Raw genomic sequence first — 72,089 nt, forward strand, 5'->3', positions numbered from 1 at the left:
CTTATTTGATTCTTTATTTGGGAATAATTGATGACTAGTAAAATATTTCCTACATTAATGAAGGAGCAAAATATTTTTATAGATAAAAGATTATTAAGATTCTGTAATGTGTTTTAGATTTATAAAAGTACCCAGCGGTCCATATGGTAATTGAAAGATAGATGAGTTTTAATTTATTAAAAAAAATAATAAGTATATCAGGGTACCTTGGTGGCTTAGTTGGTTAAGTATCTGACTCTTGATTTTGGCTCAGGTCATGATTTCACGGTTTGTGAGTTCAAGCCCCGCATCAGGTTCTGCACTGACAGCATGGAGCCTGCTTGGGATTCTCTCTCTCCCCTTCTGTCTGTCCTTCCTGTGCTTGCATGTGCACACACTCACATTCTCTCTCTCTCTCTCAAAATAAATAAATACACATTAAAAAATAAGTATATCTGTGGGTGCCTGGGTGGCTCAGTCAGTTAAACATCTGACTTAGGCTCAGGTCGTGATCTCACAGTTTGTGAGTTCGAGCCCCACATTGGGTTCTGTGCTCAGAGCCTGGAGCATGCTTCAGATTCTGTCTCTCTCTCTCTCTCTCTCTCTCTCTCTACCCCTACCCCACTCGCGCTCTATCTCTCTCTGTCTCTGAAAAATAAATAAATATTAAAAGTTTTTTAAATAAGTATATTTGTTTTTTCTTAGATTTCTAAAAAGAATAAAAGTCTAAATATATTAATTTTTCCATATATTAGCAATACTCACAATACTAATATTTTTTAAAAATAGAATTAACTGCTCAGTCATAAAATTAGTTCAAATTGATCAAAAATTGTATGCAAAGATAAGATATGTATTTAATATTTCCTTTGCCGTGAATACTCACTATATACTCTAAGTTAACTTATTCTGTCTGCTACCTTTTTGTCTCTATCTTTCAGGTTAGAGGGTTTCCACAGATAATCTTCAGGTGCCTGATCATAATTGAGAGTTACAGGCTTGGAAGGTCCATTAGGAGATATGGTTTGCCAAATGTACAGTATATTCTAGAATATCCAGATAAGTGTTCTTTGGAGAATATACGTTGATATCATCTCTTCAGCAATTGTATCAGGATTGTTGGATTTTTCTAATAAAGACTTCCTCCCTCTCACCTGGATGTTAATATCCTATAATCCAGAATACTGGGATCTGAATAGGAAAAGTAGTCTGCAGTGTTCAGCATCTAGGCCATTAATTCTCTGCTTTAGGCTCAGGAAAAACAAACAAATGGGAGACACGATTTTTGCCCACATAATGTTAGAAAGAGCACCTAGAGAATCCTTTTGCTCTATAAACACGATCTGCCTTATTTTAGTGACACTCTACTAAGCCCTTACTTTTTCCTTTGCCTCATTTTCCTGGGCTCGTGATTTAAAAATCTACTCAATGTTCTTTAGTATGGGTTTCAGAAGGAAGAAAAATAGGTGTGTTCAGTATGTCATTTTAACACAATTTTTTTCCACTTTATTCTGGATGTTCTCTAAACCAAATTAAAAAAAAAAAAAAAAAACTTTGGGATGTATATATTACTAGGCTTGTGATCACCTATAAACTATCATTGATTTAAAAGTGAATATGGTTTCTTCTACTATTACCCAAATTTTTGTGAATTTAAGATTATAACAAGTATACGATATCACAAATATATTAGAATTAATTATAGCTATATGGAAGTGTTACTACAAGGCAGAATAGGAATGCAGATTCATTTTCACTGCATTTATACTTCTTGGGGCCTAAATAATGTGCTTCATAATTAAATATAAATATTTTGAGAATTGACTTGATTCTATACATGTTTTAAATTTTCATTTCCATTTTATGTAAAGTCAATATGCACAATTATACTTCAAGTCAAGATAAAATTGTAAGAGTAATGAGTTTATAGATTCAAAAAGGCAAACCTCTGTGAATTCTGCATTAATTTGCTTTTATTTAAATATAAAATTATTTCACTGCCTAATTTAAGATTTTCTAGAAAGGTAGCTAAAAAATAGTGGATTCTCAACCCAATTAACATTTTTTTTTTTTTCTAGAAAGTAAAGTCTCTTCTGGTTTGCATAAGTGTTCTACTTCAATTGCTGTTCAAACACTAGAATGGTTGCATTTGAGTTTAAAGACAACGGGATTAATCTCCAAGTATTTAAAGTTTAAGGCTTTTTTTTTTTTTTTTTTTTAAGCTGAGTGGGTTTTACTATCGTAAGGGAATTAAGTGGCTTTTGAGAGTGATTTTTATATCAACATGCTTCAAAGCTTCTGTAGGTTTCAGGCAACCATTTTAAAGATATTTTGTTCAAATAATGGATTTGTTTTATTCTCAGATAAGTCACCCAGTAATCCCTTGCTTTGCAGCTTACAGCAGCTGTAGCCAAGGTTAATTAATTAGAAATATTAAAGCTTGGATTAACACTTGGACCTGATTCACAAATCATTTGCTTGAAAATATCTAAGTTGCCCAGTAAATTTATTTTTTAAAACTTAATGCCAGGCTAGAAAAAATTAGATTAAAAAAAAAAAAGAAAAAAGAAAAGAACAACTTTCGTAGTGTACTAGGTAAGCTATAAGAAAATAAAAAGAGTTTTTTAATCTAGTTTCCCACTAGCCAAACTGTCGTAAACTATACTTACTTGCAGCTATTTCCAGAAATGGCTTTCAAGGCATTTTTAAATATATGGCTTATTTTTTTGGGAAATAAAAAAATCAATTTCTAAACAACATAAAAACAAGTATATGTGTTCAAATAGGCATGGGATTTTATACTGAAACGTAACACATATAATTCCTAATGTATTTTAAAAGATCTGTTATATATCCTTGTAATATAAAATAAATACATTCTAGGAACCTAAGAAAATCAATGAGCTGGAGTTGGCATGTCAACATAGCTTCTGAAGATAGTGTTTTCTACAAATTAGAAACTCAAGATTTATTAAAGGTTACCCCCCAGGGATGTTATTTACACAGTGATAATATGTAAAGTGCCATTATCAACATATAGACAAAGAAAATCAAAATAAAGTTATGCCTTCTGAGTTATTGGTAAGAGAAAATCAAAATATAGAACTCTTCGTCAAACAGGTTTGCAAAATAAAGATATTTTTGTATGCTAAATAGGATGCTAATTTTGTATGCTAAATATTTTGTATGCTAAACATGTTCCAAAATATAACCCATGTTGGGGTGCCTGCGTGGTTCAGTTGGTTAAGCATCTGACTTTGATCTTCACTCAGGTCACGATTCCTTGGTCATGAGACTGAGACCCACATCGGACTCTGCTCTGAGCATGGAACCTGCTTAAGATCCTCTCTCTCCCTCTGTCTTCTCCCCATTTATACTCTCTTTCTAAAATGAAAGGAACTTATTTACATTTATATTTCTATTTCTGTTTATGTTTATATTTTAAAATATAATCCATGTTGTCATGCTGTTTTGGGTCAAACAAACAATCAATGACTCAATAAGAGGTTAGCAATGGGCTACATTGTAAATATGTTAAGCTTTCAATGTCAGATGATTTCTATCACTCAATTCTGCCACTGTACTGTAAAGGCAGCAATAGCAAAATGTGGGAATAAATGAGTGTGACTACATTTCAATAAAACTTTATTTATGGTCATTGAAATTTGAATTTCATGTTATTTTCACATGTCACAATTCTTTTTTTTTTTATTATGTTTTGAAATACTTAAAAATGTCGAAACCATTTTTAGTTCATGTCTAATGGTAAATCAGGTGGCAGGCTAAATATTTTCCATACCTATTCCAGTACTATGTAAAGTATTGTACTTAATTCTGAGCTATCAGAATACAAGGTTAGTGAACATTGTGCAAAGTCTAACTCATTGCAATTTCTCAAATATTTGCTCAATAAATTCATGATTTAGATTGCTTACTTCTCGAGGTCAATTTCTTCAATAGGCATTATTTACAGAGGGAAATATATATCAAAATTCATGGATGCTTAATATCTATTCTATTATGACATTTATACTGGAAAGTTTAAATTTTACATTATTTACAAGAGTAGAGTTAAAGATTTTATGCTTAGAAGAATACATTTTCATTTCCTTTTCCAGTGATAGAAAGCTATTTTATTGTTAATTAATCTGCAAAGGAGAACTTAAAATGTTTCTTTTTCTCTCTCTCTCCCTCTCTAATGACACTGATGTCTGGAAATTAGTTTGAAAAAATTGAAAAGCTGCCAAGGTACTAATATCTTGAGAAAAGGAAATCCTACAAAGAAGAGAAGGCAGAAAGTGAGTCTGACATTCAGTACTACTTTCTCTTTAAATCATGTCCTAATTCAAGAAAAGAATGTGGGAAGCAATAAACTTGAGTAAAAACTCCTTCTGAGATACTGAGGAGTTGAACAGAACTTATGTCAGTGTGTTAGGCTTAAGTGTAAATATTGGAGTTTAGAGTTCCCTAAAGAATGGAAACACTATTACACAGTAGTTTTTTACTTGAAACACAAGGAAAGTTGCTACTATTGAAAAAAGAATCATTAAAATAAAAACCTGGTCTTAAATATATTAACGATCTAATATGCTGTCTTCTCCTTCTAGCTTCCTTCCCAGAAGCAAATCCAAATTATATCTAAAAATGTAATAACATTATTAACAGCCTCCATTTTTTTCTGCACATAATAGCTGGTATTTTATTGTAAAATCAAATAAAATAATCAGACATACCAACAATTGGCACAATTTAAAATCAAGAAAAAAGAATAAGGAATAGAAACAATGATGAGAGAATACACTAAAACCAAATATGGAATTTTCAGAGTAGAGATTTTTAAATAACTGATCAGTGAGATAATGTAATGAAATAAGAGAGATTTTCAGGAGATAATTAAGTACTAAAAATCAATAAAATTTCCTATTTGACAAAAACAAGTAAAATTATAAAATCAAAATATTTGCTTAAGGACAAATCACAACCTAACAGAGGTATAAAATATTCCACCAGTAAGCACAGAGATTGCAACAGATAGAAACTACATAAAAGAGCATTATCCACATGACAGAAAACGTAGGACCCAAAGTTCTAACATGTGGGTAAATGGAGTCTTATAAAAGCATAAAAGAACATGAGGCAAAGGTAAAGTGTGTAGTATTAATTACTGAGAATTTTCAAAGTTAAAAAATGACATCAGTATACGTTATTAAGAAGCACTATGTGTCATTGTAATAAAACACATCTAGGTATAATAGAACTCGTGGTTTCAAACCACCGAACACTAAAGGGAAGGAGAAAATGTTTAAAGGAATCAGAAGAACATTCATTGCCTTCAAAGAAGAAACAGTAAGAGATTTACAGGTGACTTCTGAACAGAAATGGTGGGAGCTAGGAACCAAATGGAACAAGGTCGTCAAAATGCACAAGGAAAGTAACGAACAAACCATATTGTGAATCCTAATAAAAATATTGCTCAAGAACCAAGAAGAAATTAAGACATTTTCTGAAAAATAGTGATTGAAAAAAAATTATTCTCAGAAGTCCTGTATTAAAATAAAATTCATAACAAAGGAAAACTGCATGTAGATGAAATTGAGGCATTGCAGGAAATGCTACAGAAGAAAGAGAATGCTAAAATGAAGACAAGTATAAATTCATAGCCTCCTTTGAATCAAAATATATAGAAATGAATTACATATGTACATAATTCATACATATTATTACAATACCGACAAGTATTTCATTGTCTAAAAGTGGAATACAGGGGCGCCTGGGTGGCTCAGTCGGTTAAGCGTCCAACTTCGGCTCAGGTCATGATCTCATGGTCCGTGAGTTCGAGCCCCTCGTAGGGCTCTGTGCTGACGGCTCAGAGTCTGGAGCCTGTTTCAGATTCTGTGTCTCCCTCTCTCTCTGACCCTCCTCCATTCATGCTCTGTCTCTCTCTGTCTCAAAAATAAATAAACATTAAAAAAAAAAAAAGAAAAGTGGAATACATACCGATGTTTATTGACACAGTAAATCGCAGATACACTGTATAATCTTTAAGATAATCAAGATGGAATAATGAAAGTAAATGAAAGTGTGTATTAGGTTTCTGTGGTTATTCTAACACATTACCACTTACCTGGTGATGAAGTCTACAGGAATTTATTTTCTTACAATCCTAGAGAACAGAGGTCCAAAATCAGTGTCAATGGGCTAAAATAAAGATGTTAGTAGGGTCACACTCCCTCCAGAGTTTTAGGATAAACCTATTCTTGTTTCCTCCAGTTTCTGGAGGCTGCCAGCATTTCTGGCTTGTGGCTGCATCCCTCTGCCTCTGTGGTCACATCAAAAATGAATGTGAAATCTTATAAAATATCATATTAACATATTTTTAAAAAGAACATTTCTAATGAAGTAACTATACCTAAGATATTTGCTGACAAATTTAAAACATTCTATTTTCCAGAGATCTCTGCCAGGTAAACATTTTGGATTGAATTTATGTGAATAATACAAAAAGCAATAAAATATGAAATGATGTGCATAAAATCTGTGCATTCAAAGTAACATCACATCAACCTCAAGATGTTTACTTTGACTTAGAATTTTGGGTGAAATTTACATAATATACAGAAGAACGGGTAGAAAATCAGGGAAGCTTGACACAGCTTCAGGGATAAAAAGTATTTTTTTTTAATGTTTATTTATTTATTTATTTTGAGAGACAGAGACAGAGCATGAGCAGGGGAGGAACAGAGAGAGAGACACAGAACCCGAAACAGGTTCCAGGCTCTGAGCTGTCAGCACAGAGCCCGACGCGGGGCTCGAACTCACAAACCGTGAGATCATGACCGGAGCCGAAGCCGGACGCTCAACCGACTGAGCCACCCATGCGCCCCAAGAAGTATTAAGAAATTAATAGCTGGCAGTAAGTTGGATGACACTAACGTAGAAAAGAAGAAATTCCAAAAGTGAAATCTAATTGTATATAGAGAGCAGAGAGAAAAATATGACATGTTTTAACATTTTCTGACATTACCACAGTATTCTAATGGCGATTATTACTTTGTAGGGTGTATTAGTGATGAGTCCAGAGTATAAACTCAAATTTGCTTCAAAGACACATGCTCTTTTTACCTCCAAAGAGGTACTATTAGCTCTGTTTTCTTGTATGTAAAATGAGAATGATAATGGTACCTACCTCAACGTTACAAAATTACAAAAAATTACCTCAAATTACAACCTCAAATTACAAAAAAATATTAAAGGTAAGTGCACTTAAAGTGACCTCCATGTATGTAATAAATGCTACCATTTTTATTACTCCAATAATATTTTAAGCAGTGATGCTATGGCATCAAATAAGAATCAGAATAGTATACTTCCCTTTCAAGAAAATGAATAAGTTAGTAGGAAACACATCTATAATGTATAATAGAATTTAGAAATTTTTAATCTTTTAAGAGCCAAATTTCAATTATTTGGCAATATCATATGTCCAAAAATATCCTCAATAAACTTCAACAAAATATGTATGTTTAAAAATATTTTTTGATAGTGATGATCCACAAGATTTAATCTTTCTGTTTTTAAGCACTAGAGAAAATGTCACTCTGCAATCTGCAACTATTCATATGAACAATAAACAAAATCAATGTGGACTCTAAATTTGAAAAACAACAATATACCTTGATCTTCAACAAAGAAATTTGAATTTTCAATATTTAGAACATATTTCTATGTTATTTAAGCACAGTTTGTGTTTGGACTCAACCAATATGGGATTCATAGGCTATTCTCTTAATTTTTAAGTTAAAATCATGCGAGTAAGCTGAGTACAGGCCTGAAAATTATAAATTTAGAATGCAATACAAATTTAACATATAAAATATTTTTTAAAAATCATAAAATGTAAAACACATTTCCTATTTTGTTTTACTTTTTCCATTTTATTATGATAAAAATATATCAGCAGTACCTTTATAAATTTTTCAGGCGTTGCATCAAACTAGTATTTAAATGTGCATATATCTAGCTATGAGATAAAATGCATGAATTAATATAAGAAAATGCTTTAAGATATCACTCATTTTGGGACTATATTCTGGACAAACAGCATAGAAGAAGTATTCAATTTTTGGTATTACAATACCCATAAATGTATCAATTTTGTCTTATTTCTATGTGTCAAATTTGTACCTCCTCATAGAAAAAGTTAGTTTTTCATATTAATGAAAAGAAGATACTTTGGAAGTTTTCCTCCCTTGAGCTTCCACTCACTTTATAGGTAATTCCAGCCAGGACACTGCTATCCTTCTCCTTTGTGCTGAGAAATAGATTGAATGAAACATTAGAAGAAGTAAGACAGGGACTTTCTGCTCCTGAATGAATGCTTATTCAGTATGGGAGGGATGGGAAAGAGAACTTTTCAGAGTTTTGCACTGGTGCTCATTGAGAACGGTGAAAAGATAAATTGTGATTTCTTATGAGCTATACTGAGAGGGTGCAACACTTCACAGTAGAAAGGACGCACACATTATCAGCTGAAGAGGCCCTAGAATCACAATGCCTCAGAAAGCAGAAAAAAGGATACAGGAGTATTTCCAATCACAGACCGTGCAAATGAAAGCAAAAAACAATGGCAAGATTTCACTGAATATATCAATTTGATTCTTTGATCAATGCAAGAATCGTCCTTCAATAAACATGTACATGTTTAGACAGTATCTTAAGTGTAGATTTGGTTATCAACTGTATTATTTTTACTATGAATAGGAACATATATATACATTCTTATATGTAAAAATATATATTCCTCTATATAAATGAATATATAAATTTACGTATGCATATATATAATTTTTTGTAGTTCAGACCAGCAAAGTAGGCAACATGGCTTTCTTATTTTTTTATGGAACAAGAAACTATTTTGTCTGCATCCCAGAGATACATAGTAAAAGATTTGAGGAAAGTAGATGCAGAAAATGGAATGGTGACTTACTTAGTTAACCCTTTCCATAACTTCCAGTGGTATTCTCCTGATTAGGGTTTGTATTGAGCCACTTAAGTGGGTCTTAATAGAATGTTCACATGGTCAGGAAGATAAGGAAAGGGAAAAACAGTATCAAGCCTGAAAATGTGAACTAGGTTTCTTCCTAATAAGAAGTGTAATCTTTATCTAGCAGATAGAACTTTTACCATTAGTATCCAACAGTTATTTTGAGCATTCTCTAAATATAGTCTTCAATAATTTCCATAAAATTTCTCTGAAATACTTCACATATTATCATACAACTGGACATTGCAGTTTGCGGATTTGCCTATCAGAAATAATACATTTTCTTCTTGGTATGTCATGGTAAAAATACATAATTTTAATTAAAATATTTGGATATTATAAAATCTGTATTTCCTCTTCCTGTCTTTAGTAATTTTCATTAATAGATTAATCTGAAAACCTTTTGCAAGTTCCCATAGAAAAGAACAATTGTTCTCATTTTAAATTGGCAGAAACAAAGAATAAAATTATTCTTATATAACCCTTATTCTACCCTAGTTGAGAGTCAAAAGTGGACGTGAAAAGAATAAAATTCATAACGCTCCACTTTGAGCTTTTCACACTTGAGACTCTTCAGGGATAGAATCATTAATTCAGGATTGTCTCTTTCAATTTCTGTTTCCATCAGGAGGACATAAGGTTATATTCTCTCATAAAGCAATTTACATAATAATTCAAAATAAAGTTTTCAGGCTAAATTTTGAAAATCAGAAAAAAGTTCTAAAGGGATTAAGTAGGTGCCTGAATAGCTAAGCTGCTGATGACATCAGGAAATTAAAAATTATGATAAAGGAACCAACTTCTTACCCTGTCTAGGCCTCCATCTTCCATTCATTTTAAAATCCACACTTACTCCAAGAGGGAAATTGACTTTTCAATACCGCATGATGTTAAAAGTGATGTGAAGTTTTAAAAGCCATTTATCTAAATTAGTAAGGGTAAGAATGAACTATTCATTTGTAACTTAATTAAATTCTAACCCCATAGTAGGTCCGTAATAAAAATATTCAGTGAAAAAATTACTTTTAATTTCACGTTAGGTATCAGAGAATAAAATACAAAATTTGTTTTGATTGTACTACTAGAAGAATCACATTAGACTTCAAAATATTAAGTGCATCACTATTGTCAATGTTGAACATATTCAGCATTCATTTACTTTACGTAGCAGCCTATTTCATTTGACTGCTTGTTAATATTATGGTTTTAAACTTACAGTAACTAACAATTGTTCAAAGTTTAAGTACATATCTTATGGCTTCTAGTGCTCAGCTATATTTTTCTCATTTTGTTTGCATTTTCCTGAACTTGTTCAGGACATTGTTTTAAAGTCCATGCTTAAAAATTCTATTAACTTGGTTGCTTTTGGGTCTCTTTCTGTTGTGTAGTACTTCTTTTGCTTTTTAGTGATATTTCCTTGATTTATAATATCTATCTATCTATCTAAAGATATACTAATGTATATGCTAATGCACTTGGCATTGTATATGAAAAAATTGTAGTGAAATTTGGGGAATAAGATGATGTTACCTTCCTTCAGAAGTCTTATGTTGGCTTTATGTAAGTGACCATAGGCACAAGCAATCCTAGATAAACACAGTACAGTTTTCTAAGAATGCATTCACTTGAACTAGACTTCCATTCCTAATTGAACTGGACTATTTTCTGTTCAATTTTTATTTTTTATTTTTTATTTTTTGTTAAAAAATTTTTTTTAACATTTATTTTTGAGACAGAGAGAGAGCATGAACAGGGGAGGGGCAGAGAGAGAGGGAGACACAGAGTCTGAAACAGGATCCAGGCTCTGAGCTGTCAGCACAGGGCCAGACGCGGGGCTCGAACTCACGGACCTTGAGATCATGACATGAGCCAAAGTTGGACTCTTAACCGACCGAGCCACCCGGGCACCCCTTCTGTTCAATTTTTAATCCTGGATGGTAAACTAAAATATTCTGGATTCTGGATTACTAAAGGTTCATTTTATTCTGGATTACTAAAGGTTCATTTTATGTGATAATACTTATATTATCATCAAATCTTTCTTAAAAAAAAAAAGTTTTATTTCTCAGGTTTACCTTCCTGGGTTTTATTTATCTTCTATGCATTTGCTGTCTAATGTCATAAAACAGCAGTTGCAAAAGTTAACCCCCCACACACATCCAATTTAATAGTTTTTTCAAGGAGAGTTTTATTTCATATTATGGTCTCCATTAGAAGATCCCTCAGGGTTCCACACCCTTTGATAAACAAAATTTTAAAATTGTATTAAGTTATGAAATAATCTAATTCTTTGATAAGTGTTTTAAATTTTTAGATTAACTTGAAGAGAATATATATTTTCACATTGTTGCATTTCCTGTTTAGAGTGCAATAGCGTAAAGGGTGAGTTGTATTACTGTGTTTTATCATGTTGGAAGATATATTTTTTTAAAAAGTGTCATGTGTATGTATGTGTGTGTATATATATATATATGTATATATATATGTACATATATATAGTGTATTTTACATACATTATATATTACAATATATATTACAATACATATATATAATGTATTTTTAAAATATATGTATTTTTAAATTAGTCTTCTGGCGTAAGAATTTCCAGAAACTCTGGTTCAAATCTAAAAACTGAAATTGACTAAATAAGATGAATATTTAGTCCTGAATATCATTGAGATACACATTTAAACATTTATGCCTTCAATTGAAATGCTACATATGAGGATTTATGAAAAAATATATGTATGTATATATGCATATGCATATACATATATGTATTTTTTTTAAGTATTTTATTTATTTTTGAGAGAGAGAGAGAGAGAGAGAGCATGAGTGGGGGAGGAGCAGAGAGAGAGACACAGAATGTAAAACAGGCTCCAGGCTCTGAGCTGTCAGCACAGAGACCGATGTGGGGCTCAAAATCTGGAATGAGATTTTGACCTAGGCTGAAGTTGGACGCTCAACCAACTGAGCCACCTAGGCGCCCCTCATCTGTATGTTTTAAACTAGGTCATCTGACATAAGAATTGCCAGAAACTGAAATCAGTGAGAACAACTAAAAAACTTTCACTATTATTCAATTATTTAAGATAAATATCTGAGAGGCAAGAAAAGATAATTTCTGAGATATTTTTGGACATGCCAACAATTACTTTGTTGCCTAATAGTATATTTTAAATTATTTTTTGAAAATGCCGTTTTTTTAATGTGAAATGTTTGGGGTACACTTAGCATAAACCACAGATATGATTTGTTATGTAGCAGGAATATATCAAGTTATTAACATAGTTTTTATTCTCATGGCCATAACAGTTTCTGCTGATTAAAAATTAAATGAAATACAAATCTGGATTGCAGTGAGTGGTATGATTTCCTAAGACAACCTGGCAAAGAGTAAAATTCAGCAGATGTCATTAATGGAATAAAATTTGCACTTAAAAACTGCTATTCCAGTAACATGATGAGTTCGGTATTATTTTTGTTTTAAGACTCATACATAAAGGTAATTATTCTGCTTCAAATCTAAAAACTTAAATGGACTAAATATGGTGAATATTTAGTCCTGAATATCATTGGGATACACATATAAGCATTTATTTCTTCACCTGAAATGCTACATATGAGAGATTTATGAAAAATACTAAGAAATGTATAGTCTCCATTAGTGTGTATGCATTTAAGATGGTAATTGCTTGATCGTGCTTTTTTTTAATTTAATAATACTGATTTTGGCCTTTTCTTCTTCTAGATTCCATTCAACAGCCTCAACAAAATGTTTATTTCTTAGACCTAGAAATTTTGTTAGGAACATCCATACGCCTGCTTCAATAGAAAACTTCCCTTGACCTTCGAGGGTAAAGAGTATAAACTCCAGACAACTTAGTCAGGGAAACTTAATGCGGTTAAAAAAGATGTGGTCGGAACTAGCAACCAAAGCTGCTAAGGAGATGCCGGTGGCTGTGGGGCACCATGGATAGTGCCAGCCAGGCTGCTTCCACTGCATGAAGACGGGCTTTGCGATGGGCCGCTCAGTGGGCAGGCAGCAGAGGCAGTCTTTTCTTGAGCAGGGTCCAGAGCTGATGGGCGACATGGAAAAATCATGACATAAAGTGGCGGCACCTTTGGCACATTCATAACCATTGGGAGGGGTAATCAGGGCAGTGGTTGTCCACTACAGTTCCTCCCTCCCATCAGGCCCAACTCACCTACTATAAAAAAACCAAGTCTCTGAAAAAAAAAAAAAAAAAAAAAAAAAAAAAAAAGCAGTTATTCATTACGACATTAAACTAGACACATAATTTTAATTTTTTTTTTCTTTTTTTTTACATTTTCTTTTTTGAGAGACAGAAACAGAGCACAAGTGGGAGAGGGGCAGAGAGAGAATGAGACACAGAATCTGAAGCGGGCTCCAGGCTCTGAGCTGTCGGCACAGAGCCTGACCGTGGGGCTCGAACCCACCAACCCTGAGATCATGACCTGAGCCGGAGTCGCATGCCCAACCAACTGGGCCACCCAGGCACCGCATGTATATTTTATTTTAGAGAGAACACAAGCGGGGGAGGGGCAGCGGGAGACAGAGAATCTTAAACAGGCTCCACCCTCAGCACTGAGCCAATGCCACCAGGCTGGGTTCATGATCTGAACCAAATCAAGAGTCTGAAGCTCAACAAACCAAGTCACCCAGGTGTCAGACATTTTAAAATATAATACAGCTACCTTAAAAAGGCAGACAAAGACAAGAAACCTCTGCCTAAATTAAGCAGAAGAAAAGAAATAATAAAAAGTAGAGCAGATATCATTCAAATTGAAAAAAAGGAAAACAATTTTAAAGATCCATAAAATAAAGAGTTAGATCCTTGAAAAAATTGAATACAATTGATAAAAAGAACTCTAGCCAAACTAACCCACATAAATAGAGAAGACAAAATTTATCGATAGCAGAAATGAAAGATAGGTCATAATTATTGATCCCACAGGCATTAAAAGGATAATAAAGGAATACGATAAACAACTCTGTGCATACAAGTTTCATAACTTACATGAAATAAACTAATTTCATAAAATACACAACCTATTGAAACTCTAGCAAGGAGAAATAAATTATCTCAGTAAGCCTTATATGTATTAAAGTAATTTCATCAATCATTTATATAATCTTAAAAAAATATATATATACAGCCTAGATAGTTTCACTGGTGCATTCTACAAAACTTTGAAGAAAGAAATCATACCAATTATTCCTTCCAGAAAATAAAATCAGAGTGAATACTTTTCAACTCTATGAGGCCAGGGAAGGAATTTACACAATCGGTTTGAAAATGTATGGCCTTTAAAAACCTTCATATAATTATTTATAGCATTTTTATTCATAATTAACAACAATGGAAAGCAACCAAGAAGTCTTTTAGTAGGTGAATAAATAAACACATGCAATGAAATATTATTCAACAATTTTTAAAAGGCCCGTAAAGCAACAGAAAGACAGGAAAAATATATATATATATATATATATATATAATGGTAAGTACATATTTTTTTCTCTGTCAGCCAAGAAGTTTTTGAAACAATGATGCCCCAGTAGCAATAAACACATCTGCTCCTCAGTTTTTGGTTTCTAATGCCATTCTCCAATTAAAAAAGAAAAAAAGAAATGAGGATCCCTTGGAGAAATTGTTGATTCTAGAACTCAAGCAAGGAATATGCAAGATGAGACTAGAGTCTCCCATAGTGCCAGAAGGCAAAGAAGTGCTTAAAATCAACCCACAAATGACCAGTCTTACATGGGCGTATGTCAAAGTGGTAAAAGAGCCAAATGAAAGTGGCTTCAAAGTCTAAAGTTGGAATTTAAGCAAGAAAATAAATAACAAACTATTGAATTGTAACTCAAAGTATAAACTACATATCCTTTAGTACATAATGAATCGGTAAATGAGGGAGAGGAGACAAATATCCTATGCAGAAAAAATTTTTTTTTTCATTTTTTTAACATTTATTCTTTTTTGAGAGACCGGGAGAGATAGAGCATGAGTGGGGAGGAGCAGAGAGAGAGGGAGACACAGAATGTGAAGCAGGCTCCAGGCCCCGAGCTGTCAGCACAGAGCCCGACGCAAGGCTCGAACCCACAAACTGTGAGATCGTGACCTGAGCCAAAGTCCTGACACTTAACCGACTGAGCCACCCAGGCACCCCAAGTGCAAAAGAATTCTAAGTTACTTTTGTGAAGAGTCCATTCTAATTGCAGGAAAGCATAATAACTCACTCCTTTAGTGTATCTTGACAGTGATTCCCTTCCAAAGAGTACAGTACAAAAAAGGGAAAAAGTGTATACTAAGCAGTAGAGCCAATGTTATTCCACGTGAATGTGTCATTATATAAATTAAGTACGAAACAAAAAACCCACTACTTCACTGGGGATAGGGGATAGAATGTGCAGTCATGAATTTGAAAACCTTAGTGGCAAAATGTCTTAGTCTTTTTGATAGTCTTTGTGAATACACACTGATGCAGCATAGTATGTATTTGACTTAAATTAGTTTTCATTAAATAATCAAACAATAATTATTTGAAGTAAGTAAAAAAAAACTCAAGTCTTGTCCCAGAACACGCAGGACAGCTAAACTAATTTGAAATTCACAATGCCACTCATAAAACAAAAACAAAAACAAAAACAAAAACAAAAACAAAAACGAAAAAAAAACCAGGGAGGGGTGTAGGGGATTCTGGATGGCTCAGTCGGTTAAGTGTCTGAATTCAGCTCAGGTCATGATCTCACAATTAATGTGTTTCAGCCCCACAACGGGTCTGTGTTGACAGCTCAGGGCCTGGAGCTTGCCTGCTTCAGATTCTGTGTCTCCCTCTCTCTCTGTCCCTCCCTACCTCATGCCCTGTCTCTCTTTCGCTCTCAAAAATAAACATTAAAAAAAAAAAAAAAGAGAGAGAGAGAGAACAGACTTGAAGAAGAAATTGAAAAATGGAAAACAAATCTTGCAAGAATCAAGTTTTCTGCATTTTAAATTAAAATTGAAATTTTTAACAATTAAAATTCAAATTAGAAACCCTATGTTCCTGACAAGACACCTCCTGAACCAACTTTAGTTAGGTTTCTCTGAGTGGCCTTTTCAACCAGGCTTCTACCTTTGAACTTCTGTGTTCATCTTTGGATCACCCAATTTTAACAGAAATTCTGCTGAATCAGTTTAGCAAGAATCCCCACCCTGGATATCTGAGCAGATTTCTTGTTCTCCACTCTTAGTATCTGATTACCTTGTCCAGCTTCCAGCATAAATCCTCCTTATATACCCCCGAAGCTCCCCCCGCTTAGTAACTTTCCAATCACTGACCCCCACCCACCCTGCTCCTTGGCTATAAATCCCCACTTGTTTTTGAAATTGCGTGTGGTTCACCAATGATGTCTCTTTTATCCTTATAGCATTAGTTCTGAACAAATACTCCTGGTTTTACTGATTTAACTATGGTCTAGATATGGTTTTTCATTGATACTGTCAACAAAGAGAAAATGGGTATGTTTCTGACTATAATAATAATACAAAAGTTCTAATTACACCTGGAATAGATAATCTAAAGCTACACACAATCTGAGAAAGCAAAGAAGCACCATGTGGTTTGTCTTTTTTATTGTATTTTAAAAATATATTTCCAGAGAAACTTGCTTCACTAAAGCAAATTGTGATAGTCTTGGAAATGAAATTCAGGGTGTTAAAAGCAATTTCATATCAAACTTGAAAGTGTACCTTATAAGAAATCATTGAAGCTCCCCCCAAATGAGGCATGTAATTCTTCTAGAACAGTGTTTCTCAAGGGATGGATAAAAACATTGCTGTATTTGAGTTACCTAGAATAGTCATTTGAAAGAATTTCTGGATTCCACACTAGTCAACTGATTCAGAACAACTGAGGGCATTTCTTTTTCATCTGGATTAAGAACAACTCAGTGTTCAAGGGCCACCAAATTGTGAAAGTAAATAAATACTCCATTAATTCCACAACTATTATAAAATAGAGGCGGCCCTGAAATAGGGATATTTGTGCAGAATAGCATGTTTGACTGACTCTACTGATTAAATTCATATGGCAATTATTATTCAGCTTTAATTTCAAATGTTTTGTATAAGTACAAATTTAAGTGGAAATTTCCCAAGTCTGATAGAATGATCTATCATTCATTTTGATACTTCTTTGCTCTTTCTATCCTGTTTTTTCTATATTAACTATATAGTCATATTTCATGCACTAATAATAGCAATTGAAGACATTTAGGTTTTGAAGCAGTAGCTGTAATTATATTACTTTTCCTATAAATAACATAGGGATTGATGCTTTTATGATGAAAATGAACCCAAGTGATTGAATATTTATGAATTAGAATCTTTTTGGAAGAGAATATGACAGCATTGAAAACATGCAATTACCAGAAATACCTACAGTGATTAAAATGTTAATTAATGACAGTTTCTTTTATTAGCATAAACAAAATCATACTACATATAGGAAAATGAAATTCTTTTATAATTTTTAAAACTCAAATGTATTCATTCATAGAAGAGAAAATACTTTCAAATCAAATATTTCAAGGAATTGAAATGATCTGTTTTAATTTCCTTCCAGACATCAAGTAACATAAAACTCACCATCGAAAAAAAAAAAAAAAAAAAAAAAAAACTCACCATCGAATGCTCATATAACAGACTGACCTAAACACTCACAAATTATTATAAAACATTTTAAAACTACTGAAAAGTTGACTCTTGTTATTCCTCACCATTAAAACCAAAATACTTTGGAATAATTTAACAGTAACATTCAATACCAATACTAAATTTATTTTAATAATATGCATGAAAGTCAATCTTCTAAACTAGAAAATATTTTTGTTCCAATTAATTCAATACACTAATTCAATATAATTCCCTATTTATTTTCATTGTTTCTTGAGTAATGTTTTTCCTTCTCTATCTGCTTATTCAATCACAATTGAAGGTTTTAATGCTTCGACCACTCAAGTGTTTCAAGGATTTGATAGTTGAGAGTATAGGTTTCATTACTCTGATATTCTATGATATGTGTGTTTCTCTTCAGGATACAATAATTTTGATATAGTGGGATTTTATTTTAACCTTATAAACCCAAAATGTTATGGGCATATCTGATATAAAGCATTTATGGTTCAGGGTGCCTGGGTGGCTCAGTCAGTTAAGCATCTGATTCTTTATTTCTGCCCAGGTCATGATCCCAGAGTCATGGGATCATGTCCCACATTAGGCTCTGCACTGAACTTGGAACCTGTTTAAGCTTCTCTCTCTCTCTCTCTCTCCCTCTTTCTCTCCCTCTCCTTCTCCCTCTCCCTCTTTCTCTCTCTCCGTCTGCCCCTCCCTCAAAAAAAAAAAAACAAATAAAAAAACACTATGGTTCAATAATCACAATAAATTTGACAAGGTGCTTATTTATTTAGTGGAAGAGATTTTTTTTGATACTGCAGGAGTCTCATCTTAGTATAATATGGTTATTTCATGGATTGAGAATCATCATATATATGTGTATGTATCACTGTACTTCATTTGAAATGTCATATTCTGATATATAATTCATTTATTTTAAACTCTAACATGTCTTCACTTGTCTTCTTTTTAAGTTTATATTCCAGCGTCCATCAGAAATAACTCCTGACACATATCCTCAAACTTTTTACTTTTACCTAAAGCCCTACCAGATTTTCTACCTAATGTCCTCACCTCCTCTCTTCTCTTTTCTTCTTTTACTTCACTGCAGCAATAATAGTTTTTTTGCTTTTACTCGAATAAACCCAAGACTTTTACAAACAATATACTTGTCCTTGATCTTCCTTCTGTGTGGAAACTTGTTTCCCGATTGATTCACTCATCTCCTTCAGATCTCTGATCAAATGTCACCTATAAAAGTGAGTTTTTCTGTTAAATAAACTTTAAAAAAAGGCAGGGAGCATCTGAGTGGCTCAGTCAGTTGAGCATCCTCATCCAACTCTTGATTTTAGCTCAGGTTGTGATATCATGGTTCATGGGAAGTGTGGAACCTGCTTGAGACACTCTGTCTCTCTCTCTCTTTCTGCTTTCCCCCTGCTCACACTCTCTCTGTCTCTATCAAAAATAGATAAATAAACTTCAAAAGTGAGACTTTCTGTGACAATACTTTTTTTTAAAAAATAACCCCAAGCAATGTTCTGTCTTCCCTGACTACCTGATTTTTCTCGAAAGCCCTTATCACCATCTGGTTTACTATTTATTCTTATTCCTACTATTTATTCTTAAAAATGTCTATATTATTGGTCCATTTCTATATGAATATAAGCAAAAATAAGCAAAGTAGATTGTATTTTTTTCACTAAACTATAACACAATGTTTGTATTCAAAAAATATTTGTTGAATGGATTAACCAGATTTTCATGCCACTCATTAATAAGTTTTCCCTCATGAGACAAATGTCTAGAAGATGACTATCAAGATATTTGAGATATAGATTGATAGATGAATGAATGAATAAATAAATAAGTAAATCAATCAATCAATCAGCCAGTCAATCTTTTATGGACTTCCTCTGGTTTGCAATGGTTGAACTACTTTTGTGTTTCAAAACCAAACTATTTGAAATGTTAGCAGAAAACACATATTATTTAGTCTCTTTGAGTCAGATTCTTCTCTTTGGTGCAATAAAAGGCTACATATTTCTTCAATTTACATCTATATTAAATAGTACTAAATACTATATTTTTAAAAGCTGGTACAATTTTTGTAGGCATTTATTTATCTTTTTAGGAAACTGGATGAAAATCTTGATATTTACTATAATCAGCTTAGATTCAACTTCTTTCCAGGCCCCTTCCTTAGTCTTCAAAGCTGTTTTCTAAGACAACCTCATGTATCCTTTTAAATTTTCAGTTTACTTTTCTTTATCTCACCTTAGATATCAGTGTTTTTTCAGAGCAATCAGCATCAATTGTTTAAGTTAATCACTAGCACCTTTCACAGAACACAGGACATAGTAAAAACTCAGTAAGTATGTACTTATTATAGCAAACACTCAGTCTCTTCTATTGGGCAGACACTATTCTAATTGTGTTACATATACAAATTCACTTAACACTTGTAAAACCCTACAATGGTGTTGGATCAACGAGGGGTTTGATAAACTTTTCAATTTATGAAATAAATTGAGAACAAAATTATTTAGTGCGAGACAATGGGAAATTTAAGGTCGAAAGAGATGAATGAAGTAGAAAGAGGCTTTGAAACTCACTGTTAAAATAGTGAGTCTAACTTAAACAAAAAAAAAAAAACAGGATAATAAGTTAAAAAAACTTTTTTTTGTTGTAGTTTGTATGGAGATATAGAACTGGCTAAGGAAAAAGCAGTTTCCCCATGAAGGAGAACTAAAGGATGTTTGTTACAGTTAAAATGGTTTCTAATAATTAAATATACATATGAAAATTCCTAATTATTGCTCTGGAGTTAAATAAATAAAATTTGAGCGCTTCCACAATTGTTACACGTTAACACAACAGTGAAATGTCTGATTGTTTAGAAATCACTCGAAAGTCACCACACTTAGTAAAAAGTGTAACTAAAATTGGTGGGTACTTTGCCAGCCATTTTTACAATCGTCACAGTCACTGCCCAGAGAGGTCAGATTTATTGACTGAGGTCATATGATTTTACACAGTTGGGACTTGAAATCTTATCCATCTGTTTTCTAGTTCTGCGGTCTATTAACAATATGCTAGGTCTTATCCATTTTTAAACAACAGATACTATATTGATATTTATTTATTTGTTTGTTTGTTTGTCTATCTATCTAAGCAAAAAGTGGAAAGGACACCATGTAAGTGAAAGAGCTAAAAGCTCATTTACTACTTGTGGAACACTTCAATGGAATCCCTAAGCAACACTCTACGATTATACTTCCTTTCTTATGAGAGCTCATCTTACTAAAAGACTCAATCCAAAAACATTTCCTAGAAACCTAAAAGTGTTATGCGAAGCTAAATAACAATGCTGTCATTACTTTAGGATAAAAGCAGATACGATATTAATTAAATATGACATTAATTAAACGAAGACTAGATATATTTTGTGAACACCGTATACAGAATCAGCTAAACAATAGCTTCACTACTCCTAGACCTTCATTCTGTTACTTTCCAGAAGAGTTTCTCTGAAAACCAATATAATGCAAGTGACTGCTGAATATTCTCCAGCAGTGGTGTTGAGTTGGCTCCTGTCCATCCGCTTTACACCAGAGGCATCGTGTACATTTCTTCTCTGCTCGGTTTAGCGGCATCACATTGATAGGGAGGAATCAGCCACCATCAGAGACATTACATCATTAAAATGGCAAATCCTACAAGCCATCACTGTTTTCATAGAGTGCCAGTTAACATTCGCCAGCACAGCAATGAAAGCTGATCCGGTCTTTTAAAAAGAGAGGGAGAGAGAGGTTGAGAAGCAGTGGTATATTCAGTTACTTTATCTCATTTTAGAATATCTCACTTTTTTTTTTTTACTTTTTAAAAATTGTAATTCCGGTATTGTCAACATACGGTGTTATATCAGTTTAGGTGTACAATATAGCGATTCAACCATTCTATACTAGAATATCGTACCTTAGAAACATCTCTTGGACATGTGGAAAAAGTCCGGTGCTGCAAATTGCCATTGCATACAGGTTTGTGACAATGGGCTAATTGGATTCAGCGTTTATTTATATAAATCAAAAAGTTTTTGATTGTAAGGGCATACTTATACTTTATGAACTGATGTGAAATGAGTGTTATATTTCTTTTTCATTAACTTTTCAAAATGATCGATGTAGAATTTTAATGTGTTAATTTACAGAATGAATTCATATTCAAATAGGTATGCTTGTTAAAAAAGTGAAATGGTATGAAGGCAGTTTAAATGAATGCCTGAAATAACACTAGACAATCTGAATTACTGGTCTGAATAACATTTGATTTTTCATTGATTCTTGCATTTGTTAAGAAGCCGAAATATTCAAGAGCGAGAATAATCAAACACAATTTAAAGAGCAATTAGTAAAAATAGGTATATGTTTGTGATTAACAGTCTTGGAATATCAGCCTATATGTTAAGCCTTCATTTTCTTTTATTTCAATAAGCAGCATTCAAATTTCAAGTTATTTAACTTTCAGCAATACAAGAAGTTAAAACCTTATATTTAAATCTGGAATCCAGAAAACCTTATAGAAATGTGTCAGCTTTCTATTCATACTTCTAGGCAAAGATTTAGGTCAGGGTGAGAGTTTAACATAAGTATTATTCATTGTCTTCACTCAACTTAGTAAAGTACCAATAAATTTTTACCTTCAATAAAAGCTAACCAATTTGAACATTTAGTGTATGTCAGGTAGTTTTCTAAGCATTTTCATATATTATGACATTTAATACAAAAGTCAAATAAGGCAGGATAGTTTCTCAGTTTTACTGATAGAAAGACCATTACACAGAGCTTATAGAACTTGCCCAAGTTCACATTGCTAGTAGTTGTGAGAACTAAAGTTTTAACTGAAATAATAGTATTGTAATGTTCCTTGTTTTAACTACACCACCATACTGGCTATCAAATCATGTGGTAATTCATTTATTTGAAAGAAAATGTGATCATTAATAGCATATATATAATGTCAAGCTATATATTTATTATTAAATTAATTAGGAATAAATAAGAAATTATTAACATTAATGAATTTTATTAGCAATACATTTGTCTGGCAACTAAAATCATAGGCATAACAAAGAGGACAGCATGTTACCCAGAGATATTGCTTCTGAAGTTGTTTACACCAACTGGATGGAGCTTTGGATTTCCACATGTTGGAAAGGATGCAAGAAAGTTTCATATACATAGAGACATAGTAAAAGTTTTTATTTAGGGGTGCTTTGGTGGCTCAGTTGGTTAAACCTCCAACTCTTGACTTCAGCTCAGGTCATGATCTCAGGATAACAAGATCAAGTCCAGTTTTGGGGGCTTGGGATTCTTTCTCTCCCTCGCTCTCTGCTCCTCCCCCACTCTCACAAAATAAATGAATAAACTTAAAAAAAAAAGTTTTTATTTAAGAGGAAAAATGTAAATTAATGGCTTATTGGCCAAAAGATTTAAGGTAGGATTGTTTCCATTGTATCCATTGTATACCCCTTTCCTTTTATATTTGGGTGTATATGTGTATATTGTTATGACGATTCAGAATGTTTTATGTTTTCTGACATTCAGCCAGGTCATGTAGCTTGGAATTTCTCTCTCTGATTGCTTCTGAGAAAGTATACCCTTAGCCATGCATACAGTCTTCTAGATAGCCAGGGAAGTTTGTAATTTTATTTTTAAAACTGGTTTCCTAAAAAAAAAAAAAAAAATATCCCTGAAAGACTATAGCTTATCTTTCAGCCAGTATTTGGCTAGAGGTTTCACTTAAATTTCTTGTGCCAATAAGGTTGTATCTTTTGTTGATGGATGTATGTGCAGCTTGGGTAACACTTTCAAGTTGGCCCCTGTCCTCCTCGGATTGCTTTTGAATAGTTTCAGTCTAGTGCAAACATAGTATTCCCAAACTCAAGGTTGAATGTAATCTCAGAAGGGTTCTCACTGGATGTCGCTTCCCCTGGTTGTCTCTGTTAAACTACTAGATGCTCTGCTTTTATTTATTCTCCACCACTGTCTCCATTCTTTACAGCAATGCTCTCAGGCATAGAATTCTTCAAGCTGTGGTCCATATAAAGCCAATCTTCTCTAATATTGCTGTGAAGCTTCTTGTCCCTATGGCCTACCTCCCACATTAGGTAGAATTTCTGCACCATTTCATTGGACTGGGGTTAAGGACAGCAGCTGACTTCTCCTACAGTGACACCCACACATGGTCTACCAGCAAGCTCTGGATTGGGTGATAGTTTTTTATCTTGTCAGCTTGCCCCTCTTAGTATGAAAACTTTGCTCCATAAATGGGCTAAGGCTAGAGCAGAGGCAGGGACGACAATCATGGCCCAGTTCCTCAACCCGCTGTTCCTAAGGCAAAGCTTCTATTCTAGGTGTACAGTTTGGGTTGGGAGATGGATCATGGTCTTTTCAATTGTACCTGCATGGAATAAAACTTTTCCAACAAAGACCTTATTTGGGATTGGAAACTTTTCACCTGCCATTACTGAGTGAAACTATAGTCCTAGACAAGGAGCTAGTGGGAAGAGAGAGTCCTGGTTTTCTTGATCCTACCCACCTGGAATATAGCACAGGATTAGTTTTCATAATATGGAACTAGATGTCTGCCAGAAGAGAGCACTTAATCTTCAATTCATCCTTAGACATGTATTTTAAAAATTCTGGATTTCAATTTGATGACCTAAATCTCTGTTCTCACTGTGATCAGAACACATCATTTAAATCTCCAGGCTTCAATTGTTTATATGGAACAAGAAAAAAATTAGATACAAATAATTTCTAAAAATACAGATCTAACTACAAATTCTACCATTTTTAGTTGGTAACTAAATGTAATTCATAATCCTCGATTCTATTTCAGATTCATTCATTTACTCATGTGTTCATTCATTCAACCAACAGATTTTGACTGTTTCTTCTATGGCCATAACACAGCTACAAACACATTTCAATAGCCATTTTAAGAAATCACCTTTGATTTCTGAATTATAACTTTAAATACATAATGAAGCATACACTTAAACTCAAATTATACTTGGATTAATCAACCATGTCTTTAAAATAAAAAAAACACTAACAGAATAAAATGGAATTATGAGGGGGGAATAATGAGGCAATTTACACCAGGAGTTCCAGAAATTTCACCAAAACTTGGCAAACAGAACATGTTAATTTATCAATTATTTATTCATTTGATTGAACTTCTGAATTATATTAGACAGTCCTTTCACAGTAAGAAGATTACAAAATCCATCATTGTATATAAATGCATATTGAGAAGATTTCAATTCCACTAAAAATAAAAATTGTTTGACCCTCAAAACTTCAAAGTGTTCTTATGATGTTTTACAGATTGAATCCCCATGTAAAATGAGTTAATATTAATATTCATGTACACTCCCATGTAAAATTTAGTAGTTTTTATCAGAGTTTTAATATACAGCTTAAAATACATCATACGTTCTTTCTAGTATCCCCATTGTATTTAGCTGCTGAATACTAAAGCCATTTTTGCCCCAATGGGCTGGTCTTACATATTTGCTATTATTGTGAAAGTTTCAAGTAACATATCTTATTTTATATTTGCAATTTTATTTTAGGAAAACATTTTATGATTCAAATGTCTCATATGCCTTGAGTTAGAAAAATAAATGGTTGAGGTGCCTGAGTGGCTTATTCAGTTGAGCGTCGAATTCTTGGTTTCAGCTCAGGTCACAATCTCGCAGTTTGTGGGATGGGGCATCGCATCAGGCTCTGCACTGACAGTGAAGAGCATGCTGGGAATTCTTTCTCTCCCCCTCCGCATTCTCCCCCCTGCTTGTACTCTCTCTGTCTTTGTCAAGATAAATAAATAAACTACCCAAAAAATCAAAAGCGCACTTTACATACTGTATGTTAGCCGATTTGACAATAAATTATATTAAAAACAAATAATAAATAAATAATAAAAATAAATTTAAAAAGTAAATGGTTTATTATTAAAGGATAAATAAATGAAAAATTACAAACTTCTACAATAGCTCGAATTAATACGTATGCTAGATGCTATAGGCATAAAATTAAAGCACTGTCTACTACCATGAGGTGAGTTCAATATTAAAGACAATCGTATGAATTGAGCATAGATATGAATATGAGCATAGATATGAATAGATATGAGCATAGATATGAATCAAAAGAAAGAACCCAAACATGGATTTAATTTTTTTTAATGGAAATACTAAGGTTTGGGAAAAATAATTCTGGCTGGCCATTATTTATATACTGATTCAATTAAACAAATAATGGAGAGCCCATTTTATGACAGGCATTTTACTCAGGAGCTGGAGATGACCTTAAAATTGTTGTTTCTTGTAAAACATAAAAATTTTGAAAACTATATTAAAGAGTAATATCTGATGATGCATTAATATAAAATGTGCTCATGCGGCTTAGAAGATGTAACATTTCAACTCTACTTTGAAGGATGAATCGAAAGATCTCAACTAGTGAACAAATTGAGATGTGTATGCAAAACAAAAGGAATGGTGTTATCATTGGCAAAGGGTCGCATAAGCTATTTGTAGACTAGTAAAAGAAAATTTCGCCTTATTATGTAGGTTACAGGTCATTGTCAATAATTATGAGACAAATCATTTAAATTAGATAATAATTGCCTCAAACACATTTTCTTTCTTTCTTTTTTTTTAAACTAACAAGTGAGAAACAATTTTAAATTTACTTTAGCTATTGACATATTGAGTTGTTGTATGCAATTTTTCCATGTTTTATTTGACAAAACAAAAATAAAATATCACTTTAATAACTCTTTAGAATAATAAAATGGCATTTTTTATTACCTGTTAACAAAATGAAGAAAAACACATCATCATTTAAATTAATGTAGAAAGAACACTAGACGAAATCCAACCCCTTCAATGATAAAATACTTAACAGACTAGAAGAAATAGCCTCACCATAAGGAAAGCCATATATGAAAATACTCAATAATATAAAAGTGAAAACTTTTCCTTTAAGATCAGAAACAAGACAAGGATACCCACCTTCTCATTTGTATTTAACACAATACTAGAATCATAGAGCAATTACACAAGAAAAAAAATAAAATTCATTAAAATTGGAAAGGAAGCAGTCTCTGTTCACAGAAAATTAGATCTCGTGTGAATAAAATCCAAAAGGGTTTACACATGCACATACACAAACACCTATTAGAATGAATAACAGAATTCAGCAAAGTTTCAGGATACCAAATCAACACTCAAAAATCATTTGTGTTTTTATATTTTAACAATGAACAATCCAAAAAAGAAATTGAGAAAACAATTCTATTTATAATAGCATCAAAAATAAAATGCAATACTTAGAAATAAATTTTACCAAGCGGGCAAAAGACTTGTACATTGAAAACTATAAAATTTTCCTGAGACATATTGAAGAAGACAAACACACACACACACACACACACACACACACACAAATAGAGAGGCATGTCATCTTCATAGATTGGATGATAAAATTGTTAAGACGTCAATCCTACCCAAAGTTTCCACATATCCAATGCAATTCTCATCAATATGCCAATGACATTTTTTGGCAAAAGATGAAAATCCATCTTAAAGTCAATATAGAATATCAAGGGAATCCAATTAGCTAAAACAATCTTGAAAAAGAACCAGCTTGGGTGACCGCACGTCCTGATTTCAAAACAAATTTCACATTTATAGCAATCAAAAGTGTGATGCTGGCATAAAAATACATATGTAAACAACTGGAATGGAAGAAAGCTCAGAAATAAAGTTTCCTGCATATGGCCAAATAATTTCTGACAATCGTGTAAGAGGAAAATATAATGTTTTCAGCAAATAACGTTGGGAAAAGATATCCACATGAATAAGAATGAAGTAGCATTTTTACAAATACATCATTCACAAAAAGCAACTGATTATGGATCAGAAACCAAAATAGAGCAAAATCTATAAAACCCTTAGAAGAAAACATAGGGAACAACTATGTTATTGAGTTTGGCAATGATTTATTTGCTTATAACACCAAAACCACAGGCAATAGAAGGAAATAAATAAATAAATTGGACGACACAAAAATTAAGAACTTTTGTGCAACAAAGAACACTATGCACAGAGTTTAAAGGTAACCCATGGAATTGGAAATATTTTAAATCATATATCTGTAATATATGTAATATTTTAAATCATACATATTTTATAAATATTTTTATAAATATTTGTAAATCAAGTATCTGATAATGGTTCATATCAAGAATGTATAAAGAACTTCTACAACTCAATAACTACATCAACAACAAATTAATCTGATTCAAAAAAAGAATAGAACTTGAATAGTCATTCTCAAAAAAAATATGCAAATGGCCAATAGGCATATGGAAAGATGCTCAACATTACCAATCATTCAGGAAATGCAAATCAATGGATACCATTTCACACCCATTAAGATGGCTATTAAATAAAATAAAACAAAAGAAAATAAGTGTTGGTGAAGATGTAGAGAAATTGGAATGTATGAGTATTGATGTTGGGAATGTACAACTAAACAGCTGCTATGAAAAACATGGCAATGCCTCAAAAATTTAATATAGAATTATCATAAGGCCCTGCATTCCACTTCTGGGTAAATACCCAAAAGTATTGAAAGCAGGGACTGAAACAGCTATTTGTATCTCCATGTTTATACCAATATTACTCACAATAACCACAAAGAGAAAGCAACACAACTGTCCCTCAATGAATGGATAGACAAAATGTGATCTACACATACAATGGAATATGATTCAGCATTAAAAAAGAAGAAAATTCTGACACATGGAACAACATGGATAAACCTTGAAGACATCATGCTAAGTTAAATATGCCTGTTACAAAAGGACATTCACTGCATTATTCTACTTATGTAAATAATATCTAGGGTAGTCATATCATAGAATGGTGACTGGCAGGGACTGGGGAGAGGAAAATACGGGGAATTAGTGTTTAATGGGTATAAGGTTACAATTTGGAAAATGAAAAAGTTTTGGAGATGGATGGTAGTGATGTTTGCAGGACAACGTGAATGCATTTTATTCCACAAAATGGTTAATATGACTTATTTTATGTTATGTATATTTACCACATTTATTTTTTTAATGTTTTATTTATTTTTGACAGAGAGAGAGAGAGAGAGAGAGAGAGAGAGAGAGAGAGATAAAATGAGTGGGGGAGGGGCAGAGAGAGAGGGAGACACAGAATCCCAAGCAGGCTCCAGGCTCCAGGCTCTGAGCTGTCAGCACGGAGCCTGACGCGGGGCTCGAACTCACAGACCGGGAGATCATGACCTGAGCTGAAGTCAGAGGTTCAACTGACTGAGCCACCCAGGCGCCCCTATTTACCACGTTAAAAAAAAAAAACAAAAACTAAATCTATGGAGTTCACAATATATCTAAAAGACGTATCCACAGTTTCACTTTCCACAGTTTTGATTACCTGTGGTCAATTGCAATCTGGAAGCAGACGGTTCTCCTTCTGATGTATTGTCAGAAGACCTAACGCTACGTTGTAAAGCTTACATCATTCACGTCATTTCATCTCATTATGTAGATATTTTATCTCCTCACATCATCACAAGAAGAGTGAGTGTAGTACAATATTTTGAGAGAGAGGGACCACACTCACAAAATGTTATTAGAGTATATTGTCGTAAGTGTTGTTTTATTATTGGTTATTATTTTTAATTTCTTATTGTGACTAATTTATAAATTAAACTTTCTCACAGACATGTAGGTACAGAAAAAAAAGTAGTAAAAAATATGGTTGGTACTATCTGTGGTTTCAGGGATGCACCAACTGGTGATCTTGGAATGTATCCACTATGGATAAGGGAGGGACACTACTGCACCTCTAGTTTATTAACTGATCGCCATGACTTATTCAGTTTTAAAAGATCATGTTTTATAGTTTCCATTTGCTAAGTAATAAAGGGTTTCTCTTTAGTTGAATTTGTAGCAGACTGATAAAAAAAACCCCAGTATTTTGTTGAAGATTCTAAACTCCATTCCCAGTAGTATTAACTCTAGGTCTGAACTTGACTAGTTATACAATGTATATCCAACTGTATGCAAATATACCCTGGAAGCAAATCACTGCATTTATCAATAACCCCTTCTCACAAATACCAAAATATCAGGTTGTGAAAAATTAAAGCCTCATATATTTTGAGATTCCATAAAAACTCTTTTTGTCTGAATTCTAAGTGCAAATACATTATCCCGTAATCTGTGTTTAGGGGTTCATCTAGATGCAACTTAATAAAACTAATAAAGAGTGTCTATTCTTTTACCACTCAAATATGGAACACATTGTGCCAGAAAAATATCCCAAAGGAGTGATTATCATATGATAACCATATCTTCTCATCTGTCTTACTGCTAATGAAATTAATTAATTAAGTGGTCTTTCCCCAAGTGGACTTGATTTAATGTGCTGCATGTTATGAGCAGCTCAGGAAATGGAAATGAGATGATCTGTTCATGGTTACACAAAGCCATGATCCAAAGGACTTTCTGATAATATAAGTGGAGAGAGAGATTTTGATTCTTTTTTTTTTTTTTAAATAAAAGTGTTCTTTGTTGGAAAAAGATAACACTAGAAGAGAGTTATTTTTGGTCAGAGTCTACTAAACAGATATAATTCATATTTGTATAAAACTGCTTGAAGCAATAGAAGCTGTTCAGAAATACAAAATAGAATTTGTATATTAATATTAATGAAATACACTTTACCCACTAACAGATAATATAACAATGTTTAGGAGGTTCAATTCTGGAGCCACACCTCTATTATTTCTGAAATAACACCTAATATTTTATTATATATTTTTCAATTACTTCACTATTGTATTATTTTTTTGTAGTGCTTATTTAAACTACATTAATCTTTGGCATTTTCTAAGAACTTTCAATTTTTATAAGCTTTTCATAATGTCCAATATTCAACATTGATAGATTAAAAATATATTGAAATAGGTAGATTCAACATAAATAGATTTAAAAATTTAATTATTTTTCTTGGGATTTCATTTTATATTATTATCTTTCTTAAGGATTTTAAAACTTCAACAAGAAACATGCAAATCCATAGGCATTTTTCTTTTTTAAGATTCTTTGGCAACATCAAAACTTAAATTCATGAAGAATCCATGTAAATTTTCTATATCCTTGAATTATATGTGTTCATTTATACAAATTTTCTGGAAATTACATATTTAATGACATCTTCAAATATGTTGGCATGAAGAAGTACATTTATGTATTAAACAAGGTGAGTTTTTGCTTTTTCCATTGGTTATACCAGCTACTGTTTTATTCATTTTGATAATTTTTTAAAGAACATTGCACTTTATATTTTTTTATTATTTCTTCCTTTTGATTTTCTTAGGTTCTTTTGATGTTCTTCTAACAATTGTATTACATTTTATACTATTTATCTTTATGTTTCCTGTTGAAATATACCATTTAATTATTCTATAGATGTGGTTTTGCACCCATATATTTTAATGCAAATATTATTTTCACAAAATGTATGTTTATAATACTTAATTTCAAAGTGGCCTGAAACTGGAATTTTAATATTTTCTTTAACTCAAGCTATATTAATATAGTATCTTTTCTTTAAGTCTAAGCAGTCAGATTCTGTTTATTTACCTTCATTTTAATATCCAGCTTTATTGAATTGTTGCCCAGACCTAACTCTCTATCATGTTTTTGAAGTCTGTTAAAATTTTTTTTGAAAATTATAAAATGTGTCCATTAAAGAAAGGATCTTGTGTAATTGAAAAGCAAAGGATTATATTCTCTGCATCAATGAAAGATAAAGTACAAAATAAAGGAAACATAACCATCAGCATTTATAAATCCATTAATTTAACATCAAGTTATATGTACAAAGAAAAATTGACAGTTCATATTAACATTGGAATATTAATCTGTCTCTCTCATTTCCTCACAGACCAATTCAGCAAAACATTATTAAAATAACATAGAGAAGTGGATAATATAATTAATATTGTTGGTTTAATCTATATCAACACTATATATCAAAATTACTTGCCAGTCAACTTCTTATCTTTCACCTCTTTTTTCTTAGTCTTTGCTTTCAACAATTTGAACTCATTTACTAACAGAAACAAGGTTTAAAATTTATAAATTTAATATCTGGTTTAGATTATGCTCTTGACTTAATAAATGCTGTGTTTTTCTTCTTAGTTGAGTTATAGAATCTTTCCAAAGGTCATATTTTCTTTTTCGTTCCTGATGTTGTTTTTATACTATTATTAAAGCTTGAATATTCTTCCTTATTTATTTATTATTCCGACACTGTGAATTAATATTCTCTTATATCCTCTCTGTTCTTTGGAGTGTTTCAGTTCTATAGCTGAAATAGGTATTTACATACGTCTTTTATTTGTTTGTTTTTTGAGGTTTGTTTTAGCTAATTTATATAGCACTCTGCGGATTTTGGGAAAGATCTGGAATCTTCAGTAATTTCAGAAACAGGTATTTGTTTTCAACGATTTTGTTTTATTTCTGTCTTTTGTTTGATTGTTAATGCCACCATGCTCGCAGCCACCTTTCAGTATCTGTTACTACTCAACCCTCCTCTACTACAAGTGCACTGTGGAACTTGGTCTAAGATGTTTTGGGGGTTTCTTTCTTTCTTTCTTTCTTTCATGTTTTTATTTTTGAGAGAGAGACAGAGAGAGAGAGAGAGAGAGAGAGAGACCGAGCGCGAGCAAGGGAGGGGCAGAGACAGAGAGAGACACAGAATCCAAAGCAGGCTCCAGACTCAGCTGACAGCAGAGAGCTGGATGCGGGGCTCAAACTCCTGAACCAGAGATCATGACCTGAGCCCAAGTTGGATGCTTAACTCGCTGAGCCATCCATGTTCCCTTCCGGTCCTTTTCTTTACTCTCTCCACACCCTACCAAAACATAGAATGTAGATACAAATATTGTATCCCCAAACTACTTAATCAAGAGGTGATTTTTAAGCCATTATTGTATTATTTATCTGTGGCCCTGTGTTATATTTGACAAAGTTTATGACAAAAAATGATAGTCTTCTCTAATCCTGTACAGTCAAGGCAAGATTTCCCCTGGTTAAATATTTCTCTCTATTGTTGAGAGCAGAGATTTGGCGATGTCCTCAAAGCACCATCCCTCAAGGTCTGGTTCCCTCAAATTCACACTAAAAATCTGCAAGCCCTTTTATTGAACAGTTGTTATGAAGCAGCATTATTGATGTTTTTCCTGTCAGAGTTTAAAGTTTTATTTTGTATCATTCGACTTAATATTTAGTATTACTAACTTTACTTTTGAATTATTTTTCTATTTAAAGATAGTTAGATGACACATTTTCTGCACTCATTCTACTGATGGGATATTTCTCCTTTCCTGGAAGATTCTAAATAAATCTGTTTTTAATTCATGTCTGTGTTGTTTGTATTATATAGGCTGGCCATCTCACCCAGATTTATTTCTGGTATTATATTCTTTTATCTAAATGATCATCAGTGCCTTTTGCAATTCTGATTACCCAGAGGATTACTTGTCTCACAACCAAACTGCCTGCCTGGAAGGAAATTATGCTGTAGCTACACCAAGTTAAGATTTATTTTCTTAAAGCCTTACTATGGTAAAATATGTCCTTATAATCTCAGCCATTATATTAGTAAAATATATGTGGAAAGATTGAAATATATATTTATATAATATCTTAATCCCTACAGAACATTCTTACGTCAGCTCCGTATTTAATCCTTTAAACAAATATACAATACTGGCATATGTTCTACCAGAAACTAAATCTGTGCATATGTTAAGTGTTGAACCAGAAATAATATAATTAAAATCCTACATAAAATATAGGATTTAAAAAAATTGTAGCCAACGCACCATCTCAAGACAATAGTGATTTTCTTTCAAATATTGTAAGAAGTACCTTTCTGATCATCAGAGCGACAAGTTCTGGCGGATGACTTCTTGTTATTCAACAACATAAAAGCACTAATACAAGCTTTGAAACCACTAACATAAAAATTTCATCCTCTATAATCCATGGCTATAATATTTAGGTAAAACTTCATAGAATTTAAAATATTTCAAGGCAATTCATAGAAAAGTTTTCCCTAACATTAACCTAGTCCATTCTCTTTAAGGAAATACATATGTATATTCCTTGAAGAAATATATGTTAGGATATAAGTATATGAAGTATATGAAATATAAGTATATGAAGGATATAAGTATATGTTAATTATGTATATTACATATTTAACAAATCTATACTAAATATATTGCCATATTCATTAAGGAAATATATGCATATAGTTGTGAATATTATTCCTATTATATTCCACTCAGGGAACAAAATAAAGTGTTAGCTTTCCATATTATTTTACACTTTCCAATCCACTAATACTAACAATAAAAATATGGTAAATATATGAATCAGCTGGAAGTCTTTTTAAAACAAGTTCTTGTTCGTAGAAGAGGATATGCAATTGCAATTATATTTCCCATCTGATGAGAACTTTGAAATAAGTGCAGAAGTTTAATGCTGTCATCAGAATGCCCGATATTTTTTATCCGTCTGCGCTCTGCCTTTTTGAGAATATGCCTATTGTTCTTACTGTGTCTTGTCAGTGAGGAAGACCTGGAAGGACCAAAACTTTGCAAGCTATATAGCACATCTGTATCTTCTTCTGCAGTTTGATTTTTTTTTTCATTTAACTCTACATTTTGGGGTTCTCATTAAATACTCCTAGACCTGTCCCATTCTTTAAAAACGCTGCAAAGCATACTGCAACACGAGTGTGTATCATTTAACATGTTTTATGTTGCCGAACATTCATATTTTTCCCAATCTTTAGCTAATACAAACAGTGTTTTCATTACATTTGCATTGTGTTCGACTGTATATATGTACAGATATTTGTGGGGAAATTTCTTAGGATCTGTATTGTTTTGAAAAGTAGTGTGTACTGGGTGGTTCAGTCTGTTAAGCATCGGACTCTTGATTTTGGCTCAGGTCATGATCAGGTTTTTGAGTTCCAGCCCTGCATTGGTCTCTGTGATGACAGCGTGGAGCCTGCTTGGGATTCTGTCTCCTTCTACCTCTGCCCCTCTCGCACTTGGTCTCTGTATCAACTGTATCAACTTGGTGGAAGTTTACATTTCCACCAATAATGTATTAAAGCGTCATCCTACCCACACTCGTAGATTCTATTTACAACACATTTTGACTTTTACCAATCTAGTAAGTGACAAGCAGTGCCCTGTGTGTGCCTTTGTTATTTTTGCTAGAAATAGATTCTTGACTTTCATTTTAATTAAAAAAAAATATTTCCGAGTGCAAAAGTGCAAGCAGGGGAGAGTGGCAGAGGGGGAAAGAGAGGGAATCTTAAGCAGGCTCCAAGTTCGGTGCAGAGCCCAGTGGAGTACTCAGTCCCATGACCCTGGGATCATGACCTGAGCCAAGATCAGAAGTCGGATGCTCAACAACTGAGCCACCCAGGCGCCTTGATTCCTGCCTTTTTCTGAACAAATCCTGAGTACCTCAATCTAAGGTCTATTAAAATTTCTTCCTAACTAAGCTTCCCCTTAGTCACCCTGTTTTATCTCAAAGTCTTTTCTGTTGCCAAATGTTCAGCCTCCACAACGTAGGTTCCAGTTTGACTTCATCCCTTGTTGCCATGTGCCATTCGGAACCTTTAGAGTAGGTCACTGCTAACTTTGGCAGTGAGAACGTTACGTCACCATTGCTTCTTATTTTATTCGTTGAAAGCATTTTTTTTAAGTTCTTCAGTCTCAATATATCATTCAGCATTTATAAAATCTCTAAAACCTCAAGCCGGAGTTAAATAAACTGTCACATCAAACAAAATAACCTTATCAACTTGAGCTGCCAGTATGTGTGTTGTTAGTCTCTCTTTACACTGCTCTCTTGTCCATTGTCCGGAGCTGTCTCCCTTCACTACTTCTGTACTCATAGCCAAAAATACAATAAATTTATCTACTCGGAAACCGACATGGTGAAGGGACCTCAGCTAACTACCAATAAGAAGTCAATTTGAGGCCATTTTCGAGCCAGCTTTTGGAATTTCACCAATTACTTTTCCGCTTCTCGCAGGCAAGCCAATGGTGAAGTATCTGTTTCTTAACAGTCTCGCGTGGAAATTCCATCATTCATCCCAACAAAAACCCTAAAGTATGAGTAAAAATTGATTCGAGTATCTGTCTCAAGTGTGCTGGCTCAAATTTTAATTTTGTTCCTGGTCAGAGAATCAACCAATGTTCCTTTCTCTGCCTCATTAGTTTCACATTTAATGTATAATCCTACAACATCTATTTCCTAATATTTTTGAGATGCTGTCATTTTTATGAGGAAAGAAACTAATACGACTCTGGAAGTGTTACTGAGCGAAAGCAAATGACGATAATTGCCGCAAGCTAAAAAGGTACACTGTCTGAAACTACTTGTCCAAGTTTCTTTTCCTCAGAGGACAACAGCACAACTCTACAGTCACAGGCAAAACGATTAATTGATTCAAAATAAGCAACACATTGCTACTTCCCCTGAAATGGAAGTCTGAGTCACAAGAGAAAACCAGACCAGTGGCACCTTTCTTTGATCCAAATGATTGTGGAAGTGGATAGATGTAAGGAGACACCTTTTACAGCATCATGCCAGGAAGGTTAACGACTTTTTATGCTTCAAAGTCACTCTCACTGTCTAGAGAACATCATGCCTAAATTGGAAAGGGCACATCTTTTTGCTTTAGCTGTTGTCGTCTGATTAATAGAGGAAGTCAGGCTAGTTGTTTTTATTGTTACTTTTAACCATTTATAGTCTATCATTCTACATTCTTTACTGACACAGAAGCAGCTATACCATTTGGTCCATGTAGGTCCTATAAATTAAGTGCAAGTCAGACTAAAAGTTATCAGAACTTAAAATGTAATAGGCATTCATATGTTGTGCTACATATAGAATTAGAAAACATTTACATGCTTCTTTATTTTCCCTTTTGGGGGCCAGAGGAGAGATAGATTGCTGGTCTTTTAATTTGGCTTGTGTTACAGTCAAGGAAAAAAGGAAACATTTGTTGCTTCTTAGAGATAGGTTCCTTATGTGTGTGGTTGGAAGTTGAAGTCCTTTTGCTCCTGTGGTACTCTGCATTCAGACCTTTCCCTCCTCTACCCCAGGATATCGAATTCTCTTCTTTAGATTTTGAGTGACCTGGGAGCTAGTAGGTATGTGTGTTGGAGCTATTGTTTGTACTTTAGTGACTGCTGTTGTTAATCCCAGATGATCTTTAAAATGTAGATATTCTGGGGCATCTGGGTGGCTCAGTTGGTTTAGCGTCTGACTGTGGCTTAGGTCATGATCTTGTGGTTCACAAGTTCAGGCCTGCGTCTGGCTCTGTGCTGACAGCTCAGACCCTGGAGCCTGCTTCAGATTCTGTGTCTCCCTCTCTTTCTGTCCCTCCCTGGCTTGCACTCTCTCTCTCCCTCAAAAATAAATAAAAATATTTAAAAACTTTAAAAATAAAAAAATAAAATAAAAAGTAGATATTCTGCCTCATTAAATGCACAGTCCTCAAATCCTGGATGTTTGTGCCCTTTCTATATTGATTTCCTAGTGCCAGTATTCAGATGTCAGCCAAGATCTTGATGGCATTTTAATATAGTCATTGTATGTAAAGATCAAAGAAATCTCACAATGGAAAATCCATAGATGTCCAGTGAGGAAGATTCGACGGTCTTCAACAGGATCAAGATGCATTATAAAAGTGTATTAAGGGGCGCCTGGGTGGCTCAGTTGGTTAAGCGGCCGACTTCGGCTCAGGTAATGATCTCGCGGTCCGTGAGTTCGAGCCCTGCGATGGGCTCTGTGCTGCAGCTCAGAGCCTGGAGCCTGTTTCAGATTCTGTGTCTCCCTCTCGCTGACCCTCCCCCGTTCATGCTCTGTCTCTCTCTATCTCAAAAATAAATAAACGTTAAAAAATTTTTTTTAATAAAAAAAGTATATTTATTTGTTATTAAAGCATAAAAGTTACCACAGTTTTTTCACCTTGAAATAATATCTATTTATTAGTGTTCAGGTCTATAAGTCAGAAGTCTGGGTGAGTTTAATTGATTTTTCCATTTATGGTCACACTAGGCCTAAATCAAACTTTTGGACAGTCTGGACACTTCCCTGGAGGCTCTGACAAAGAACCCCTGCAATCAGGTTGTTGGTGGAATTTAATCCTGTGTAGTTGTAGACTGAGATCCCCATTCCCTTGTTAGCTGTCAGCCAGTGGTCTGCTCTCAGCTCCAGTCTGCCCACATTTCTTGACACGTGGATCCTCTATCTTCAAAGCTAGCGGTAGTATCTTAAACACTTTGAATCTTGTGCTTTGAATTGAACCTCATCTTTACCTATTTTCTTAATACCAGAATATATTATAGCAACTTCATTTCTTCCTTTTATATCTATAAAAATCCTAGAAATGGAGTCAGTTTTATATTAGACTAGAGAGTAAACACACCGCTATCTATCTCCTTTTGACCATTAAAACATGGCAATTTTCACTTTCCACTCCTTACGTGGAAAGTAATGTAGCAATGTCCTTCCTAAAGTAACTTCCAGGGTCAAATGATTCTTGGAAGATTCTGAAATACCCTTGAGGTTCTGAGACTGTTGCCAACAAATATCCTGGAATATTCTGGATGAATTTCATTTCTGACTTCCATAGAAGAGATGTCCCTGGGCCATTACAGCTTTACAGTGATAAAAGACATAGAAATTAAAAAAAAAAAAATGTATTGGATTTTACATGAACCCTCAGGAACAAGTAAATTGTGTTTTTACTATAAGCATTCAGTATTAGTAACATTTTCAGAGATTAAATTTTCAGGGCCATTCTCCCAATACTATAGAAACTGTTGATCAGTATTAAGGGGAATTTCTCTATGCTTCTAGTTTACAGATAATTATCAGAGATTTTTTTTCACAATCACAGTATTTCCCTAAAATACATATTACCCTTTCATAAGAAAAAGGTACCATATTTTTAAAATGGTGATGTTTTTAAAAAACTTAAAGAAAAAAACCCCACCAAAATATATGCTTTTACACATTGTACATCATTGCAAATCATCTTATGATCTTAGCATTAATTTTTAAATATTTTCGTACATCCTTTAAAAGTCTACTTTATTTGAGCTATTTGCCAAGTACTGATTTTATTTCAGTGTCTGATTTTCTTTCAATGATGCAATATTTGATCTCACCTATCTCTCTCTCTCTAGGGTAATAAAATTACAAAAGTTCACTAGAAAAAAGGGACTTATCTCATCCTTTCACGAATTTATTTCAAACCCAAATTTATTAGTTTTCCTTTGGTTTCTCATTCAGTTTTAGTCAATATAAGTCTGTTAATTGAACGTGGTGCAGTTTGACATTTCTTTCGGTAATATTTGAGAAGTCGATATCTGACTCAACACTTCTGAACAGGACAGACAACTTCATTTTAGGAGTTCCCGCATTATCATTGTTCTCCTGCTGAGGCATCCATTACCCCGGGGGATCATAAGTTATTTCTATCCTATGTAAAATGTAGCATGCATCCAAGGTGATGTAGTCCGTTTGGGGGTTTTATTATAGTTCACCTAACAAATTGTAAGGACAGTGAAGTCAGAATGAGATTTCAGAATACAAAACAGCGCTCATGGTACTGGCTCACCCGATGTGATGTTCTATTACATGTTTGTCCTGGCCCATTGAGGGGATGCCTCCTCAGAGGGAAATATGAAAAGTATCACTCAGCTTTTCTCTCACTAGATACTACTTGTACAGTTGTGATTTTGTAATCTCATTTTAAGTGTCTCTTGCAAATTGAATCATGTCCTATGAGGACAGATACTGTCATCTGCAAGAAAAATACATAGTTAACCACAAACTATACTCCTCACATATGGCTAAATATATTTTCTAATACATTCAGGTGAAAATAGATGTTTCTTCTCTATGAGGCTGCATTTTTAAAATGTATTTTAGACATATGGCTGAGAGTGAAATACTTCCTTCTTATCTTAGCAAGGTAACACATTAAATTTGAAATGGTGCTTTCACGCAAACCCTTAAATATGACAATACATTTCTGAGTGACAGCCTTAAAGAGAAGCTTTCTCTTTTGTAACTTAAAACACTGTGACTCGTGTTTTGACCATCTTATTATGTTTGTTGGATCAAATATTTTACATATTATATTGTTAATATGTATTATATACAATATTAATAAACATTATATGTGAATATGATATGTATAAAGTATGATATCATATAATATTTTTGTATCTATAAATGGTGTGTACAGAATGCTATCCTATCCTGGTGGAATTACACTGTGAATAGAGAATGAGAGAATAGTGTTCTTGTTCTTATGAAACTTGTATCTAAATGGGGGAAAAGGTAAACACACACTACACTTAAAACAACAAAAGCCGGGCGCCTTGATGGCTCAGTCAGTTATGCATCCGACTTCAGCTCAGGTCACAATCTCGTGGTTTGTGGGTTTGAGCCCCATGTTGGGCTCTCTGCTGACAGCTCAGAGACCAGATCTTGCTTCAGATTCTGTGTGTGTGTCTCTCTCTGCCCTTCCTTTGCTCTCACTCTGTCTCTCTCTGTCTCTCAAAAATGAATAAACTTTAAAAAAAATTTAAAGCAACAAAACTAAAACAATTGCCAAACCAAATGAAAAATTTAATCAGCTATTTACTGGAGTAGTCGAAAATTCAGAAGCTGGAGAATAAAAGATAGAGTATAAGTAAACATAGCCACAGAAGGATTTTATCTAGCAGATTTTGAGCTGCTTGAAATAGAAATATATTAAAATCAGCTCATATAAAGAAGAAAAAAACAAGGAGTAAAATTACATTTCATAAGAACTGGATTATATGTAACCGTTATCTCTGCACTAATTTTCTTATGATTCATGTGATCCATTGTTCCACCTATTGAAGACCTTACTTTGGATTGCATATGGACCAGCATGAACCTGTACTCACAGAGTTTCTCTAACATCAAAGCTTAAGCCCCCAGGGTTATTTAATGGAATTTGGTTTTCGTGTCCAAACCAAATTTGCAAGCAAAAGATATATTTGGTATTAGGCCCACTTTTTGATGACATGCCTCATTCCTGGCACAATCATTTGTGGTTGGAGGAATGGAATAACTCAGAAAAATCATTTCCTATTTGGTTAAATCCTTCAGTAGGTAATGTGGGTAATTTCTCTCAGTGAGGCTGTGTATAAGTAATGGGTGGCTTTGATACTACAAATAGTCACGTGGAAGAAATATGGAATGAACTTATTAAATAAGTCTTGGAGTGAGGTGTAAGGGAGAGACAGTTGGTTTTCGTATGTAGGGAGAATGTCCATTGTTTGATGATCTGTAAATTGACACATTTAAAAATGGATGTGTGTGATACTAAATAGGTTAAACTAACTGAATTCATGAGAATAAAATATGGTCCTGTGAAAAAGGAAGTGAAGTATCTTGGAAGTAAAGCTCCTGTATCTCAAGGATTTGACTTCTACTGGGGCTTTGGAAGCCAATGATAAAAGAAAAACGGACGGTATACAGATAATGCATTGTTGAAGGGTTTTGATTATTTCGATTTTGTTTTGGGTTGTTTGCAGTGGTTTCAATAAAAGATAAAGGAGAAGGAAGCAAAACTAGAAGATAATTTCCAACAATAGAATTGGGGCAAGGAAAATATGTGAAAACATTTCTTTATAAGTACAATTTCACATTTTAGTACCTGGATCATCAAATTATTTTAGAAAGATTAGAGTTGTACAGATACAATAACTCCAATCATGATATTATCTTTCATTAAAATGCTTAATTTCATTATTGTTGTTGTTTCATGATCTCAGTTAACTGAAGCAGTTTTGACCACTAGTAGATCACATTTGAAATAAACATTGCTGGACCACTCCAAGCATCGGCTCTATAATATAATAGCTATTTCTAAGGAGATTATGCCACAGAATAACTATCCTCACCTGTCAATAACCTCTGCCCTCATCTATCACTTTATTCATGCAATAGACATTTGCCACAGCCTGAAGTACTCAACATTTACAAAAGGCAAGCAGAGCAGAATCTCAAAGAACTTCATGTCAATCTCTTGTAATCACCAGAATAAACGCTTGACAACTACATGTTTGTTCAAATGCACTCTAGCCCTTATGCCTTTGCTAATATCTTGCAGATCAAAAGGAGCTTTGATTCATCAGAGGTCTGTGACTAATTCACCATGTATGGGAGGGCAGGAGAACACCCACTTTGCTTTAATACAATACTTCTTTGGATAACTGCCCTGAATTCATTCTCCTCCTTCATCCTCGAAAAGATCCAGATAATGAAATGCAGTTATTTTAACATATTTTTTTTTTATTATTACTGTTCCCTACTCTCAAAGCCTTATATACTGTGATACAATTGATGTTTTGATATTTAGGGGGAAAACATGGAAGTGAAAAGCTAGCAAGTAGGCAAGACAATGGGAGGAAAAATAAAAGAAAAGTATAAATATTTCAGTTATTTCCAAGTCTCCTTTGCAAAGATATGATTGAGAACATATCATTTTTAAGAAAGAAGCAAATAAAGAATGATAACTTTCTCTATTATTGAAATATGTAATTGTAACCTCTAACTGAAGTTAGCAATATGTGCATAATTGAATCTTTATATCTTCCCACTCAAGTTCCAATGAAGAAAGTAAAAACAGAAAAACTTTTTTTTAATACAGAAACTATTAAAATACTTACCCATCTCTAATCATAACAATGGAGCCAATTTTTAAATCGTAAACAACAAAAAAACTTGGTTATCTCCAACTAAAATCTTGGACTATTTGTCCAATATGGTATTCTTTTTGAAGTACGTCATCACTGGCTGCCTCCTTTCTCACTCAGGACAGAAAACCAAATTGCACAAATATCCCATTAATACATAGATGCATTTATTAGAATAGGGGTTCATGGGACTTTTAAAAGTCGTCTATATTTTATATCCATCTGGGGAAAAAGTTTCAACGAATATTAAGATAAGTAACTTTCAAGTTTTTCTTGAATTAAGAGTAAGAAAGAAGGGCACTTGGGTGGCTCAGTCAGTTAGGCGACCGACTTAGACTCAGGTCATGATCTCATGATTCCTGGGTTGGAGCCCCACATCGGGGTCTGTGCTGACAGCTTGGAGCCTGAAGCCTGGAGTCTGGAGCCTACTTCGGATTCTGTGTCTCCCTTTCTCTCTGCTCCTCCCCTGCTGATTCATTCTCTCTCTCTCTCTCTCTCTCTCTCTCTCTCTCTCAAAAATAAATAAACATCAAAAAAAATTAAAAAAGAATAAGAAGTAGGGAAAGTAGGAAAACATTTAAATTTCTAAATTAACAAATTGCAGTGGAATGCTTGCTACAATTTGAAAATTTGACTATTAGCTGAAATTAAGGCTAGCCATACACCTTGTCCATTTGTAAGCACTCTCTCCCTATAAAGCATGCATAAATAAGTAAAAGGGAGATCCATATACCCTCCAAAAGAAAAAAAAATCATATAAACATTTAATGACTGCATTCACAAAATCATATTAAAAATATGTTGGGCTCCTATATGTAGCATTATGGTGGATTAATGTACTAAAAGAGCCACTCCATTCAGGATAAAATGAACTTAAAAATTGGAAATAGGTAATAAAAATGTCTTAATTTTTTTTAATGTTTATTTATTTTTTGAGAGAGGGCACTTACACACTAGCGAGGGAGGGGCAAAGAGTGAGGGAGACAGAGGATCCCAAGTGGACTTTGCACTGACAGTAGCAGAAAGCCCAAAGCAGGGCTCAAACTCTCCAACTATGAAATCGTGTCCTGAGCAGAAGTTGGATGCTTAACCGACTGAGCCCCCAGGTGCCCCATAATAAAAATGTTTAAGTTAATCACTGGCTTTGGTATATGCAATCCCAGAAGCCAAAATCTAAGGAAAATTAAGAACTGTTTTTATTAAGCACACACCCTAAGCATCTTCACCCTCAGGGTAACAGGGAAAGATTTATTAACGCGAATCGCTTTTTTAATGAATGGATGGGTAGAGACAGAGGTACAGTTTCAGCCCCTTCTTCGGCAATAGGGAGTCTAATGAAATACTTTTCCGTTAGTCTAACTTTAAATGAGAACACTTACAGTGCAAAGGTGAACAAGAAGATCTGATTGCGCTCCTGAGAAGTGCTCATCAAGGAAATTTGCTTGTCTTGAAGCAAATGGCTAGTATACAACACACACATACACACAATACTTGAATATTCATAAGCACAATCCAGGCATCATGTGAAATTAAGTAGAATATTACACTGCCTGTGCAATTGAAGTCATAGTATTCAAGCAATAGTGATCTGAGATAAACAGATACCACAGAGACTGGGAAAAGCAAATGCAAATCCTGTCACAGCTTCTATCCAGGCCTTGTATATTTGTCAAAGAAAAATGCCTAGAACATTTTGATAGTCAAAATTCTCAAAATGATGAACCATGAACCATGAAAGAGATACTGCAGAAGAAAGCCGGTGTCTGAATCAGATCAGCATTTATTTCAGACCTTAGGTTTATCAGGAACGGAATATAAAATATTTATGTACTATATATTAAGAAGTAAAAGAAAATATAAGCTAGAAATAAAAATTATACAAAATGGCAGACAATGCCATTTTGTGAATGTGATGTGAAAAAAGCAAATATAATAGCTAGAAATAAAATATTTAATTATGCAATCAGAAAAAAAATTAGTGGACTATTTGCACAGAATTAGTGGATTATTCCATTTAATCCACATTAGTGAAAGACTTAATAAGAAATTGTGAGAAATTTAACAGCAACCATTTCCCTCATAAATTTGCAAATTACTTGCTTTTTATTCTAGAGGAGATAAAAAGGATAAAGGAAAGGGAATATTCCTATGCATTCAAAGTATAGGTTACAAAAGAAAATGGTTAACTAATGAACCCAAAACATTAATTTAAAAGAGATCTGAAGAAAGAATACACCCTATAGCACACATAAGAAAGGAAAAGGTAGCATACAACTTAAGAAACATGAAAGATACAGGGAGAAGAACTGATGTATGTTTACTTAAAGCTCTGGAGGATGATAATTACATTAAAGAAAGGATGAAGAAGGGATAATATTTAAAAAGAAAATGCTCTCTGAAAAGCACCAACTCTCACATTCTGGAGACCTCAAATTTTAATGAAAATAAAGAAAATACAAACACATTTATAATAATTTTGATGAAGCTGGTGAACACCAAAAAGAGAGGACTATCTCCAGATATCAGGAAAGAAACAGCATAGCAACTAAAATGGAATGATCATAAGACTGAAGTTTAACTTCTCAATGGCATCAATCTCAACCAGAAACACTGAAATAAGATTTTAAATTGGTGAGACAAATACCATGTATTTTGAATTATAAAGTCATGGAAGTTATCTTTCAAGATAAGTGTAAAATAAGATATTATTAGACAAATTAAAACTCAAAGAAATTATCAGCTTGGGATTCTCTGTCTCTCTGTCTTTCTGCCCCTCCTCTGCTCGTGTTCATTCTCTCTCTCAAAGTAAATAAATAAAACATTTTTCAAAAAGAAACAAACATTGTTTTCTAGAAATAAAATAATCAATGTCAATATCAATGTATATCAAATGATATATATTGTTACAAGTTAACTTTGTTTAATATTATGGTAATTGAACTGATAAAATGATTCCAAATTTATATAGATAAAAACCTTGGAAATTCTAAGAACTTTTTGAAAAAGAATTGTAATGAAGGAGGATCTTCTCAATGGAAACTCAAATTATATTAAAATACACAAAAAACCAAAAGTTTTTATTGGAACAGCATATTTAATACAGTCTACATAAATACACATTTTGCACAGATATATGCATAAATAGCTACATATATATGTTTTGTAATATTTATATAAAATATTAATTATATATGTCATATATTATGTGTATGCTTTATAATATATGCCATATGTCTATAACAATAACTTTAAAACATTTGATGCGATATGTAAATATACCAGAAAAAATATCTAATATATTTTACACAAATAGTGTGTCTTATTCTTTATCTATTATAAGTTATGCATTGTGGGGGTGCCTGGGTGGCTCAGTCAAAGAACCGACTTCAGCTCAGCTCACGAATTCGTGGTTCATGGGTTCGAGCCTCGCGTTAGGGTCTGTGCTGACAGCTCAGAGTCTGGATCCTGCTTCGGATTCTGTGTCCTCTTCTCTCTCTGCCGTTCTCAAGCTTGTGCTTTGTCTGTCTGTCTCTCAAAATAAATAGACATTAAAATTTAAAAAATAATAAGTTATGCATTGTATAGTATATATTCTATAATGCATCTTGAATAGTGTATTATGTACTATAAATTAAATATCATATTACTGTTTATAAACTGAGCTGTATTTTACATATCTTATATATCCCTTTTGTATATGTACGTACTGTACATAAGATGTAGTAGCCAGAAATAATTACTAATTTATAAACTATACTGTATTTTACATCTTATTTTACCCATTTTGTATATGTACATGCTATACACAACATGTATTATACAGAAATAATTACTGATTTATAAAATAAATTCAAGACATAAATTAGGGCATAAATCTACACTTCTTAACTTATATTTTAAAAAAATACAGCAAAGAACAAGAAGAATTGTAAAGCTAAACATAAATAAATGAAAAATAAATAAAACTCAAGCCCTGAACAAAACAAAATTTTAAAAGACCTATACGTAGAAAATTAACCATCAAATTCCAGTGAACCGTATTCTGTTTTACACCCTAATCCCAAGTCTCCTCAAACAAGTCTTCCAAGTGCTATTTATGAACGTAAACAAAACAAAAACAAACAAACTATGCAGAAAAGAGGAAAAGGGAAATCCTACAATTAATCTGCAGCCAGGGCCAGCAAGAGAAAAATTTACCCTGATCTAACTGTGGTAAATCAGCACACAGGTTAAGGGGGGAAAACTTCAAAACAAGAAAGGGGCATAAAGTGGTAGCTTTGCAAAAGTGATGCTACCAGAGAGAAGATTCGATGGAAGAAAGAGGCAACTACTGAAAACTGTCTGATGAAACACGGAAGATGGACAGGGAATTTTAAATCCTTGATGACAAAGAATATCAAAAAATTAAACATGTGAAATATCGCTCCCCACAAAGGCATTCAGTAAATGAATCATGTTTTCTCTCCTTTAAAAAAAAAAAAAAAGGCATTTTTGAACTTGCGATCCTGTGTTCACACCGCCAGCTATATCCTCAGAAAGGCAGCCAGTATACCTGCACACAAGAGTTATAAAATGAAGGATAAAAATGAGAGCCCACAGAATTCAGCTGATGGGAATGCTGAAGCAGAAGAAAGTTGTAACAACACCTCAAACTTCAATTCCCTGAAATAAGTATTTGTAACTGAAGGGGGAACTGAATCAAAAATTCAAACAGAATAGTCAAAAATGATAAATAAAACCGGTATTGATTGACATTATAAAAAGACGTAGAAAAAAGGAAAAAAATAATATTAGTAGTGAAGACTAAATAACAAGCTGCCAGAGGGCTTATAGATTCAAATAAAAATGTAATGAAAGAAATTTAAAAAAGGAGAAAAACCCTCAGCTAATGAAAATGTGCTAAAGAAAGAAAGAGTAATTGGTTGAAATGAAAGACAAGTTAATATAATCTAATTTACTTATAACTGGAGTTCCTGAAAAATAAATATAAAACAATGAGATTTCCTCAAAATACAGAAGGATTTTAATCTACAAAGGAGTAGATTCGAATACATCTACTCCTATGTAGATTCAAACACATACAAACTTGTTCCACAGGGAATAAGTAAAGAATTGACCTGCAATAATCAATCTCATGATAAATCCTGATAAAACAATTATGCTTTAAAAATAAGGAATGAACACTTAGGGTTTCTAGGCAGATGGATGAAGTGACTTACATGTGTAGTAAAATGAAGCTGGCATTGGGATTCTCAAAATCAACACATAAATCAAATAAAAAATTGAACCACATTTTCAACACTATAAGAAAATAACCTTTTAACTTAGGATTTTATATCAAGTGAAACTTTCTTTCCTTTAGCAAAACTGCAGAAAAATGTTTTAGATATCAAAGAGCTTGGTATATTTTGTATCAGCGAACCATTCATTAAGGTCTACCACAAGAATCTCTTCCAAACAAGTGATGACTGGAGAAACCAGCAACATGGCGGTGGAGGGAATGCCAAAATGAGCTGCAAATAAAACAAATAAAATCAAACAAATTGCAGTATTTCAATAGTAAAACAACCACACTGAAGATGAACAGAAAGAACTAAATCAATGAACTCAGGAACACAGTAATTAGACGCTATGTCCTAAGTCTAGAGAAGAAAAAGCCATTAAGCAAATTATGAAGCATGGCTGGAATGCTTCTCATTTGCAAAGGCATAGGTTAGCAATTCTGAAAATAATTTCTCTGTGTTTTAAGATTAAGTGCATAAGTAAATAGGTTGTAGATGATAAACAGATTTCTGTTGTTAGTTGCAAATAGGAAAAGAAGAACTGCAGTGTCAAATTGAAATTTAAAGTATCTGAATTCCCATTTTGTTACAGATTTCTGTTGTTAGTTGCAAATAGGAAAAGAAGAAGTGAACAACACTGCAGTGTCAAATTGAAATTTAATGTATCTGAATTCGCACTTTGTTTTGTTTTTTGGTGGGGGTGTGGGGAAGGTGAGGTATTTAACTCTACCTTATGAATTTCAATGTGTAAATCCTAAAAGAAGTAATGAATTGGTAAAGAACGATATATTCCATGTAAAAATATTTACATTTTATAAAGAGAAATACTGAAGTGAATAACAGTCTCAGGTTAATGGCAGAGACCTAGTATATACACATGTACATAACAAATACAGCTGCTGAAGTCTGAAAAGGATTTCCAATTTCTATGACTAACTGTATCATGTTCCCCTTTATTAGAATCTTGCAAGCTGTCACTACCAATTGTCAAAGTCCTTTTTTAAAAGAACTGCCAATACTTGAGAAATCCTTAATGGAACTTTGTTGCTTGCAGGCAGAGCCCATTAAGACATATTTCGAATATTGCTAAATCAATATCGTGTTCATCTTTCAAATATTCCACATATTTTCCAATCTAAATGTACTGTAACATCCAATACATTGTAAATTAGTAGAATTTAGAGTACATTTACATCCAAATGTTTTATTAAAGTATTTTTTAAAACTTTCACTGTTTGATGTGACAGCACAAGACAATAAATAAAATACGACCCAATGTGATATATCACATATGACATATCTCTGAGGCACCTAGGCATCAATAAAACTGTAATTTTAACAAAAAATTATTTATGCAAATTACTAATACAAACACTTCAAAGAGATTTTGTTTAGATAATTTTGCTTTCAAAATTTATCTCTGCATACATTTTTTTTTAAGCTAGAGAAAAGCATGAGCTTCCTTGGAAGTGACTCGGAAATAAGTATTCATTCACTGGTCAGTATAAAACTGGGAAATAGGTTTAAAATGAAAAAGTGGCAAGACTATCTCATTAGTTACCAAAAAGAAATTAATATTAATTTTGTTTGTTAGTAGATTATATAGAATAAGAACAAAAACATTCTGAATGTGTATATGTGTTTATAAGCATTGCTTTTGAAAACAGTAATTTTATTTGGTGTTATTTAGTAAGTTAATTTGACATATAAAACATCTGGTTTTAATTTTATTAAAAATAAACAAAGTATGTACTATTACCTATTTCATGTACACATTGAGTGGTGTTCCTAGAACACATCCCATGTTTATATGTTTTGTTTCAGCAGAAAATGGTGCCACAACTGAATAATTAAGAGTTGATTGGATTAACATACATCTATATACGCATATATATATTATATATATATATATATATATATATATTTAAAATAAAAGATAGGATTTTTAAAAATCAGTTTTTCACAGTTCCAGATAATCTATATTTAAATGATTCAATGTGGAAAATTTAACAAATATATAGATTAGATCAGTTAATATAACTACTCCAGAAATTTCTCGTTCACCCTTCCAAAAGTCTCCTTATTCAATATAAGTCAAATTATTTCCCTGTATTACTTTCTTTGCTTAAATTTGCATTTTCCCACCTAAACATTCAATATACTATGAATATAACTTTCATAGAGAAATTAACATTAACTTATATTGAAATACAATAAATGGCATTCTACACAATATCCGATTTGAGAAAAATAATTTCTATTGTCAAATCAAATTTACATTGACTTCTCCAAATGACTCGCTTCCCTGTGTCATCTAGTTGTTTGCCTATAAAAATTTGCCATTTACAATTCGCTGTGTTTTTTCCCAATGAAATCTATGAAAATGCAGAATATAATAAATATTAAATCTTCTTTAAAACATTAATTATGAAATAATAACAGAATACCAGGTAGATGTAAATGAAAGCAAATATATGGTACTTAAGCATATTGCTGAATCTCCCATACCTCAGCGTTTGCTTCAACCATATAAGACAAGCACAGATTTTGGAGCCTAACTGTAACTAAAAACCTGCTGGAAACACGTGCGCGCGCGCGCGCACACACACACACACACACACACACACACACACACACAAGTAAACCTGTTGAGTTTTTAAAAACTTTTAAAAGTTTTGAGTTATTAAAAAACTTTTGAGTTATTAAAAAACTGTATTAGTAGGGGGAGTATAAACCCAAATGAACTTTCTTACTATCTTGCTGTCCCATCGCTTCTCGGCCTTTTGGCTAAGATCAAGTGTATCCTGCTGTCCCCAAAATCTAGGGGATGACAAGAACAATGATCTGGTGCTTGGAAAAAGGCATATAAGGCATCAAGCCACAAATGTAGTTTATGGTAGTCATAGCATAACAGAATTTTCATGTCCCTGTCACAAACAAATTCAATTCGTCCATGGAGAAAAACCCATTCACCCTAGGATTTTTTTTTTTTTTTTTGGAGCTTTATGGATTATTTCTTTTTCTTTTTTTCAATATATGAAATTTATTGTCAAATTGGTTTCCATACAACACCCAGTGCTCATCCCAAAAGGTGCCCTCCTCAATACCCATCACCCACCCTCCCCTCCCTCCCACCCCCCATCAACCCTCAGTTTGTTCTCAGTTTTTAACAGTCTCTTATCACCCTAGGATTTAAAAAATACCTACAGAAATATTTTCAAGGACAATTGAACATGAGAGAATTAAATATAATTATGCAAGAGGATTAGGCTCCAAGGTGGTAACCATTAGCTACAGACCTGCAAACATTTCAGTTGATAACATTCTCAGTTATGAATCATTTTATACATACCTGCAACATCAAATGCTGTTGCTAATTAGATATATTTAAATTCTAGACATTTGAGACTGATTACTGTTTTTGAAGAAATTGATGTCTGGCTTAAAAATATCTGCAGTCAGAACAAAAGCGAAGTTGCTTAGTGGAACTGGAAAAAAAAAAGCAAAATGTATAAGAGCAGAATGGGAACAAAATGGAACTAAAACTTCAATGAGTGACTTAAAACATATTAGACACAAACGGAGAAAGGATTAGTGAAGTGACTATGACAGAAGAAACTATTTTATTGAGAATGCAGTGCAGAGAGGCAAAGAGATGGAAATATGAAAAAAGAGATGGACATGAAGGATAGAATAAGTTCTGAAATATATTTAAGCACATTTCCAGAAGGAAAGGGGAGCAAAATTTGGTTTGAAGTAATATTTGGAAAGTGATGGCTGGGAGTTTTTCAAATATGATGAAAGGTACCAGTATGAAATGTCACATGACCAACAGCCACCCACCTCCAGGCAGTTTAAGTAAAGCATAATCTATCCTTTTGAAAAAGAAAAAGAGAGAGAGAGAGAGAGAGAGAGAGAGAATTTGAAAAGCAGGCAGGAGCAATGGTGAAAAAAACAAATTACCTTTAAATGAGAGGCGATTAGCTGGACAACAGCAGCAGTGGAAACCAGTGGAATGGTCTCCAGTAGGTTGAAAGTTATACCTGCCACTGGCTATATAAAATGCAGTGCCTAGAGAAATTGTCTTTTATGAAGGAGTGCAAAGTAAAGATATGTCTACTTTTATTTACCATTGTGACCTCTAATACTATGTATTTAAAAATCCAGGCATTTGAAATATAAGAGGTAAACTTTATCATTTTATTATGGTTATATTTGTTTATAAACTTAATGATTTTAAGATACAAACTAATATTTAGGTACTTTTAAAGTTTTCTTTCACACAGATATATATCTGTATATCTATCATCTATACCTAGCTGGCTATCTGTGACAGGGTGTGTACATGACCCAAATTCATAACAGAATAAGGAAGAATACTTATAACTGTTATAGTCTTCTTGTTCTCATTAATTTTTATTTTTTTAATGTTTATTTATTTTTTAGAGAGAGAGAGAGAGAGCATGAATAGGGGAAGGTCAGAGAGAGAGGGAGACACAGAATCCAAAGCAGGCACCAGGCTCTGAGCTGTCGGCATAGAGCCCAGGGCTGGAACCGAAGAACTGTGAGATTGTGACCTGAGCTGAAGTCGGGAGCTTAACAAACTGAGCCACCCAGGCGCCCCTTCTTGTTCTCATGTTTAAAACGGGTCACATAGTCATAGTTCCTTTTCTTTATCACCTGTTCCACATTCCCTTTGCCCTAAGAAAGAAACTCAGCTGATTGTGTTTATTTATTTATTTTTTTCCTAGGTGAGATGACCCAAACCATATATCCTTCAAGTTCTGGGCTATTAGCAGTCCTGTCTGAAGTGGATTATTGCAGTTTTCCATTGACTTCAGTAGCCTTATATGGTAGTACTAAGAGACACTGTAAGGGATCTGCTATATTCCAGACACAGTCTTACCTTCACTGTGTACTAGCAGTGAAATGTTGCATTAGTGATCAGAATTAATCATCCCGGCCAGTACACTAACCCACTGCTTTGCCTGTTGATTCAGATATATGAGGAGCCCCAAGTAGCCAGGTGGCGCTTGCAACGTGCAGTGTAATGGAATCATTTTTGTGATTCCTGAGGATTACTGATTCTTGGTGGAAGCTTTTCTCCTTTTTTGAAGTAAAGCCTCTGGACCAACAAAGCCTAAACTTAGATACAAGCAAGCAAAAATTTTGATAGTGGGTTATCTAGGGACAATAATGAGGGGAGCCACTTCTATTTCCATTGCTTTCTGAACCAGTAAATCATTTTATAGGTAAAATAGCACCATTTGCTAGGCCACGCTATACAGCATATACAGCAACTCAGGGGAGAGTGCCCCAGCTCTGAACAGTATTGCTACTTAACTTGCGTTGTAACTCAGATTTCAAAAGGCTAACTCACCCTTCAATATGGGTAAGTATTTCATGATTGAGAGGGTAGTAATACCAGGAAACTCTATATTCATGGGCCCATTGTCACATTTCATTTAATGTGAAACAAATTACTTGATTAAAAGCAGTGTAGAATACCAAGATGCTGGATAAAGCATTCTCTAAGTCCATGGGTGGTAGATTTGGCAGAAGGCAATATGCAATGTATCTATTCCAGTAGAATAAAGCCCTGTCTTTTTCATGACAGAAGCAGCACAAAGTAATCAACCGACAACCAAGTAGCTGGCTGTTCATCTCTGGGAATAGCGCTAAACCAAGAACTCGTTGTTATTCTCTGCTGTTGGTAGATTGGACAATCAGCAGTGCTATAGCCAAGTTGACCTTGGTTAGAAAGAAGCCCAGTTATGGAACTCTTACAAAGGTTCCATCTCTGCCACCATGGCCTCTTTATTCATATGCCCAGTGAGCAATGATAGCAGTGACTGGGGAAGGAGGCTGACTGGTATCCACAGAATGGGTTATACTGTCCTATATTATTAAAAACCACTCTCTGTTAAGACCACCTTTGATGAGCATTTAGATGATGCACAGATGCGTTAATATTCATCCCCATTCGGAGAAGTCTATTTACATACTTCTTCCCCATATTTGCTTATCATTAATTTTATAATTATTCTTTCCTAGTCCTTGACCTTTCAGCATAATCATGGGGCATACTCCATGAGTCAACATAAACTTTTATGCTAGACATTTCTCCAACCAGGCAAAATGAAAAGCCTTGTACATTGCTTGAAGCTCTTTCACTAGCAGGATTTCCTTCACCATCGTCCTTTAGGAATGTCCTAGATAGAGGCTATTGTCCACTTTTCTATGGTGCATGCATATGGTGCAGAGGCATCTATAAATAAGGCCTAATTTTTTTCCTCAGTCAGCTGGCCATAGAAAACCCCCATGAGGCCAGAGGTGTGGATTTGGAGAAATTTGGAGGTGTGATTTGGAGAAAGAAGATAATGTAGCAGGAGTAGGGGCCATGGGCATTTGGGCCACTTCCTCATGCAACTTTCTTGTACCCTCAGAACCTGGTCAAGCCCAATGTCAGATAGGTCCATTAGAAGTGTACGCCAACCTTGTGGTTTGATGGGTCAGACAGAACCCAGTTTATATTGGCAGCTCAGGTTCCATGGAAACTCGGTGATCCATAGTTAAGCATTCAGTCTCTACTCAGGCCCTACAGGAAGCCTAACGTCGATCCTCAAAAGGTATGTCATTACCTGCAGAGGATAGCATGATAAAAAATCTTAAGGGTCTACACAGTTTCATCTATAGGAGCTGACCAAAGACTCTAAACATGTGTTTATCTGCCACCAACACTTTAGGACTTGTCAGATCTGTGGGATCATATGGCCCGAGTGGCAAAGCAACTGCAAACAGAGACTAAATTATTCTGAGCGACACTGAAAACAAGCAGATCACTGAAAACAATAGTACTCAAATGATGAATATGTTGCTTTCCAAACCTAAAGAGGGACATTAGGCATCATGTTTAGTTTATGGTGGTAGGAAGGGCAAGATGCAACAACTTATCTTTTACCTTAAACTGAATGTGACCACATAGCTTATACTACTGAGCAGCTAATAATTTCACCGAGGTGGAAAACTTCTGAAACAGGACTGTGGGATCTCTTTCCCATCCTCTGACATGCAAATATTTTATGCCTGTAGGTCTAGAAGGTTGCTATTTTCTGTTCAGTAGATTCCATCAGCATAATATCATCACGGTAATGGACCGGCATGATGTCTGGTGTCAAAGTGCTTCTAGTGGTCTTTACTAGCAGGTATAGAGAGAAAAGCCTTTGCCAAATCAGTGGTCCCATACCAAGTACCAGAGGATGTGTTAATTAGTTCAAGCAAGGGAACTACATCTGGAAAAGCACCGGACATAGGAGTCAACATTTGAATAAGTGTGTATTATTATTAATACACCCTCATTCTCTAAGATCTGCCTGCTTTCTACATAGAATAGCTGAATGAGGATGTGGTGGGAATCACTATCCCTACATCTTTTAAGTCCTTGACTTTTGTGCTAATCTCTGTAACCCCTTCAGGACTGCAGGGGTCTACCCACATTAGACTTTGTGGGTAGTGGCAGTTTTCATGAATTTACCTATCATAATAGCCCTTACTCTAATGTCAAGGGAGCAATGTGAGGTTTCACCAATTGCTGGTCTATTCCAATTATGCATTCTTAAAAGTGCTAAATAGCCAGAGGGTTGGTTCAGAGACCTACTAGGTCCACTGGAAAATAGACCTGAGCTAACTCATCATCTGACCTCTATAGACTCTATTCAGACTGGTGGATAACACCAATATTTTGTGTTTTCAGGAATTATTGTTGATTAAGGGCCATTTGTCCAGTAATTCCTAAAAATTCTAAAAATTCCTAAAAAAAAATTTTTTTTTTTTTTTATTCTGCAGTGAATTTTATTGATTTCATAGGGGACATTCCTTTATGAAAAATAAAAAACTGAAGTTGTACAGGCATGCTTGGTGAGACCAATCAGTGACAAAGCCTGCTCAGACCAAACCGGAGCAGATACCAGTTCACACCACAGCCCACACGAAGGTGTTTTTTATTCAATACAAATAAACAGCAACAAGGCTAACACGCTGAGACCATAAAGCACTGAAACTTTTTGTGAGTTCGACCAATGTATCATCTAGCATTCTTTTCTTACCAGCCAGGTAAACAATAGAACGCGTCTGCTGATGCCAGAAATTTTAAAGCTCTGAATCCAGTTAGAAAAGACTGCAACTGGGGACGTTTTTCCTAGCTAGCTGCTTCCCCAATTCCGATTATTTCCCTTTTCTTAATGCACAGTCACCCTAGTAAATGGGCATAAGTCACTTTGGGGAAGTCTAAGAGTGAGATTAACTGAATAAATTTCTGACAGTGTAGCAGGGCCCTTTCTCAAGGGGATATAGCCTCTCCCTAGGTCTACAAACTGGTTCAAATCTGGGAATTAACTGAAGCCTGTAACTTTCTGTTTTGATGATTAAAATTAGAATTCTGTACGTTCATCTTAGAACACTTCTGCTTATAAAGAAGAAATTACAAGAAGAAGAAGAAGAAGAAAGAAGAAGAAGAAGAAGAAGAAGAAGAAGAAGAAGAAGAAGAAGAAGAAGAAGAAGGCAAAGAAATTGTGTAGACTGTCCATCTATTTCTTAGTTTCTCGGGATACTGTGACCATGATCAAACAGTTAATGCCATAGGTCTCCACAAGTCATATCATTCATATTATAACTTTGATTCCATTGTCTATTATGGTAAACACACACTCCTTTTTGCATTATGTGCCACCACTTGGCCCCCATTACCATCTGTTTTTCCTATTGCATTTAGGAATCTCCGTTCAATAGTAGCAGTATACGCAGTGTAATTTCTGGTCTATAAAAAAAGCAACCACACCATTCTTTTAAAGATGATGGAACTCACCTCACAAAATTTCCAAAAACCCTGGCAAATAAATAAATAAATAAATAAATGTTCCCTGGGCCTTTACAGGGCAGGGTAGTAGGTCTTATATAATAACTTAATGCTAATATTCCAATATCCATAAGCCTCTGCATGTCTTTCACTATAGTAAACAAAGGCAGCTCTAGCATTCCACATTTATTTACCATGAGGATACTGTGAGTGCATCTTTCAGCCCATCAAACTATTAGAGCCCTTTCTAATCCCTTGAATTGAAACACTAACTCCAGAAGCTCTGTTTAAGGGGACCATATCAATAAATTCAGCCAGATCCAACCTTATATTCTTTCTACCATAATTCCACATCCTTGAGATTAATTTTCACACATATTACAAGACTTATGTCTGTATAAATTTGAAAAGTCATGCAACTCATCATGAAATCACACCTTGTACCTCATACTTTTGGGCATGCTCCAACATGAATCTAGTTATAGATCCAAAAGCAATGAAAATGTTGGGGGTATGTCCTGAGGGGAATCAGCAGTACCTTGGATGGCAACTATTTCAGAAGAAGCCATTTTAAGATGTTTAGGCAAAGGAAGGCTAAACTCCTCAGACATAGGTGAGAGAGAAAATAATACCTATCAGAATTTGGAGGATCAGTGTCTCCAACTTCATCAGGATTGCCCCATATATCCATACTCCAATTTTTAGGTTTCTATTTCTTTCAAATGATGTCTTCAAATTAACAGAAATTTGTGTTGTAATTTAGCTACTCAAAGAATTAAACTTTGAGCCTTGGTTTTCAAAAGCATTGGCCTGCAGCTACTGGAGATAAAGGATTTTGTCAAGGCAGATATAGAAAGTTTCAAGTAATTTATGTGGATATTGGAATTTAGAGTCCTGAGCTCTTTCTTTTCTTTGCCCATTTTCTCAGTGTTGTTGACTACATCATTCTACAGTAGCAAACATGCGGTGACCCAGATTTTGCTGTCTATAAGTATTTGATTAGAATTATTCAGTGGCAATTTCTATTGCCACACCATGCCATGGACTTTGTTTTTTCTTTACCAATATAAATAGGCAGTGTGTGATGTGATTATTCAGATTATCTAGAATAATATTCCTTACTTCTAGTTGACATTCTTAAAAGTTATTGATTATAGATTTTAATCACATCTAGAAAATATCTTCCCACCAGCACCTAGATTAGGGTTTAAATGAATAACTGGGGATTCTTATCCAGCCAATTTACACATCAAATAGACTATTACACTATCTAGAAAGAAAAAAAAAAAATAATGTTGCATTTATAAGAATTTCAGAACAATGAAAATATTTACTTAAGTGTGTTGGTGTCTGTGTTCTACATAATTAGTGTCCTTTTTAGGGGCAATTGAGAACTTAAATGTTTGCATTCAAATTCAATACTTATTTTCTATATTTTGAATATTTAACCAAGTAGTACAATAAAAAACAAAGTCAAGTTTTGTTTATAATGCACTTTACTGTGACAAAAAAATGTAAGTAAACGATAGTGAGGTTTACTGGGGTAAACCTCTTAGCCTTAATATGATTTTGGGTAAATCTCTTTACCTGCTTACCTAAAATTTCTTTGCTTATTGCTCCTTTTGTAATTTAGGTCCCTTCATAATTGTCTCACTGCCTGCTCCCCTGCTAACAAGCTCTCTCTCTCTCTCTCTCTGAAATAAAAAAATAAAAATAAAACACAAAAAAAGGAATACAAGTTTTAGATTACAAATTATTCATAAGTAAGTCAATGATTAAAAAATTATTGGACTCATTATTTCTATTGTGCATACAAGAATGTTCCTTCTATGAAAATACTGTATAGACAAAAACGAATATTCCAACATAATTTTAGTTATATCAAAAATGAGTATTTCTCCCCTTCGATTTTATTTCTCCACAAATCAATCTATTTTACAATTAGGAAGATCTAATGAAAATATTTAAAATACAGAAATTAATAATCATGATTTTACTGATTTTTTTCTACCAATAATTTTTGTCTTTTTCTCTGCTTTGATGTAGCTCTTTGGATAATAAGCAAATTTGCAAGTATTTAACAGCTACTTTGGATATTTTCAAGCTTTTTTTCCCCCCTTGGTTACACTTTTATGTGATTTTGGTTTATATTGTCTTGTTCTTAATGTATGTAATCCATGTCTGTATTAAAAAGATACTTGACCAAATTTAGTATGAATAGTATTACCATCTGGCTCCGTGAAGACAACTGTTAAGTCAGCTTACAAATACTATTTTTTCTTTCATCTGAGAAACTGTCACTAATCCGGAGAGTGCTAAGAACCATAATAGCAGTGACTTTAATTAAATGCAATATATTGATTCTGCCAGAGTTAGTTTTTGAATTTTTATTCATAACTATTAAATAGAAATATACAGAATTACACAAGTATTTGATCTAGTTTTCTCTAATGTAATTAAAAAAAAAGAAGAAGAAACAAATCAGAACACAGTCCTCATGAAACAAATATCTGAATTCCAATATCCAAAGAGTGAAATCTATTTCGCAGACTTCTATCTTTTAAATAAGGTGTCCAGATGGAAACCAATTAATTAACATTTACTAACACAGAAAATGAAAATAAGAAAAATCTCTTTCTTTTAGTATTTAGTCTGTAATTTTATATTCAGTATTTATTCTGTAATTTTCTTTTCAGTTCTATCAACTTAACGTTACAGACTACATTTGCAGGTAGCATCTTGTTAAATGCTCTCTCTCTTTTCTCACCTCCACTTCTGTCTCTCTCTGTTAAATATATTCAGTCTCCATTGAATTTTTCCCCCAGACTTTGGTAACTGTCAACCTGCTATATTAGTAAAGGCATAAGTAAATGCCCAATTGAATAATTATAATTATGTTAAGATTATTAATATGACCCAGTTAGTTAATTTGGTGTGGATAAAATATACATCTCTTAAGTATATATGGAGAAATACTAAGAAATATAGAAACACACACATGTAACACTTATCATGTGAAACACCTTTTCATTCTGTCTTAATTTTCCATTCTAATTATTTTCAATATTCGCCAACTGTAGTCTCATGCAATTCAGAATATTGACCTTGCTCTGTTTTTATTTTCCCATATGTTTCCAACTTCTCGCTATTACCTATCCATCATATATGAATTGTGCAGAGCTGAGATAATGACGCATAGTCAGAAATGTCTTTCCAAATCTCTTCCAGGTACATGATTTTGTAAATTCCTCCATGTCTATATGTATCCCAACACAAATATATTTAGGTCTTTAATATTGTCTTCTCTATTATAATTCAAGCTTCATTAAGACAAAAGCATTAATTAATGCAGTATCAGATTTAGCACCTGCCTTGCACATTATATCTGCTCAAAAAATGTGCTGGATGATGCAGTACATGCATTATTTTTAATAATACATTTTTAAAATCTTTAGCATCTTAAAACATCTATTTGGACAGTCTTCAATATGACTACTCTTCACAAACTTCTTTGTCCCTTCACATTATCCCCTGCCAATAGCAAAGGATTTTTTTTACTTGAGGTGAAATTTACATATCATAAAATGAACCATTTTAATGTGTAAATTTAAGTGGAACTTAGTACATTCACAATGTCGTGCAACCACTGTATGTATCAGGATCCAAACATTTCCATCCCCCAAAAGAGAACATTATTCACGTTAAGTAGTGACTCCCACTTCTCCCTACCTCCTCCAAGTTCATTGGAATCACCAATCTGCTTTCAGTCTCCATGTGTTTAACTGTTTTTAATATTTCATATAAACGGATTCATGCAATTTGTGAACTTTTATATATATGTTTTTTACTTCACATAATGTTTACAAAGACCATCCATGTTACAATCTGTATCAGTACTTCTTTCCTTTTTACAGGTGAATAATATTCTATTGCATGTATGTGCCCCATTTTCTTCATTCATTTATTCATTGATAGGCCTTTGGGTTGTGTTTCCACCTTTTGGATATTGAGAAAAGCGTTTCTATGAACATTTGTGCACACATATTTGTTTGAATACCTGTAAGTATATACTTCAGAGTGGTATTGTTCAACGATATGGTAGTTCTTTGTTTAACTTTTGAAGAACCAGCAAAGCATTTTTCCACAATGGCTACATCATTTTACATTTCTACCAGTAATGTGCAAATGTTCCAATTTCTCCATGTCTCCTCCAACACATGTCATTTGCCCTTATTTTCTTTAATCCTGTGGGTTGTCTTTCACTTTCTTGATATGTCCTTTGATACACAAAAGTTTTTAATTTTGATAAAGTCTAATGTTTTTTAAAAAATTCTAATGTTTTATTTATTTTTGAGACTGCAAGAGAGAGTGCTTTAAGGACACAGCCTTACATGGGTCTCGTACTCATGAACCTCAAGATCAGGACCTGAGCTGAAATCAGAACCTTAACCAACCCAGATGCCCCTCTATTTTTTTTTAAACTTTGTTACTTGTACTTTCCGTGTCGTATCTAATAATCCATTGCAAAACCCAAAGTCATGATGATTCACTTCTATGTTTAGTAGTCACTCCTTATCCATAGACACCAGTGGGTGCTCAAAACCACAGATAATACCTAAATTTACACGTATTATGTTTCCTCCTATACATACATATCTATGATAAAGTTTCATTCACAAATTAGGCACAGTGAGAGATCGACAGCAATGATTAATAACAAAATAGACCAACTATAATAGTATACTAAAATAAAAGTTATGCGAATGTGGTCTTTCTCTCTCAAAATATTTTGTTGTACTATACTCACCCTTCTTGTGACGATGTGAGATGATAAAATACCTATGTAATGAGATAAAGTGAGGTAAATGCATAGGCATTGTGACATAGTGTTAGGCTACTATAGACCTTCTGATGATACATCAGAAGGATCATTTGTTTCTCCACCGTGGTTAGTTGATCATGGGTAACTGAAAAAGAAGAAGCTGGAGTATTTATTTATTAAGCTAATATTTGTTTATCTTTTTCCCAAGGCCAGTTTTGGAGGTAGGTACAATGTATGGTTTAGTGATACCAGAAAGGTATAAACACCAACTAAATTTCTGGATATAACATTGGAAAAGAATACTTTCATTGAAATTGTCAGTGAAATGGACACACAAGGAAAAGCATATGCAAATAACCATGAGCTCCTATGCCAAGAATGTTTTTAAAAAACATCACTATTTGTGTAATACTAAATATATATCCCGTAAAGTAATTCTGTGTCAAACATTTTCAAATTAAGTGCTTTGGCAGGTGGACATGTAAAGAGGGACTTACCATCATACAATACATTAAAGGACATCATTAATTAATTAGTGATTTTCAAAGACCATTCTAATTTGAAATGATTTTTCTTAACATTATTTCCTTAAAATCATCCTAATATTAACCTTGCAAGCCCTGTTTAGCTAACTTTGCTTACCTGTTTCACCAATTTATTTCATTATAAATAAAGACACTTCTTATTAGGGTGACGGCAGTCTCTGACTTTTCAGACTTTGATAAATGAGTGATACACCCCACAGCTAATGAAATTCCACACCTCAGTTTAGATGACATCAAGTGTGCCACAGGTTGTTAATTTTTCTGAGTGTAATTAACAAGAGAAAAAAAATCCCTCATATACCATAATGGTACTAAAGAATGTATATTTTCGGGGCACCTGGGTGGCTCAGTCGGTTAAGCGTCCGACCTCAGCTCAGGTCACGATCTCGCGGTCCGTGGGTTCGAGCCCCACATCAGGCTCTGGGCTGATGGCTCAGAGCCTGGAGCCTGCTTCCGATTCTGTGTCTCCCTCTCTGTCTGCCCCTCCCCCGTTCATGCTCTGTCTCTCTCTGTCTCAAAAATAAAAAAAAGTTAAAAAAAATTTAAAAAAAAAGAATGTATATTTTCATTGATATTTAATAGATAACTTACTTAAAACAACACTATGGAAGCTTATCTTTTTTAATTCAACAGATGTTGAGTTTACACAAAACAGAAATAAACCCATGATATTATATTTGGAATACCCATCTAATTTTAAGGGTAAGACTTTCCAGTAGCAGATGGTATTCCACACAGTCTTATAAAATAGGGAAAAAAAAAAAATGTTTGCCTTGACACTGTAAATTAACAGATTGGTTACAACTATGCACATATGGATTAATAAATTTTAAATCTGTTTGATATAGAGGTAGAAAATTCCCATACAGGGCTATATTAGAATTATTAGACATATCTTAATATTACTTAAATTAAAAAGTCAAAATACATTCATATGCCTTGCTAAACATGTATTTATATCCTTGGATTTATATCATTGGATTTAATTAACAATAATCTGACTTTTTCTAGGAAGAAATTTATCATTTGGCAATATGCCAATTTTGTATCTGATTCTGAAAAGAACATATATTGTGTCATATTGTGCAGTTCTTTTATAACAATTTAGAAAAACTATACAAAAATGTCTTTGACCACAGAATTACATCAAATTGGTAAATCAACTACTCAAACATTTTGTAGCATTTTACGTAAAGCCCTCTGCCTAAAGCCAATGTCCCTTTCTATTATACTACACAACTCATTTTTTCATTAGAAAAGAATTTGCTTTTAATAATAAGAGTAAGCATAAAATTGTATTTCTATTGCACTGTCACCTTAAAAGGGGTTTAGTCTGTTATTTTTCAATAGTCTTTTGTATTTCCTTAGATTATCAAAGTTATATTACAAAAACATGCATTCTAATAGAAAAAATTAGGCCATTAGCTAAAGTTTTATATCCCCTGAAAGAAAGTCTTCTTTTTCTAAATTGCAATAGTAAGAGTTTTATTATTGCTGTAAAGTTTTTCTTTTGTATAAACATTTTTTTTTTTTTTATTGAGCTTAAACCTCAACATAGTAAGGGATGAGTCCATTTAACATGTACTTACAGACAATGGCTTTTTCCTATATTCACTTGCAATAACTGTGGTACAATGCATTTAATACTTTCTTCTCATTCTTACTTCCATTAAAGAAAACTTGAAACCATTCAAATATATTATCTCTCTTCTATCTTTCTAATTACTTGAGATTATTTTACAAAACAATTGCGCTGTAAAGATCTGTGAGTATATTACAATTGTGTTTCAAATTGTCACTTTAGATTCATTTTGCGTTATGAACATTCACACTTCTACTCAGCTAGAACAGTGGTGTCTACTCAGCTGGAGACTTTGATCCCAGGTGACAAGACAAATGGTGTGGACTTGAAGGTACGGGAAGGATCTGACAAAGCCATAGAGTTGACACACAATTGGGGCAACCAAGCCAGATGGGTATAATAGATCTGGACTTGATTCACTTTTGGGGTTTAACTGATACATTGAGAAAGCATTACCCAGAGGATATAAAGTGCAACTTAGTTTATCTCTTATCTTCCTTTTCTATTGAATCAATGGAATGCTTTCCTCTGCCCAGGGTGATATATGGGACAAATATATGACTCGTCTCATTACTCTTAGTCAACAAACAGTTCCAAACAAAGGCTTAGTTGTCTGCTGGTTATTCCAGGAAGAAGTTTCAAATTTGCCAAATACACCTTCCAAGAGCACAGGATCTGAAAAGAGGGAAAGAGGGACAAAGAAATTTTATATTTAATTACTAATCAAAGTAGATAACCAATCCACCTCTCCTAACTTTCTGATTTGGGGGTGTGGTTAATCACAAGTCCTCTAACTCCCCAATGCAGACAGATGTCATATACCTGCAGAAAAATACAGTGTGACTAAAGATCAAGTCAAGGGGTCTTTACAACATGGCAAGAACTCTAAGAATTTTCTATGTAAGCCCTCTCTCCATTTACCTTCTCAACATTTTTGTAGTTTGGATCCTAGGTTTGGGGTACAAGCATTGTGATACCAATTCTAGCACCCATTCTGAAATTTATGTTTTGTTTTACACCTTCTCTTTATACCATCTAAATGCAAAGGATATTAATCAAGTGAACATATGTGCAATTTCCACAATCTAATTCTATTTTTCGTTTCTACTAATTACTAGTCAATCATGCAATTCTGAATCCCAGATTTCTCATTAGGTCCTAAATATATATTGCTCATCATAGTGTGACCTTTCTCACAATGGTCTAGAATGTCCTCTGTTTTCTCTTTACCACCTAAAATGCTAGAAGTTTTCTTAAACATTGTGGTGTTATGCCCTGAATTCGTGATCCCCAAAGACCACCAGGGAGCCGAGTCCGATGCAAAAGCAAAGAGCTTTTATCCCAGCTAGCTCGAGCTCAATCCCCTACCTGCACCGACGCAGCGGTGAGATGCCAGAGAGAGAGAGCAAGTTTCAAAAGCACAAAAGTTTTATAGGGATCTAGGGGCAGTTGGTGGGGTGATGGTCGTGGCCTTAGCCGATTGGCTGGGGAAGAGTCAGAGTCCCGTTGAGCAGGTTGCCAGGCATGGTCTGAATGGGAAGTTTGAACAGGAAGTTACTCAAGGAGAGGAGGCGTGGTCTGAGGTTTGAGCGGGAATTTCTTTCTGCGGTTTTCCCAGAAAGGGGGCCATGTCTGGGACATAGTCACTCAAGATGGAGGACACAGAACAAAATGGAGTCGGCCAGCCTAGGTCTGCTCTTTCAATGGCATAGATCATCTAAACAAATAAGGGCTTGAGATTAGATGGAAAGATGACAGCTAAGTGAAAATGAATTACAAATAAAAAAATGCCCAATTAATATATTTTTATATATTTAGAAAATAAAATCATTTTATTTGTATTATTATTTATGCTGCCTATTTCACCAATGAATTTAAAAGATTGGCTAGTTGGATAGGAAACTATAGAGTTAGATTAGTTACCTAACCAAGGGACCTTTCATGTACCTTAGCCTACTGATAATCAATTTTAAAAAATAATATGATATGGACAATTTTCAATATTCAAAATTTGTATTTCACACATACTGGCCAGTTAATTCACTTAGTCTGAGTATGGTGCTAATAAAATTTGTATTTTATAAATATATAAAGCTTAAAAACATGAATTCAGAATGAAAAGAGAGTTTAGATATCTACTGCTACCAAAATAATACAATCATTTGCAGCACTCATAGAAAAATACAGTTTATTCAAGAAAACTTAGACATTTATACATTAGCAAATTCATTTATTCATATATTTATTACCCATATTTAATTAATATTAAAAATCGCTAACATAGGGGTGCATGAGTGGCTCAGTCAGTTAAGCATCTGACTTCTGCTCAGGTCATGATCTTCTGGTCTGTGAGTTTGAGCCTATATCAGGCTTTGTGTTGACAGCTCAGAGCCTAGAGTCTCCTTCAGATTCTGTGTCTCCTTCTCTCTCTGCCCCTCCCCCACTCACACTTTGTCTCTCTCTCTCTCTCTCTCTCAAAAATAAATGAAGATTTTTTAAAAAATTTAAAAATCACTAACATTTATAATACAAAATAATGCAATAAATATTAACTAGTACTTATTGAGCACTTTTCAATATCATGGGTATATTTCTAAATTCTTTACAGGAAGCATTAATCTTCATGACTACATTATGTCACAGTTATTCTAATATTATATGTAATTATATACTAATATAATAGTTAGAAAAGTATGCCTAGAGACATTAAATATTTTTTTCCAATCTCAGGCAGTTAATTAGCAGCAGATTCAATTATTAAACAGAGGTACATCTGATTTAAAAATCTCTGCAACAACCTTAATAGACACCTCACAGAACCAGTCACAGAGATAGCAAATAATGTATGAAAAGATGCTTCACATTTTGTGTCATGAAAGCAACCATAAGATATCACTCCATACCTATTAGAATGGAAAAATCTGGGGGTACCTGGGTGGCTCAGTCGGTTGGGCGTCCGACTTCAGCTCAGGTCACGATCTCGCCGTCCGCGAGTTCGAGCCCCACATTGGGCTCTGGGCTGATGGCTCAGAGCCTGGAGACTGCTTCCGATTCTGTGTCTCCCTCTCTCTGTGCCCCTCCCCCGTTCATGCTCTGTCTCTCTCTGTCTCAAAAATAAATAAAACGTTAAAAAAATATTAAAAAAAAAAAAAGAATGGAAAAATCTGAAACACTGATAATACCAAGCGCTAGTGAGGACATGGAACAAAAGAAACTCCCATTCGTTGTTGGTGGAAATGCCACTTTGGAAGGCAGTTCTGCAATTTCTTACAAAACTAAACATACTCCTACCATATGATTCAGCAATGGATATTGCTTGGTATTTACCCAAAAGAATTGAAATGTATGTCTGCACAAAACTTATACACGGGTGTTTACAGCAATTTTATTCATAATTGTCACTATTGGGAAGCAATAAAGATGCCCTTCAATAGGTGAATGGATAAATGAGCTGGGGTACATTGAGACAATGTACACTAAAAATAAATGAGCTATCAAGCCATGAAAAGACATGAGAGAGTACTTAAATGCATATTAATAAACGAAAAATGCTAATCTGAAAAGGCTCCATGTTGTGCAATTCCAACTATATGACATTCTGGAAAAGGCAAAAGTATGGAGATCTTAAAAAGATCACTGGCTCCACTACAAGTTGAGCAGGAGAAAGAGAAATGAATGGGTGGAACACAGAAAAATTTTAGGGGAATGAATATACTCTGCATGATACTATAATGATGAATATATATCATTATACATTTCTCAAACCCTACAGAATGTAAAACACCAAGAGTGACTCATAATGTGAACTATCGACTTCAGGCAATTATTATGTGTTAATGTAGGTTTTGTCGATCATAACAAATGTATCAATGATAGGAAATGTCGATCATAGAGAAGGCTCTGTATTGGTGCATAGTTTATATGGTATATCTCTGTACCTGCCATTCAGTTTTGTTCTGAACCAATAATTGTTCAAAAAATGTCTTAAAATTATAAAAAAGCTTTCAGTTTTTGACAATTATTGCTCATAAACTGTACTTGAACCATCATCAAAGAAAAGGGATGTCTGTAATTATGAGAACCTTGGTGGGATAACTTTCGAGTGGAAATATCAATACTTAAGCAATAGGAAGGCTCGCCTCTGATCTTCTCTGAAAGGTGATTTCTCTACCAGTCTCAGTTCAACACCACAAAAGGTATATTTGAAAAACAAAAGTACAAAAGTCTATTTTTTCTTTCGTCATGTGTAATTTCAGTAAAAAATAAATAATGCAAACCAAACAGCCAGTGGTAAAGTGTGTAAATGTTTTCCAAATATGCCCATACATTATTACATTTTATAGAAAATTCAAAAAATGTCCTTGCTCCTTTAAAGGACTTTAAGGCATAACAACAGGGGTGCCTGGGTGGCTCAGTAGGTTAAGCATCTGACTCTTGATTTTGACTCAGGTCATGATCTCATACGTGAGTTCAAGCCCTGCATGGGACGCTGCCCTGACAGAGTGCTCAGCAGGGAATCTGCTTGGGATTCTCTCTTTCCATTTCTCTGCCCTTCCCCCACTCTCTGGTGCCTGCTCTCTCTCTCTCAAAAATAAATAAATAAGCATTTAAAAAGGTATAACCACAAATATCAGATGCTTTGTATCAGTATAGAGACATGAGCTGCTTATATGATACTCTGATTTTTTTCAAAGAAAATTAGATTATGTGGAAAAAAATCAAAGGGGATACATAATGGTTCTGTCTTTCTCATCCAAATAAAGTGTTCAAAAAGATCTATAACTAGAAATGGGAATTCACCTCAGCTTCTAGTTTACAGTTGCATAATATCAACCCAAGTTAATTTCATTTATTTTATTTGCCTTTAGTAACACCCATAGACATTTCTGTAAATCATGTGGAATCAGGTAAAAGATTAAATGGCTTCAATTCATTTAATGTGGAATCACTCAGACCCCAGGATACAATTTACCAAAAGAGAAGGTGCTTATATAATATTTCTAAGATATTTGAATAAATTTTGCCTTAATAAATTAGAAAATGATAAGGCAGGCTCAGTTTCTCTCAAATAGAAAAATAAAATACCAGTTACTGAGGTTTTTTTTTTTTTTTAATCGTATTCATTCCTCTGTAATAAACTTTAACTCAGCCTTTCCAGACTGATTATGGGAAGTGGAAAAATAGAAAGTGAAAATTGCAACTTGGAGAGTGAAGCATCATAGAGCACACATTCCAAAGAATCTGTACAGAGGGAAGCATCAGTAAAGGCTGCACACACATTCACTGACAATGGGAAGTACAGAGCAGATCGGGAAAATGTGGCTTGACCAAAACAGAAATATTAAGTGCAAATAACATAGTAATTGTCCTGATTTATTTTAATCACATTTCTTCAGGGTTAAATCAGATGCAATTTCCCCCTTTCTGCCTTGCTACTGTATTTATACCAACAACTCAAGTGAAATGTGACTAACAGATAAACTTCAATTATTTTCACCATGGTTTGAATGCCAAATTCTAATGTATAGTGTCACTTTCATCAACCTCCTCTCTTACCCCAAACCAATTACCCTCTCATTGCCTTTTGTTTCAGGACGTGGTAAAGTGCTTGATGGAAAGTCAAGCTATCATAATTTTTTCCATCTTAAATTAAAATAGAGAAAGTAAGAAGTCACAGCTCCGTTTGCATAGTTTTCTAATCTGGAAAGAAAAAAAAATATTTCAAGAGAAGAGCGAGTATGTACCTTTACCATTGGGTGCATTATGAAGGAGCAGGATAATGATTCTTCAGCTGGGCACCACTGGAGTCAGGAGAAGTCCCCAGGAGAGGATTTTCCCAACTCTCAATTGTAGATGGACAGTTTGTTGATATTGTAAACTGGAGTGGAAGTTGAACCAGTCACAGGGGAGGATGAGGTTGTCAAGGTCTGTCAGGATGCTCTTCTCCATGCAGAAGCTAGAAGTATTGTTCTGGAATATTCCACCAGCTATGAGTTGTCTGGAAAATGTATTTGAATTTGGGCTAAATTGTATCATAAATAAAATGGAAATAATATTAGTATTTAACTTTTTAGTAAGTGCTCAATACATGGTTTCATTATTATTTTCCTACTAAAAGTAATAATGATACTAAATGGTAATAAAACATTTCAAAATAAAAATAAAATCTATCATTATTGTTAATACTTATATTTTCAATGCATAAAATTCAAGGCATAATTATTGTGCCATGGGATCTATGATTCAATAAGTATTAATTGGACCTCAGTTTGCAGTTTTGTTTTGTTTTTTAAAAAGGCTCACTTGCATTTTCTAAGTTTGTAAAAACACAAAAGAGAAAAAAAATAGCAGTTTCAGGAGAATACCTCACAGAACTTTTAGGTAAATGATTCTGTTCCTCTATAATTTGGAAAAAAAAATTATTCTGTCTTCTGTAGGTATTTTCCCTTTGAGTAAAAACTTATGGATTGCTGTAGGTTCCTAATAGAACCTGAATCATTGTCCATGGGGACAAAGTGTTAATTAGTGGTTAATCTTATTTCTCAGTGTTTAATTTCGAGAGTATCAAAAAGCAGTGTGAGCTTAAAAAGGTATGAACATCCGCTAAAGATGCGACATATCCTCTATGAAGGGAAGGTTAATATGTGTTTAGATGTATAAGGGGTAATAATATCATGTTTGGGGAAAACCTTATTTTATAATTTCTTATTTCAAATTTAAATATATTCAAAATGGGGGGCACCTGGGTCGCTCGGTTGGTTAAGCCTCTGATTTCGGCTCAGGTCATGATCTCACAAACTCGAGTCCCGCATGAGGCTCTCTGCCGAGCCTGCTTGGATCCGCTGTCCCATTCTCTCTCTCTGCCCCTCCCCTGCTCATTTCTGTCACTCTCTCTCTCAAAATAAGGAAATAAACTTACGAAAAAATTATAAAAATAAATGAATAAATACATAGGATATATATTCGAAATAAATGATTAGCCATCCTTTAGTTTTCACATCTCCACCTATTCTTCCTCAAAAACCAGTGAGTTCTACAAACTAAGATAACCACCCCTTTCCAATGCTTATGCTTCTTAAAAATTTAAAGGAGGGGCGCCTGGGTGACTCAGTTGGTTGGGCATCCGACTTCGGCTCAGGTCATGACCCCATGATCCATGGGTTGGAGCCCCGGGTCGGACTCTATGCTGTCGGCTCAAAGCCTGGGAGCCTGCTTAGGATTCTGTGTCTCCTTCTTTCTCTGCCCCTCCCCCACTCGTGCTGTCCGTCCCTCTCATAAATAAATAAACTTCAGAAAATTTTTTTTCAAAGGAAACCCCCTACTCAGAGTTGGTTTGGGTCCAATGCAGAATGCAGAACTGTTTGACTTCACAATTATTTGTTGCTTTCTCAATAACTTTGTCTGAACAACAAGATTAAGGAAAAGTGTATATTATTCAGATTCCAGGAAATAATTCAAACCACCTGAATAACGCAAATGTCTCCAACAGACAAGACAGTACATGATAACTCAAGTGAACAAGACAAATGGTTAAAAATAAGCACTGTAGGTATGAGGAGTCTAGCTCCTGACAAGAAAGGCAGGTGTGATTTTCCAAGCCTACGCATAGGCAAATACACAGCCTTCATCTGGCAGGCCTCATGAGGAATATAAGGCCTCTCCACACCAGACTTGAGGCATAACTAGGGCTTTGCAGTCTCTGAGGAGAGTTGCAGGGAGGACTCAAGTCTCTCTGGCTGGGAATAGTCTTATATACCTTCACATTCCTAGGCCAGACGTTGTTCAGGAAAGGTCTTTGTAGTGCCTCTGCAGAAGCCTCCTTTTGTATATGTGCTTAGGGCAGGATGGAGGGTTTACAGCCAGAAAGGGAACATTTTGAGGATACTTTCCTTTTTTTTTTCTTTTAAAAAAATGTTTAATGTTTATTTTTGAAAGAGAGAGAGAGAGAAGGGGAGGGGCAGAGAGAGAGGGAGACACAGAATCCAAAGCAGGCTCCAGGCTTGAGCTGTCAGCACAGAGCCAGACATGGGGCTCGAACTCACAAACTGTGACAAACATTGTGACCTGAGCTGAGTTGGATGCTTAACTAATTGAGCCACGCAGGTGCCCGTTGAAGATACTTTTCTTAGTACTTTTCCATTTCTCTTCCTCCCCCTTACCAAGATTTGACTATCTGGCATTCAACTACAACACACATAATAAACAAAACAAACAAAGAACACTGTCAAGGCATCAAATATTCAACAGAACAAGAAACACAAAATAGTAAGATGTTGAAACTCTCAGATAAGGGTTTTGATGTAACAATGATTCATATAATACAACGTCTGATAGAAAAGGTGAACAGG

Source organism: Panthera onca, chromosome B1 (assembly GCF_046562875.1).
Source record: "Panthera onca isolate mPanOnc1 chromosome B1, mPanOnc1 haplotype 2, whole genome shotgun sequence".
NCBI lineage: Eukaryota > Metazoa > Chordata > Mammalia > Carnivora > Felidae > Panthera > Panthera onca.